Genomic DNA, 72089 nt, shown 5'->3' with positions numbered 1-72089 from the left:
ATCATAGTATGAGAGAGAGTACCTGTAGGTTGTAGAGTGCCACAACCGAATGGTGCCATCCTCTGAGCTAGTAATTATAGTAGGTAGTTCTGGATGGAAACAGACAATGGACACATTGTGTGCATATCCTTCAAGTGTTTGAACACAGCTCTTGGTTTGGTAATCCCAAACCTGATCCAAAAAATCAGGTAATAAGTTAGATCAATCCCAATATACCCTCACAATAGCACAATTCATCGTAGAAGACACGCCTTTGCAGTTTGATCATCAGATCCAGTAATTAAAAATGGTCGATCACCACCGGTGAATTAATCAACACAGTTCACGCCTTTTGAGTGGCCATCTAATGTGAAGTTAGGATCAGGAGAACCAATACTCCATATCTGAAGTTCACGTTCAATATTAGGATATCAAGCAGGGTACAGACCAAGATACAAAACATGACTCAGTTTAACCAGCATCTTTTTGAGGAATAATTACCAATGCATATATACAAAATATTTTCTTTTCCTAAACCAGTCCATATTCATCTCCTTGTGAAACCAATTGATCATGTTCTTTATAGCATTCAACGGCACAGGCTCCCTTCAGGATAAAAAAATGATATCATACGAACCCACTGTCTCCCCGATACTACAACCACTAGAAATTATTAATGAGGAAATTAGAAAAGGCAGGGATGGGGATCTGCTATACCTGGGGCGTGCAGAGGCAGCAGAGGCGGAGCTCCTTCTTGTGCGTGTGCCGGATCTCCTCGTCCAAGGCCGACGGCAGCGAGCTCGCCAATCAAACCCTGGGTCAGGGCCACGGGAGGTGGAGGCGAGGCATGCCAGCGGGATTTTTAAAAGGGAGCATAGAGCAGCATGATCATGAGGCATAGAAAAATGGGGTCACCTTAATATCAAGAATCAATGGCCCTCTCTCAGTTCAAATCAGAAGGAAAGAACCACTATTATTGTTAGAGTTATTCTTAATTAGGCAAAGCACTACAACACTGGATCCTAAGCTACAGTTGAGGCATACAAAACTATAAGTGTCTGTTCTTTTCATATATAAACAACCTTTAGTATCTCAACCAGAACCAAAGCAAAAAAAATCATGGTTAAGTAACCAGCAAAGGAAGAATGAACCTTTTGGAATTTTAAAGTAGCAAGACATGAAAAGTTCTTTTTTGCCTTCAATATTACACACATTAGAGGAGGTAGCTACAGTTTTATTGCATACTGGGCTCAGATTCGCCTTTCCTCGATCATATAACCTACCCCCATCATCTCTTATCACTAGATCAATCTGTTTATACAGTAGAGTTGCCCTGGTTATCACTCAACAAGAATGACAATCCAAGGACAACAAAAGTATCACAGGATCAAAAAGGATTCTAGAGACAAGGGAGGATCCAACTTGATACCCACAGGTGCCTTGATTGCTCAAAGGCACACTAATTCCAGCCAAGGTAATCATCATCGCCCTAGCACGAACACCACTTGAGCATAAATTAGCAACACCTTTAAATACAAATAAAAATGGTTCAGGGTTCATTGCATAGCCGCCACGGACGCCATTGCCGGCGCCGCTGATATGCCGCCCTCCTCCGTGGCCGCTGCCGCCGTCGCCGTGGTCGGTGGGAGCCACCTACATGGGAGGGAGGGAGGGAGGCGGCTGCAGGAGTGAGTGAGAGAGGAGGCGGCGGCTAGGTTTTAATCGCAGGAAGCCGCGGTCATTTTATACCCCCCCTAAGCGAAATGACCCAGATGCCCTGGTGGGGGCACGGTATTTACATTTTGTTGCAACTAGGATTTTATCCGACGGCCCAAGTCGACCGGGGTCAAAATCGGACGACTCACGGAGATCGGGCTCGAGATCGGACGGTCGGCATCGCGAGGGACTTTCGATCGAATGGCCCAGAGTCGCTGAGCTTTGAGGAGCCAGGTAGCTCGCTTCGTCTCATCTTTCTCGATTCAGGGTTCATTGCATAGTGGGATCAGATTCACCTTTCCTCGATCATATAACCTACCCCCGTCATCTCTTATCACCACATCAATTTGTTTATACAGTGGAGCTACCCTGGTTATCACTCAAGAAGAATGACCATCCAAGGACAACAACAAGTATCACAGGATCAAAAAGGATTCTAGAGACAAGAGGGAGGATCCAACCTGATACGCACAGGTGCCACGATTGCTCAAAGGCACACTTATTTCATCCACGATTAATCATCATCGCCCTAGCACGAACGCCACTGATCAATCTAGCAAATCCAGGAGCATAGCTATAGGGACCAGGGCATCCACATGTAAACCAGAGTATCACATGAGATCCTATGATAGCAACTAAACATGAACAACAGCCCGCAAACCCTAAAATGGCATGGATCCACAACTACAGAGCTCAAGTAGGAACCGATGCATGAGTAGGGCATAGAGCATCAACCAGACGAGCACCACATCAATATAGCCATGGCCATGTCCCATACAGTAGCCGAAGCAGAGGAGCAGGAAGAAGATGGACCTCACCGAGGGAGGTTGTAGCCGAGGCAGTACTCAGTGTGAGCCGGGGTTGCGCCTGAACGTCGTCCAACCGGCGAGGAACCGCGTCGGAGTTGCGCCTTGCACCGTCCCGCCGACGAGCACGAACGCATCAAACAACCTGTGTAAGAAAGGCATCGTTGTTTATCAGAAACAATTATTTAGGAATTACTATTTAGCAGAAATGCATTTTTTTAGTACAAAGATATACACAGGAAAAATACATGAGCAGATCCTTCTATCAAAGGTCACATAAAACAACAATATGAAATCAATATTTTAGTTAGAAAATGTTTTGGTAGAACATATTCAGAACATCCATGTGCAGTAAAAAAGGAACTTAACCTTCCTGCAACCATCTCTGAACTTGACACTACAGTCTGAACCAAGGAAAAGGAATAACAATGCAGCTTTCTAGTCCCGACTACTTTTCTTGTGAGCGAATGCATAATAATTTAGACTCAGGTGGCACTATACAGAACAAAAACAAAATGGCTCCAATGAAGCAAGTATTGACCAAATAAACATATAAAGAGTTAGATAAACAACTGAACGCCACCAAGGCGTATAAAATTAAGAGGACGCCAGATATGCAATAACCCATGCGCACTGGAGGTCAGGGAAAAATCTATTTATACAATCATGTAAGCATCATAGCACTCCTAACCAAACCCACTCATATTTCCCATTTCCTCTTCTAAATCATGTCAGGTCAAAACAGATATACAGCTAGAAGCAAAGACTGGATAAGAGGGAACAAACCTTGAGGATATAGAGATGAACTGGATATTCTCTGAAAGACTCCCATCAAAACATTTGTAAGAATATTAAAACTGAAATGCATCCCTTTCGCTATTCTCCCATATTCAACAAAATGAAAATCATCATCACCCTAGCACGAACCCCGCTGATCAATCTAGCAAATCCAGGAGCATAGCTATAGGGACCAGGGCATCCACCTGTAAACCAGAGCATCACATGAGATCCTATGATAGCAACTAAACATGAACAACAGCCTGCAAACCCTAAAATGGCATGGATCCACAACTACAGAGCTCAAGTAGGAACCGATGCATGAGTAGGGCATAGAGCATCAACCAGACGAGCACCACATCAATATAGCCATGGCCATGTCCCATACAGTAGCCGAAGCAGAGGAGCAGGAGGAAGATGGACCTCACTAACGGAGGTTGTAGCCGAGGCAGTACTCAGTGCGAGCCGGGGTTGCGCCTGAACGCCGTCTAACCGGCGAGGAACCGCGTCGGAGTTGCGCCTTGCACCGTCCCGCCGACGAGCACGAATGCATCAAACAACCTGTGTAAGAAAGGCATCGTTGTTTATCAGAAACAATTATTTAGGAATTACTATTTAGCAAAAATACATGAGCAGATCCTTCTACCAAAGGTCACAGAAAACAACAATATGAAATCAATATTTTAGTTAGAAAATGTTTTGGTAGAACATATTCAGAACATCCATGTGTAGTAAAAAAGGAACTTAACCTTGCTGCAACCATCTCTAAACTTGACACTACAGTTTGAACCAAGGAAAAGGAATAACAATGCAGCTTTCTAGTCCTAACTGCTTTTCTTGTGAGCAAATGCATAATAATTTAGAATCAGGTGGCACTATACAGAACAAAAACAAAATGGCTCCAATGAAGCAAGTATTTACCAAATAAACATATAAAGAGTTAGAGAAACAACTGAACGCCACCAAGGCATATAAAATTAAGAGGACGCCAGATATGCAATAACCCACACGCACTGGAGGTCAGGGAAAAATCTATTTATACAATCATGTAAGCATCATAGCACTCCTAACCAAACCCACTCATATTTCCATTTCCTCTTCTAAATCATGTCAGGTCAAAACAGATATACAGCTAGAAACAAAGACTGAATAAGAGGGAACAAACCTTGAGGGTATAGAGATGAATTGGATAATCTCTGAAAGACTCCCATCAAAACATTTGTAAGAATATTAAAACTGAAATGCATCCCTTTCGCTATTCTCCCATATTCAACAAAATGAAAATCTACAGCAGTAACTAAAACAATACGGTCCTTGAAATGCATCCCTTTCGCTGTTCTCCCATCGATTCATTGGTCCTTGGTAACAAGGCAGCAACAAAAGTCCATTTTTTTGAACCTAGTCAAACCACCGATCCAAAAGATCCCAATAGTTGGAACCTACCTAAACCCTTCTCTCTCCCATCGATTCCAAGCAAGGTAGCACAAAAGGCCCCAAAAAAGTGGCCATCTTTGGAACCTAGCCAGACCATTGAGCCAAAAAACTCCTAATACTTGGAATCTAGCCAAACCAGAGAGCACAAAAGGCCCCCGTCTTTGGAATATAGTCCGAATCCAACAGCATCTCCAGACAGATAAGACAAAAAATCTACAAGCCCATGCTACAAACAAACAAGAACAGAGAAAGGAGAGAGAGAGAGAGAAGGGGTCGACCTGCAGTTCCCCGGACGAAGACAAACCCTAGCCTCTCACCACTTCTGCTGCTTCTTGCCCGTCACCGCCTTGGGAGCCAACTTCATCTTCCCGAATGCGGTGCCCTTGCGCGGGCTCCTGGTGGTCGCGGCCTCCTGGTCGGCCTAGGGCGCGGCCTAGGCGGAGGCCGTGCGCTTGCACGAGGAGCCCCGCTATGGCTCCACGGCCGAGGGCGGCGCCATGGGTTGGGTTCTGGGGGAGGATTCATATCTGGGGGGGGGGGGGGGGGGACGGGACGGGAGGAGAGGAGGACGAGAGCGCGGCGGCGGCTGCTAGGGTTGGGAGGGGATCAGGGAAGAGAGGAGAGTGGGCGGGTGCGGGAGGAGGCGGCGACTTAGGTCTCCCACGGCAGCGGCCCCCTTTATACCCCCCCCCCCCCCACCACAAGTGAAATGACCAAAATGTCCTGGCGGGGACACGGTATTTACATTTTGTTGCAACTGGAATTTTTTCTGACGGCCCAGGTCGATCGGGGTCAAAATCGGATGGCTCACGGCGATCGGGCTCGATCGGTCAGTCGGTATCGCGAGGGACTTTCGATTGGACGGCCAAAAGTTGCTAATCTCTGTGAGCGTCCGGTGCTCCCTTCGTTTGTTCTCTTTTGATATGTGTATATATGTATGTATGTATGTATGTATGAGCGTTTGTATTTGTACAGTGTCGAGAAATACGGTTGGCATGACCGTGACGCAGTATAAGCGTGACTCCATAGAAATACCTGGAACACAAAATGAAATTCATCAACAAACGACCGAGTTCCAGGGCCAACCCAACCAACCAACCAAACCCAGCCTCGCGGCCCGCGGCACCACATGACATGACCATGAAGCACCTGCAAAACGCTCCTCCTCCGTATGTATACTTTCCCCATTTTCCTCCAACTCCGAACAACCAAAGGAGTCATCCCCTCCCTCCCCTCCCCACCGCAGCCGCAGCCCCAGAACAGATCGGCAGGCAGGCAGGCAGATCCATCCTTCCTCCCTCCCATCCACCCGCATGGCCAGCGCCTCCCCACGCATCCCGGGGGCGCCCGCCTAGCATGGGCCAGTCCCCCTCCGCCCCCCACCCCTCCAAATCCCCCATCCCCTCCCCGCCCTCCCCTTCCCCCTCCTCCATGGCGCCGCCGATGCCCGCGGGCGCGGGGAGCGGCAGCCTCGACCCCACCCCCTCCACCTTCGCGCCGCCCCCGCCGGCCCGCGACTACACGCAGGACCTCCCCGACGAGATCCTCACGCTCGTCTTCGCCTCGCTCACCCCGGCCGAGCGCAACGCCTGCTCCCTCACCTGCGCGCGCTGGAAGGAGGTCGACGCCGCCACGCGCCACCGCCTCTCCCTCGACGCGCGCGCCATGCTCGGCTACAACACCCCCGCCATCTTCTCCCGCTTCACCGCCGTCACCAAGCTCGCCCTCCGCTGCGCGCGCGGCTCGGGCGCCGACAGCCTCAACGACGGCGGGGCCGCCGCCGTCGCCGCCACGCTGCCCTCCGACCGCCTCGCCAGGCTCAAGCTCAGGGGCCTCAGGCAGCTGTCCGACGCCGGCCTCGCCTCCCTCGCCGCCGCGGCCCCCGTGCTCCGCAAGCTCTCCGTCGCATCCTGCACCTTCGGCCCCAAGGCCTTCGTCGCCGTGGTCCAGTCCTGCCCCCTCCTCGAGGACCTCTCCGTCAAGCGCCTCCGCGGCCTCCCGGACACTTCGGGCGCAATCACCGCCACCGCCATCACCGAGGACATCCTGTTCCCGCTCGCCATGTCGCTGCGCTCGGTCTGCCTCAAGGATCTATACAGCGCCCTCTGCTTTGTGCCGCTCGTCTCGTCCTCGCCGAATCTCCGCTCGCTCAAGATCCTGCGGTGCTCCGGTGGCTGGGACCTGCCACTAGAGGTCATTGCCGCCCGTGCTCCTGGCCTCGTTGAGATTCACCTTGAGAAGCTCCAGGTCGGTGACCGTGGTCTGAGTGCTGTCTCGGCCTGTGCGAATCTGGAGGTGCTCTTCCTTGTCAAGACCCCTGAATGCACCGATGGAGGCATAATCAGTGTTGCGCAGAACTGCCACAAGCTGCGCAAGCTGCATATCGATGGCTGGCGCACAAACCGGATCGGTGATTGCGGCCTCATGGCTGTTGCTCGAGGATGCCCGGACCTTCAGGAGCTTGTCTTGATAGGGGTCAACCCCACCGTGCAGAGTCTCCGGATGCTTGGTGAGCACTGCCGCGCATTGGAGCGTCTTGCGCTTTGTGGCTGTGAGACTGTAGGGGATACCGAGATTATCTGCCTGGCAGAGCGATGTGCTGCTCTCAAGAAGCTTTGCATCAAGGGATGCCCGGTCACAGATCGCGGGATGGGAGCACTGAATGGGGGTTGCCCCAGTTTGGTCAAGGTGAAGTTGAAGAGGTGCCGCGGAGTATCGTATGAATGCGTTGAGCATCTGAAGATGGCCAGGGGGGATTCCTTCTCGATCAGCCTGGATATTGTGTTGGAGCATGATGCGGTCGCTCCAAGTGAAAATGGTGTGCAAGAGACTGGACAACAAGCACAGGTTACAGAGCTAACTGGTCAAATGGCTGCCATGGACCTTCCCACTAATGCTGCTGGTGCACAATCTTTTGCTCAGGCGAACAGTAGGATGCGGAGCGTCATGTCGGCACTTAGAAGGAGATTTGGCAACCCTCCACCAGCGTGATGTGGGATATGGAAATCCATGAACTCCTTTGCTATTGATCGTTTCTAGTCTCATGTTCGTGTTCCTTAGCTTGTTACATTTCATATCCAGTCCATGCAAAACCTCCATTATGGATAATTCCGTGTTTTACTGTGGAGCTAATAGCATCATCAGTAGTCTCCCCCTTGTTCTGATTTTACCTTGCTATGGTACAGCACTGCTGGTGATCAACATGCTTCCATCCGTATCCAGGAAAATCTTTTTTTGTTTGTTTGCATCAAGCTGCAACTCCGTGTTTGCATTTCTAGATCAGTACTTAAACATTAACCTTCACTGTCGAACACATACATTTAGTCAATATATCGATGCCAAACACTGTCGATTGTCGGCATACAATGTTGGCACATGCTATGCAACTACGCACAATAGTTTGAGTTAGTCTTGTAGGCTTGTAGCAAGAAGATGCGGAATTGAGATTTGATATCTTTCTTTGTGCATAGACGATTCTTATTCAGTTTGTCCAACTTGTCATCCATAAAGTATGCAAATGAAATGGTGCACGGAAACAATCAAAGAAAATGCATACTTTAAACCAGGTGCCATTTCCTGTTGTTACTTATAAAGGTCTTGGATAGCGATATGCTAGTTGTTGCTTGGAAGTTTAATTAGCAGTGGTAGTGATATGCTGATTGTGAAGGATTCCATATCGTGTAAAGTGGTATACGTGTCTTATCGGTTTACGCTGGCATGTTAATTGAATCGTCATCTTAACCAATCCATGATAACTCACATCTAGAAACAGAGTAAAGTCGGTGATTACTTATTCTCTTGTGTTTCAGTTTATAATATCTAGTCCGTGCCTGTGCCTGTCGATACTTTTGAGTCGTAAATTTTATATTGCGAGACTTTGGTTAGTTGTTGTCATATGACTGGTAACAACCTTGTTGGTGCTGAGAATTAACTTGTAACAAATGTGTAGCACGCTACATTTGAAAGTGCGCTTGTAGGTTTGTTGTGTTTGGAGTACAAGTTAAGCAAATATAAGTTCATATAAGAGTAGCTCTCCTCCTTTTGTCACAAAGACATCATAGTCAGTTGTCAGTAAATGCCTTGTCACTGGGGTATATCTTCCTGGGTGAATAAAAGTTAGATATTTGTTGTACTTGTGTCTGGTCCTTAAGAAAAACTATTAGTAGGAGCTTTCAAGGGTTAGTGTGATGATGATGCGCATGTGTCAAGTCTTGCATACGCGTTACAGGTTAGTCTTGGACCTCGACAGATTCTTTGAGGATGTAGTCAATGTTGTTCTTTTATCTGCTTCATTGCCTTGACATGGAGGGCTATAAAAAATCAGTGTAGCTATCAATAAAAGTAATAGAGTGCTTATCAATACTCTTTCTGATATTTTCAGCGGATCAGCCTGACAGAAAACCATCAGATAGTGAAGTGGGGGAGAAAGATCTTTTACTAAGCACAAATGTAGGGGTAGTTGGTCAAACTAGGGCATCTGCTTAACTAACCAAACATAACAACTGACATAGTATATAAATAAAATACAGCCAAGGGGTGATGCAAAGCTTGTTTGAGAAAATGCTCCCCAGAGGAACCAAAGTCCACAGAACATTGCATATGCTGGTAGTGAAAATTTGAATTTGCGGGTCATGCTGCCCAGTCTGTCGACACGAAGCACCTCTATCTTGGACGTTCGAAATGGTGCCCTCTCCGGCTGGTCGATCGCTGCCGCAGCCACTGATGGAACAGTGCTCCTACTGTGCCGGGCGCGTGAGCGCCATTAATCCGAAACGTGAAGCCTGTCGGTCATTTTGTCCGCTACCACATCTTTCGCTGTGCGCTTTGCTTCGGATGCTCGTCGCCTGCACGGAAACTGGGGCACGATGCATGCCCTCTGACCCCGGTGATCCGCCCACACCCACACCACACCCGGGGAACTGCGCGCCCGTTTTTCAAATTTTGTCTTCCTGGGAGGCTGGGCACCACTCTCAATTTTATAGGTCTCTGGCGCCGCTCGTGAATTCCAGTACTACTATACCTCATTTCTGATCAGATTCCAAAACTGATAATCGAGCTGCTGCTGGCTGCAGTTTCCTCTTCCTGCCACCATCTTAGCCGTCGCTCTCATCTCGATCGATTGCATTATTTCCCCCCCGATCCGTTCCTACAGTCTATGGATATGCATTATGGAGGTTGAAGAGAACTCACCGGGACGTGTTCGCTGAACGGCCCACGCCGACCTGTAGCTAGGTCCTGCGCGAAACTTGTTTATTAAAATTCAGTGCGAGTGTATGTGGATGTCTTGTCGCCTGCTTTCGCTGGCCGTTCCTTCTCCTTCCTGCCTCACCACGCCCCTGATGATATTTCTTGGCCCGTTTGATATTTTGCACACCAAGTATATGTGTGGTTGGTGCTCGTGGCCGCCAAGAGGACCCTTGCTCTGCAAATAAGACGTTGCCATTTCTCCGGTTTTTTATAAGTTAAGCCAGCGTGACTTACACATGCGTGCTATGCTATGCTTCACGATAGCAGCTCCGTGACACCGTGACAAAATTGACAATGCCGTGTCAGGTAAAACGTTGTGTATCTGTTGCCTTGCCCTGCCATTTTCTTTGAGCACCCCGTGGCTCCAAAGCCAAAATTCCGCTGGTCATCTGGTGCCAGACTGATCTGATCCTTGCTCCGTCAACCGTCATGATGTCTGCAGGCGGTGGCATGGATGTGTGGCCGTACTGCATTGTCTTCTGGATGACAATCGACAAGAATGTATTATTGGCCTCTTGACCCCGTCATGAATGCAGCGTCTCAGAGCTGCACTTCATGTCGAGACCGATTCGGTGAAATCTTGGTGGGATGCGGTTCTCTCTGATAATACACTCCCGACGAAGGCCCTATCTTCTCTGTTACTTCTTGTGGGATGGCAGATATGGAATGAAAGGAATGCTCGTGTATTCAAGAGCAAAGCGGCGCCGGTGGCGATTGTCATGCGAGGCATCAAAGAGGAAGTTTCGATTTGGGCCAATGCAGGTGCTAAGCATTTGCGTAATGTAATGCCGCCAGAGTAATTGTTTTGTTTTTCCGTCGCTTGGCGATGTCTGTTCTCAAACCTCTCCTTATTAAATGAAAATGGCAAGTCCTTTGCCTTGTTTCAAAAATGTCGAGACCGATCGAGATTGGGTAGCGAAAACCAACCAAAGCTTGACGAAATTGGGTATCCAGGTCATGTGATGAAGGCGTTTTACTCCCAAGTCTCAACCGCCGGTGTTACCTCGTTGCGTCTCTCACGTGATATGCCTAGCTAGTTCTGGGTTGGTACGAGCTTGGTAGGTAGGACCGGAGGAGTAGGTCTGAACCCGTGAAGTGGTGACGTCCTGGAGTAAGTAAACCAGAAACAGAAGCTACGCGGGGAAATCTTCTGTGACGCCAAGGACGATGGACGACACCGGTACCCGGCACCGGATGCAGGCGGAGGCCTTCGTCGTCCCTTGGTTTCCTTGTGGGTTCTCTGAAAAAGAACCCCCACCATGGAGCATCATCTCGGTGTCTCGGAGACCGGGAAAAGTTGAAGCTACTGGGATCCATCTTTTTTACTTTTGAACAAATTCGTGGCTGCATGATTCCTCTTGCCGGTAGATACAATCATGGTCAACATGTGGAAAGTTATCATTTCGACCAAAATGAGTTATGAGTGTACTATTCCAGTTTCCAACACTGTATACAGAACCTTGACGTTCCACGAACAAGTATACAAAACCTTGTATGGCACTTTGTGCCTTGGTGGCAGCATATTTCAGTGCATGAAACATCAAACCTTCATGTATCTTGCAGATCGTCAGACAACTTGGTCGGAGCAGGCGGGCGAGGAAGGCAGTTGGTCTGTCCTGAGAGATCAAATGGCAGGACCTCGTATTCTGCGCCTTAAGCGTCGAAATGTTGCCATAATGCACACTGCGCTGTGGCCCATGTCGCGCTACGCGTGCTGACGATTTTTTCCAGTCGGGTTTTCGGTCAGTCTTTTTTTATTTTTCCCGGTTTCTACTATAATACTCCATCCGTCCCATAATACAAGAGCGTTTTTTACACTAGTTTTGAAAAATATTATGGGATGGAGGGAGTACTTCCCTATAGTTTTGAAAAAATATTCAGGAATTTGAAAAGGTTTCTGAATTTTTTTTTAAATCTTCAGGAACTTAATAAAGAAATTGTTCAAAAATATGAAAAAATGTTCATGAATTTTTGAAAAATATTTACAAATTTTTAAAAGGCTCACAAATTGGAAAAATGATCGTGATTTAAAACATTATGAATATTATTCTTTACGAATTAAAAAAATCTTCCTAATTTATAACATGTTCAAGAATTTGTAATACATGTTCCAAATTTAAAAAATGGAAAAGGAAATAGAAAAGGGAAGAAAAAACAAACATAATAAAAATGAAAGAGTACTTATAAAACTAACAAAGAAACACATAGAAAAGTAAAAAAAAAAAGAGAGAAAGACCTTCTCAAAATTGGAACAAATAGTGGTGTGGTGCCCCGTTACGTCAAGGGTGCATGTTTCAAAGATTGTTTTGTGAGACTTTTTTTTGTGGTAAAAACTTCCGATCTATTCATTAGACATCATGGTAATAGAATGAAGACAAGAAGTAACAATGTTTATATCGATGTCCATAGACCATCTAGTGACAACTACAATCACTGAAGCGCCAAAGGCACACCGTTGTCATCGCCCGTCCCTCATCGTAGTCGGGCAAATCTTGTTATAGTAGACAATCAAAAAATAATGAGATGATCATTTTAGGAATTGATGCATCCTAGCAAATAATCCTATACAGTTCGCAAATCTAATTCGAATCCAGAAGGCAAGATGTATTACAGGGATTCACTTCTGAATGAATCCCCGCAACAAGCGGTAAATAGGATTTTCTGATAATGGTTTTTTTGTGGGAATTTACAATCATGAGTGCTACTCCCTCCGTTCCTAAATATAAGTCTTTTTAGACATTTCAAATGGAATACAACATACGGATGTATGTAGACATATTTTAGAGTGTAGATTCACTCATTTTGCTTCGTATGTAGTCACTTGTTGAAATCTCTAGAAAGACTTATATTTAGGAAAAACGGAGGGAGTATACCATACCCTTTCTTTCGTTTTTTTTCTTCTTGAAAACCCTTTCCTTCATTGTTGTTGAAGAGGATCCTTTGTCAAATCACAGGCCTGGTGCGTTCACGGCCCAGCCCAGCCCAGCCCATAACGAAAATGGAAGCTGAAGCCATCCCTATATAGTACATAATCCACGGCCCAAGCTCTAGGATACCCTGTGATGAAATCAAAGTTGAGAGTGCTTCTCTTGTCAGAAGACAAAGAGAAAAAAAAGTCGAGAATGCAGGAAGAAACGAGCAATTTATGTCTATGTCTACATAGGAGCGAGCACTCCACAAAGAATTTAAGACTGAAACACGTTAAGGCAATTACTCTGAAGTCGACGATGCAGCTTGCAGCCAACCGCAATGGCGGCCGATCATTCCCTGCCATGGACAATGATCTGGAGAGAGACACAGGCTGGTCGTCATCGTGCCAAGTTATTGCCGCAGGCTCCGGCCACCACAGTCCATGATCAACTTCCTTGCAGTGACTATTCAGTCTTTAATCTCCACACGAGGTGGGCCTTGCCTCGCCGGTAATGGGGACGGAGTGATCTGCAGTTTTTTCAGCTTTGCGATGGGGTTCGTGCGTGCGCTCCACTACCCCGTCACTCCACAGTCCCGAAGGACGCCCAACGGCTAGGAATCACAAATCTGTCGTGTGCAACCACACTCCTCGCCGTCGCCGTCTTTATGCTGCCCCCATCCCCGAAATGTGACACAAAACTTCTTTCTTTTCACGTTGTGAGGTGGCAGGAGCTGATGCCCGTCTTGTGCCGGGTGGCTAGCCAACTTTTGGTCCTCAGCCAAGCATCTGTTAACCTGAGCTCTATGTCGCGCACTAACCTCCACTGGCAAATCGCCCATCACGCCGACCATTTCATTGGTGCACCGTTGACATGCAACAATAAGAAAAAACAAATGATCATCTGTAGGCTCACCGTCAAGAGCTTGTCAAACACGGCATGGAGTATTAGTTAAACGTATCCGTTATTTGGATGGAAACGTCGGAGCATCATGGGGTTGGAGCATGATTAGGATGACGTGATTGGTTGAATCTTGCAGAAACCAAAGCCATGCTAATCGCTTAGAGCAACTCTAGCAGACTCCGCATCCCGTCCCGACCCGTAAAATAACCGCCAAAATGCGGGTCGGGGCGGAAAAACCAGTTCGATCAGACCCCGCATCCCGCCACGGCCCGCAAAAAATTCTAGGGGGCGCGGCAAAATCCCGAGCCCAACCCGGAAAAACGCGGGTTTCCCCCTCGTGGCTGCGGTGCCCTGCATATAAGCGGAAGCGGTTGGTGGGGGGACATTTCATCCCGCGCTTCTCCCACCAACCACCTCTCCTCTCCCCCTCGTGCTGCCGCCGGCCGCCGCCCAAGATTCCGGTGACCGCAGCCGGCAGGAGCACGCCGGAAGGCCGCCACGCGCACGAGGCCTCCCCCCTGCGTCGGTGGGCCCCCGAATTTGCAGATCTGCGGCACTTCATCGCGGGGCGCTGGATTTGGCGTTTTCTGGCCGCCGGTTGCTGCCCCAAGCGATGGAGTGGTCGGGGAGCCTCTCCCGCAGCCTAGGCAAGGGCGCATCGCCGCATGCAGGTACGAGTTCGTCCGCCCGCCGTCGCCGAAGGTTTGCGGGCATGAACTCGTCCGGCCGTCCACCGGGCTCGGCGCTCGCGCAGCGTCTTTGTGGCTTGCTGATGCCGCTCATAGAGTGCGACGATTGCACGCGGAAAGTGCTGCGGCTCACTTCGAGCACGCCGAAGCACCCCGGATGGGTGTTCTTCAAATGCGAAAACGACGGGGTACGTGCACTTGCGGTAGCTCGTTTCATAGTTCATTCTTTAGTTCAATTGCGGTGGCTCACTTCGAGCTTGCTCATTCTTTTGTATAGGACGATGGATGCTCATTTTGGTTTTGGGAAGGGCAATACATTGATTTGTTGATAGAAAGAAATTTAATAGATGTTAGTGCACTCCTTAGTACAATCGAAGGCAATGATGCGGCTGCATGTGCAACTAGAGGGGAAGCAACATCTACTTCTTCCGAACCAAAGATGAAGAAAGAAGAATGCAAAATCAAGAATCCACAGATCAACAACGAATGCATGGAGAAGATATTAGTCCAACTAGTGGGAGCAATTACGGAAGTTGGAAATCTTCTAAAATGCATACTTGTAGTTCTTGTTTTCTTTGCTCTTGCTATTCTAGCAAAGATTTGGTGATGCCTTTTGTATCCAATGTTGTTATAATAAAGCAAAGCAATGCAATATGCTAGATCAAATTACGCTGTAAATTTAAGTTTTGCGGGCCGGGAGGACCTGCGCCAGATCAGACGCCGCAACCCCAACCCGTAAAAAAGCATATTCTGGGAATATCCTTTTTTACGGGTCCATTATGCGGGGTCTGCAACTGCGGCCGTCCGCGCCGGCCCGCAAAGGCGTTTTTCCGTGAACTGCAAAAACGTTTTGCGGGTCGGGAGGATGCGGGGTCTGCTAGAGGATTTTTTTTCAAAACTATCACGTTTTTTGAAGCAAATTCAAAAACTATAGGACAGAATGGAAAAAATTCAAAAGTATGACCCTGTCGGCCTTGCTTGGGCCGAAAAGGGGGTTTTCGGCTTAACTTTGGCCGAAAAGGGGTCTTCGGCCCGCGGTTAACCGAAGACGTGCTTTTCTGGGCCGAAGACATGGCGTCGGCGGTGGCCCAGCCGATAATAGTAGCCTCGGCCACCAGCTGACCGAATTGGGCCGTTTTCGGCCACGCATAGGCCGAACTAGTTTTCGGTCATCCATCGGCGAAAAAGGCTGGATAAGCCAGCGCCGCGCCCGTCTTCTTCCTGTCGCCTCTGTTCTTCTTTCTCTCTCTCAGTTCTTCTCTGTAGGTCGCCACCCCACTCCGATCTCCTCCATTTGCCACCCATTTTCACATCCAAGCCATAGAATTCATAGATCGTAGCAATCCTCGACGGCCTACGGTGTTATTTCTTGCTATGGGATAGTTTTTGATGCGTTTGGGGAGGAGTAGCCATGGTGGGGAGGAGGACGTGGGGTTGGGCAGTAGGTGGTGGTGAGGAGGAGCAGCAGCTGTGGAGGAGGAGGTGCGGCTTGGGGGTGACCGGAGTTGAACCTCCTGTCGTCGAGGGGGCGGCGGTGTCGTTGTCCGATGGTGCAAGAACTCCGCGTGGTGGCCGGTGCCGCTGAGTCGAAGAGAGGAGCAAGAAGCTAGGGACACACGCTTCAAAGGTATAACCATGTCGTCACAAATTTATTTTATCTAAATTGTATAGTTTAATTAGTGTATATAAGTCATATTGCGAATTTTAGTGCTAATATATTTGTGGAGGCATTTTAGCGCATAGTTCGTGTAGTGGGTAATATTAGTGTTCGTTGTGATTAATGAGAAGATGACAATGTCTGACAGGTGAAAATGTCAGAATCGGTAAATCTGACTGTTTAACTACGGCACTGGTAATGTTCGATATAATGAGTTGGGGGTTGATCTTAGAGTTTAAAAATGGCGTCATGACACTAGCAGACCCGGACAGACTGGACATTAGACAGTTGAAGTACTGGTTGACAACGAGTTTCAGGCTGGATCCTGAAGTATGTTCCGTCAGTATTCATGCTTTGTGGACCAAATCCTGTAAAAATGTCAAGTGGGAGTTGATGCCGGTAGATAGGAGTCAGCATTGGTTGTCCCTGTTAAGACGCTGCCGAGACCGAAGAATCCACCCATAGGCACTTGTGCAACCTGTGCCGAAGGAGGAGAATACCGTACAACTCCACAGGGAGTATGAACCCGGCCAAGGCAGTGAAGTGGCTAACGAGATTGTTTTATCCGGGTCACAACCACAAGATGTGGATGCTAGCCAACCCGAGAAAGAGTCGGACTACGTGCCACACAATGTTTGTGGTCCTAATACTGGGCAGAGTAGCCAGTCGATAATATTAGCTGGTTCTGGTTTTGCTGATGGGGATGAGGAAGGGGATGAAATGCAGAGGGTGATGGAGGAAGAGGACGAGGATGGATTGCTGGAGGAATTGGATTCTAAAAATTTTGAGGATGAAGTTGAGGTACCGATTCCTTCTGCATGGGAGCAGGACATATCCACCGGCCTTACGGTCAACGATGGCCATGAGACTCCATGGCAGTATAATCTGAACCAAGTACAAATAGGGGCTATGTTTGATACAAAGAAAAAAATTGAAGTATGCGGTGATAAAGTGGGCTATGTCTACACAAAGGGTTTTCCGGACACACATATCAAGTCCAACAAACTATACCGTGAAATGTGTTGAAACAGGTTGTCCTGGGAAGGTGCACGGGCACGTGCCGAAGTATGACATCCACTGGGTTGTCACCATTGTTGTCCCACATAATTGTGTGAGGAAGAACCTGCTGGTGAAGCATCCGAACCTGACTTAGTCTCATTGCGCAACTCATGTATACAGAGATAGTAGAGAAGAAAGATATGGAAGCAAAACACATCCAGACAGCAGTGAAGGTCAGATGGAATTATGTCATTCCTTATGGGAAGGCTTGGAGGGCTAAGCAGAAGGCTATGGAGGAAAGGTTTGGGACGTTCTTTGACTCATATGATAATGTTGTCCGTCTCCTTGGCATACTGAAGGAGAGGAATCCGGGCACTTATGTGAACGTACAACACATGAGGTTGCTGAGTATACCAGATTTCAAGGTGTTGAAACGAGTGTTCTTCTCTTTCGCTATGTGCATCGAAGCTTTCCGGCATTGTCCTCCTGTTATGTTTGTGGATGGTACATTCCTGACCGGTCAGTATAGAGGGCAAATCCTGACTGCTATTGGTGTGGACGGGAACAATCAAATCATCCCACTTGCCATGGCATTTGTGGAGGGTGAGAACTTTCCCAGCCGGGTATGGTTCCTCCGGCAAGTGAAAATTGCCATTGTGAAGGACCTACCAAACGTGTGTGATTCATGACAGACATGCTGGTATATTTAAGGCCGTGAAGACACTACGTAATCCAACAGTTGACGAACCAACACCTTGGAGGGACTTGCAGAGCTGGTGGTGCATGCGCCATCTTGGGGCTAATTTTTTCTCACAGTTCAAGAACAAGCGGTTGATGAACTTGTTCAAAAAATTATGCAAGCAGAGCCAGCAGCGCAAATACGGATTTATTTGGTCAAAACTAGATGAGTTTACTAAGAAGCAGGTCCGTGCGAGGAAGAAAATGGAAGAAGATCAGGTTAAATTAGCAGCACTCATCGCGGAGCTAGAGGAGCCAGTAGGTCTTTGTGACTTGCCAGCAATTGACCCTCCTAATACTAAGAGAAAGAAGGGAAGGGCAATAAAGAATTTTTCTGAGTGGATAGAGAAAGAGCCTCCAGTGAACTAGTCTTTGCTGCATGACACACATGGAGCTAGGTATGGCCACATGACAACCAATCTTGCAGAGGTGTATAACTTTGTGCTGAGAGGGAATAGAGCATTGCCACTCACCGCTATTGTGGAGGCTGTATTCCATGGCACTTTGAGATATTTCAGAGAAAGGCACGGGTTAGCAAAGAAGCATATTGAAGATAATCAGAACACACCTTATTGTAGCCGTGTCATGAAATACATGGCAAAGAAGATAGAGAAAGCAAAGAAGCACACTGTCAGACTCATAGGGAATCAAGAAAGGAGGTATGAGGTTCAGCTTCCTACCGATGGTTTTGGTTCTGGACATGAGGTGAAGACACACGAGGTAAAAATTGGAACGGAATTTTATCCAACGTGTGAGTGTACATGCAACAAACCGAAGTTGTTGCACCTACCTTGCTCTCATGTGTTGGCTGCCTGTGGCCAGATTGAGTTGGATGCTATCTCCTTCGTGTCCCCATACTATTTAAAAGAGGCAGTGCTCAACACATGGACATGCGAGATGACAGGGTTTAGAGTCGTCGGCAATTTCAACAAGGTAAACGACGGTGAGAGAGTATACATCCCGCATCCAGACCTTCGGCGAACAAGTAGGGGCAGACGAAAGGCCCGTCGCATCCGGAACGATATGGACCAGTCTGAAGTTGGTGGAGCAACCAGACAATGTTTGTTATGCGCGGCTTATGGGCATAGGATGAAATATTGTCCCGACCTGAACAAAGATGGTGCTTCCACATCGACGAGTGCTAGCACATCGACGACTGCGACAACAGGAGCAAGAGGCGAACGTGGTCGTGGCAGTCGAAGCCGAAGGAGCGGACGAGGAAGAAATAACTCACAAGCTATATAATGTGTCGTAGTGGGTTTTAATATGTAATATGTCAGGACTATGTTTTAATTTGCAATATGTCAGGACTATGTTTTAATTTGTAATATGTCAGGACTATGTTTTAATTCTTAATATGTCAGGACTATGTTTTAATATGTAATATGTCAGGACTATGTTTTAATATGTAATATGTCAGGACTATGTTTTAATTTGTAATATGTCATACTATGTTTTATTTGCACCTGACATTTGTTGTTTGAATTGCAGATATGTCTTCGTATCCGTTGCTTAATGGTAACATCGATAGAAAGCACCGGGGCACCCTTACGGAAGCGGGCAACAACTTAGATGTGTTGGTCACTCGTACCCCAAAGACTAACTGGATGATACACGATTCATGGGTTGATAGGTATGTGTGCATATAATGGAGTCCATATAATGACTTACTATGTTTGACATACTTTTCATAGCCGCTAACAATCTCTTTATTTTATAAGTTAAGTTGGGCTGGACTTCTACCCTTGGCACGGCTGGTTGAGGGTACATTGGATGAGTGGATTGATGGTCCGGACTTAGATGAGGCAGATGAACCATTGCAGTTACACAAGAGGCAAGTGAAACATTTCTCTTATGACAAGTCACTCCTTACCTGCTTAGTAGATAGATGGAGACCAGAGACACATACGTTTCACTTTCCCTGGGGAGAGATGGCGCCTACTTTACAGGATGTGTCTTACTTATTGGGATTACCTCTGGCCGGTGCTGCCATAGGTCCCTTAGAGGCAGAATCTGGTTGGCAAGCAGCGATGTAGACCCGTTTTTTGGCTGCGCTCCCGACTACTAGGGCTAGAGACAACGATCCTCACGGACCTCTTTTTAGATGGTTGAGCCAGTTTCAGGTAACCATCACGGCCACTTAAACAAATGTTGTTTTTTTAGTTGCCCGATGTTCATACAATCATTACATTTCTATGTAGATTGTCTCGTTAGGATATCCCGATGTTCAGTTGTCGGAGGCACAGATTGACCGGTCCCTAGAGGGAAAATGGCGGGAAAGAATGACTGCGATATGGCGGGAAAGGGTTGGCGGGAACATATGGCGGGAAGGGGTTGGCGGGAACATATGGCGGGAAGGGGTTGGCGGGAAACGGGTGGCGGGAAAATACAATTACGCCTAATGCACGAGCCATGCAACTTCGGCCTACACTTGACCAAAATGCCTATTTCGGCCAAAGGGTGGCCGAAAACACCCTTTTCAGCCAGCTCCGCGCATTTTCGGCCAAGGCAAGGCCAAAAACCCTATTTCGGCCAACAGGTGGCCGAAAACACCCTTTTCGACCAACACCTGGCCGACGGGGTGCTAGATTTGATTTTTCTCCAAAGCATGCCGTAGTTTCCGAATTTGCTACAAAATACGTCATAGTTTTGAAAAAAAATCCTGCTAGAGTTGTTCTTAGACTACCCACAGTGGGAGTAACATAGGTAGTAACATCACACGTATCTAGATAAAATAGATGATGTGGCAAACAATAAATGAAGAAATGGGGAAAAGTGGTAACATAGCTAGTTCACACATATCAAGGCAAAATGAGTCTATAGCCTAATAAATGAAGTGTTGCATGTTACTCCCCACTATAAAGATTGTAACATAGATTAGTAACATGTACATGTTACTAGTCTATGTTACCATCCATTGTGGCTAGTCTTACAGTAAAAGTGATGTTTGAATGCCTTGAAGTAAGCAACTTCCTACGTGGCCTACGATTTTACTTCTTTGCGAATGAGATGAATTCATACAGGCACGCGGACACAGCTGAGCACCGCAAGGTGGCAACAAAGTACTCCACTACGAAGGGAGTATTTGACAAAAAAATACCATATTAGGGGTTATCGTCCCACAAAACTATCACTTTAAAAAAATGACCGATAACTATCAAAAATTCTAATTTTGTGACTAAAAACTACCACTTTTGAAAAATGATCCGTTTAGACGATTTAAATACGTTTATGACATGCGGGGCCCACCCATCAGGGCTGACGTGGCGGCAAAGTCAATTATGTTTACTTTGATGGTTACGTTGACTGTTATTACAAATGGGGCCCACCTGTCAACATCACTCTTCTTCTTCCTCCTCCTCCTTTCTCTCTTTGCCAGTTCCTCAAACACCTTGTGTGCACCCGCGAGCTTCCTTCGCCGTCCTCCACTGCCGGCGCTCACCTCTCCCCATGCCTCGATCCTGTCTGGAAAGGGAGAGCCCGAGCTGCCCAACCACTCCGGCGACCACCTCTCCCCCTCGCGTCACTCCAACGAGGTCACCTCTGCCGGCGACAACCACCACCGGCATGCACGGACCAACCTAGCTAATACTCGCCTTGGTTCGAGCTCCCACATGAGCTCCTGGGGCGCTTCGTCGTCCGCCTCCTGCTCCTCCGTGCAGGTGCAGCCGGCTCGCACGGCCACGGTGCCGGACGCCGCCGAACTCGCGCGCCTCGTCGAGGAGCTGGAGGAGGCTTTGCCTTGGTCCGAGCTCCCACATGAGCTCCTGGGGCTCCTCGTCGCCCACCTCCCGTACTCCGTGCAGGTGTAGCCGGCGCGCGCGGCCACGGCGCCGGGCGCCGCCAAGCTTGCGCGCCTCGTCGAGGAGCTGCAGGAGCATGAGTCCTGCCTGCGCACCGAGTTGCTCGAGCACAAGATCCTCAAGGAGGCCGTCGTCGAGGAGCTACGTCCGGTGGTGGCACCGATGGCCTTGGAGGAAATTCCGTCAGCTTCGGCGGCCGCTTCCATAGTTCCAGCCGCCGTGGTTGCGCCGCCATTCTAGTCCCCAACCAACGCCAGGGAGGTGCTGCGCCGGGGCGTCGTCATGGAGGAGTTCGGAGCTCAAGCCCGGGTGCACAGCAAGTGTTCAACGAAATGCCAAAGAGAGAGAGGAGGAGAAGGAAGAGGAAGATTGATGCTGACAGGTGGGCCCCGCTTGTAATAACAGTCAACGTAACGGTCAAAATAAACGGAGTTGACTTTGCCGCCACATCAGCTCTGACGGGTGGGCCCCGCATGTCATAAACACGTTTAAATCGTCTAAACTGGCCTTTTTTAAAAGTGGTAGTTTTCAGTCACAACATTAGAAATTTTTGATAGTTATCAGTCACTTTTTTAAAAGTGGTAGTTCCGTGGGACGGTAACCTTTAATGTAGTAGTTTTTTGTCAAATACTCATACGAAGGAGTACTCGGCAGCAAACTCCTTTTTTATAGAAGAAATTCCAATAATTATAGTACAGCACGACAAGCAACACTGATAACTCCAGTCATCAATCATTATCCGCGATTAAATTTTCGAGCAAAAAAGATCATCATCCTGCACGTTGCTTGCACTCCTTGATCTGTCCATAACCGGACCAGTGAGACCCAGCAGCCGGGCAGCCAAGCCAAGCTTTCGCCAATGGTCGCCGTCTTCAACAAGGACGTCCTGAGCTGGTACCTCATCACGCTCAAGCTCAAGGAGACCGTCGACGCCAACCTCAAGAAGTCCCCGTCGCCGCACTGGCAGGCGCTCCCCCGCAGCCTGCTCGTCGCCAACGGCACGCCGGGGGCAGCGGAGACACTGACGCGCCAAGACCGGGACCAGCAGGCCGTGGTCCCGTCGGCGCAGTCACCGGCGCACAGTCCCAAGCCGCAGGACCCGGAATGGGTGGTGACCATCCGCGGGAAGCTGGCGCAGGCGCGCGCGGAGGAGGCGGCGTGCCCGTGGGCGCGGCTGTCCGTGTACCGGGTGCCCAAGTCCCTCCGCGAGGGCGACGAGCGCGCCTACACGCCGCAGGTGGTGTCCATCGGCCCGCTCCACGCCGGCAAGCGGCGGCTGCGTGAGATGGAGCGCCACAAGTGGCGCGCGCTGCACCACGTGCTCAAGCGCACGGGCCACGACGTCACCGCCTACCTGGACGCGCTGCGGCCCATGGAGGAGCGGGTGCGGTCGTGCTACGACGGCCGCGTCGCCTGGATGCCGGCCAACGACTTCGCGCAGTGCCTGGTGCTGGACGGGACCTTCGTGCTGGAGCTTTTCCGCGGCGCGCTGGACGGCGCCAAGGGGTTCGTGGACGACCTGGGCTACTCGCGGCACGACCCCGTCTTTGCCATGCGCGGCGCCATGCACGCCATCCGCAACGACATGATCCTGCTCGAGAACCAGATACCGCTGTTCGTGCTGGACCTGCTGCTCGGGATCCAGCTGGGCCACCCGGAGCAGACCGGGGCCGTGGCCAGCCTCGCCGTGCGGTTCTTCGACCCGCTGATGCCGACGGACACGCCGCTGCACCGGAAGGACCGGTTCAAGCTTGAATCCTCCGTGGACTCGGACGCGGCGGCCGCGGCGGCGTTCGACCCGCTGTCAAACCCGATGCTGCACTGCCTGGACGTGTTCCGGCGCAGCCTCCTCCGCGCCGGGATGCAGCCCACCCCGCCGCCGGCGGCGCGGCTGTGGCTGAAGAAGTGGTCGGGGCTGCGGCGCGTGGCCGACAAGCGGCGGCAGCAGTTCGTGCACTGCGTGTCGGAGCTCCGTGAGGCGGGCATCCGGTGCCGGCGGCGGCGCAACACGGACCGGTTCTGGGACATCCGGTTCGACAAGGGGGTGCTCCACATCCCGCGGATCCTCATCCACGACGGCACCAAGGCGCTGTTCCTGAACCTGATCGCGTTCGAGCAGTGCCACATGGACATCGCGACGCCGGGCGGGAACAACATCACCTCCTACGCCATCTTCATGGACAACCTGATAAACTCGGCGGAGGACGTCAAGTACCTGCACGACCGGGGCATCATCGAGCACTGGCTGGGCAGCGACGGCGAGGTGGCGGAGCTGTTCAACCGGCTGTGCCTGGAGGTGGTGTTCGACATCAACGACAGCTACCTCTCCGGGTTGTCGGACCAGGTGAACCGGTACTACGACCACAAGTGGAGCACCTGGGTGGCCAGCCTGCAGCACAACTACTTCACCAACCCGTGGGCCATCGTCTCCGTCGTCGCCGGCGTCTTCCTCCTGCTGCTCACCATGATGCAGACCTTCTACAGCGCATACAGCTACTATCGCCCGCCGGCCTAGCCTTTAGCTCGAGCTCCAGCCTCCAGCTCCAGCAGGTGGATTTTGGATTACAGTTTGACATTCTTTTTTTCTTGGCTTGCATTACAGTTTTGATTGATTGATTGGTTGGTTCTCTTGTCAAGGAAGAACTCTTCTCCCCACTTTGAGTTGCATCCTGTTAATATACATACTCGATTCTGGTGGGACAAGGATATTTTTGGCAAAAAATAAGCAAATGCATTGTATTAAGCGTCTGTTCTTGGGACATCTTGAGGGGTTTGGACGCTCTCATGGTCGTGGAGAATTGTTCAATTGAGCATTTGCATCTGCACATTTTATGACTGTACACATTTTAATTTTAGCGACCAGGGAGAATTGTTCAGTTGAGCATTTGCAAGGTCAAATGTCAGTCTTGTTTGAGGCTGATTCTAAGGTTTTCCACACGTGGAAGGAACGGAAGGCCGCAAGTTTTCTGTCCTTCCACGTCTCAGTTACATGTGGGAATACATAACTCTTTTCTTATCTGGACGTAGTAGATCAGCATTCAGCAACATGCGCGGATGCGCCAATCTCCGTATTTTCTTTTGAAGAGAAGATAACGACACTATGATCCGTATGATGCTTCTACTCTAGTCATCAGGATCCATCCTCGGCCCCTAGCGTGCAGCATTGGAGCCACAAGGCTTTCATTCACACAGCTATGGAATGGAAGCGCCCAGACGGGTCCCTTTTTCCTTTTGATACCAATTCAGTTCTTCCAGTGAGCAGCATCGATGCTCTCCCCTAAGAAACCACAATTGATTAAAAAAAAAACAGACCAGCATCGACGCATATGCTCTAGTGCCATGCCTAATTCAGAGCATAAAGGGCATCATACCATTATCAACTTGGCAGTGGACCCAACATGTGCAAATGTTGTGCACTCCAGGCAACCCTGGAGTAGCCTGACAATAATATACCGTTTTCTGCATTCACCTTATATCAGGCAAAAAGCTAAATGTCAGGGCAATCTTTCTTTTGTTTTTGAGATGATGTCAGGGCAATCTTGAAGGAACATGCATACCATCTTTTTATGCAATTATAAAAAACACAAAGGCTGATCCGTGCTTTGCAAAAAGATGAGCATTTCAAAGGCTAGGAGCAAAGTCGCGGCCCAACAAATAATTTTCTAGAGTACAAAAGTTCTACACGGCCACTGTGGTATGAATGTATGGTACAGCTCTAGTTACACGCTTCGTATCAGCTGGTATGTATGTATGATACAGCTCTAGTACGTAGCATCCACTTCAAGACACAAACGACGCGTCGATCGCGTGCAGTTCAGTAGCTGCTTCTCTCATGTTGATTCGCTCGTTAGGATCCTGGCTCGCGCAAGAAAGTGCCACTTTCAGCAAGGACAACAGGCACCGGTGGACTTCGTTCTCTTCTTCCAGATTATCCTGGGAGCAGTCTTGGCATTCTTCCCGGAGAGAAGCGTCAAGGATATGAAGTATCTGATCCGGAAAGTTCCTCCTGACAAAGTTCACGATGTCAAGCCCCTCGCAGAACATAGGGTCGGTCGGCCTTCTTCCTGTCAGCATCTCCAGCAGTACTATCCCAAAACTGTACACGTCTCCGGAGGTGGATAGGTAGCTGCCTCCTGCATACTCTGAATACCAAGTAAAACGTTCAATAACATAAGTTCATGTAAACAACCGCTTCGTTGCCCGCATTCAAATTTACAGCAAGAAACATATTGTTACCTGGAGCGATATATCCAATCGTGCCCTTCAGAGTCATTGTACCCATTGAACTCAAACCCCCAGCTGCTGCTGACTTGGATTTGATGTAGAACCTTGCGATGCCGAAGTCCCCCAAACGAGCTGTCATATCATAATCTAGGAGGATGTTGCTGGGCTTCAAGTCACAGTGAACAATAGGGCTCTCACAGTCATGGTGTATATATTGCAATGCATCGGCTATATCAAGAGCTATTTTCATTCTTTGAGAGAGGCCCAATTGTTTTGGGCCTTTTTCATCTCCTGTCGGGTGCAGCCAAGTGTCCAAGTTGCCATTGGGCATGAACTGGTAGACTAGAGCTTTGAAATCCCTGCCTCGATTATCAATTGTTGAGCATGCAGTTAGAATTGGAAGAAGATTCCGATGCCGAATATTTCTGAGCGCTTTACATTCTGAGATGAAACTTTTATCCGCACCTTGCATGTCAAGGTCAAAAACTTTCACTGCCACAACCATCTGTTTTGGGTTTAGTTTTGCTCTGTACACTGAACCGCAGCTTCCTCTCCCAATCAAGTTTGACTCTGTGAAGTTCCCAGTAGCCTGTGCTAGATCCTTATAAGATACTTTAGGGAATTGCTCATCGGAAGAAGGCAGCGATAACTGCATCCTCAGCATCCTCTTTCTGAGAAGGGTTAAGCAGACTACTAATATGAGTAACAAGATGCCTAATATAGGGACCAATACTCTGACCAAATAGTGTTGCCATCTAGATCTTCTCTGAGAAGCAGCGGGGCATGAAGGCATATGTAGGTCCAGTACACCTCCACAAAGCCGCCAATTGCCTTTAAGGGAAATGGCTGTTGTATTTTTGAATATTCCTTCTACTGGTACTTCTCCTTCAAGATGATTGTCGGATAGATCCAACTGGGTGAGAAGTTGCAGTTTGCTTAGAGCAATTGGGATAGAGCCTGAGAGATTGTTATGTGAAAGGCTGAGCTCGATCAAGCTGTTCAGACTGCCTAGAAATATGGGAATGCTTCCCGAGAGAAAGTTCCGGTCCATTTTGATGGCTTGCAATTGCTGGCATGTGCGCAAAGTAGGTGGAATTTCCCCAGTAAGCTTGTTGGATGAAAGATCTAGATAGTTGAGTTGTTGAAGATTACTGATGTGAGGAATTTGGCCTTCTAGGCTGTTGTGGGATAACGCACATTGGGCAATTGTGGCTACACTAAAAACCTCTTTGGGTATATTTTCTTGAAGATTGTTATAGCTGAGGTCTAAATACAAGAGTTGCTGAAGGTTTTCTAAACTTGATGGTATGGGACCGTGGAATTGATTATTTGCCAGAAACAGTTCTGACAGCTTGGAGTTATTGCCAATGGAAGTTGGAATCTGTCCAGTGAAATTGTTCTGTTGAAGATATAAACCTTGTAAATTAGCAAGATTTCCAATCCATCCATCAATCGGACCAGTCAACTTGTTCTCCTCCAGTCCTAGCTTAGTTAGTCTATGGAGATTTCCTATGCTTGATGGAACTAATCCATATAGCATATTCCTACCAAACACGAGGTTGTTAACATTAGACGAAAGGTTGCCAACAGAATTTGGCAAGTTTCCTTGTAGCCGATTTGCATAGAGTGAAAGCATCTCTAGAGAAGTGCAGTTGCTCAATGCATCCAAGAATTCCCAGCCCCAACTGTCATTTGCTTCAAGACTGTTTGTGTCAAGACCTAGCTTACGGAGCTTCGGGAGTTTACCAAGAGAAGGTGGGACCCGTCCTCTAAACCCATGATTATATGCTAAGTTTATCAGTTGTAGCTCGGATGCATTGCCTAATGAGTCTGGGATAAGACCTTCCAGCATGTTACCACCCAACGTAAGAAGTCGGAGGTTAGGGAGAGCATCACCCATGTTAGATGGTAGAGTACCAACTAGCATATTCAACTCCAGTGCCATTTGATTTAGCAGAGACATATTAAAAATGGCCTCTGGGACTCTACCTGATAGCTTGTTTTCACCAAGGAGTAAGTTTGACATTTTGGACAACTTCCCAAACTCATCAGGAATGCCTCCCTCTAACCGGTTATACATCAGAATAATATGTTCTAGAGAAGTGATATTGCCAAGGCCTGGTGGAATGACCCCGGTAAGATCATTATAAGAAAGCCACAAGCGTGTCAGATTGGAGAGTAGGGATATTTCTGCTGGAATTTCACCCACCAATAAGTTTCTTGAGAGGTCTAACACCCTCAAGTTGGAGCAGTTTGCGAGCGTCACTGGAATAATCCCTTGTAGCGAGTTGTGACTCAGGTCAAGAAACTCCAGTTCTTGCAGCCGGCCAAGATGTGGTATCTGACCAGAGAACTTGCTTCTGGAAAGGTTAAGATAAGTAAGATATGACATGTTTCCGAGGGAAGGAGAGATTTCCCCGACAAAACTCTGCTCCGACAGGTCCAGCTCTGCAACGCGCTCATGTTCTTCGAGGCTGCACTTCACACCCTGCCAGTTGCAGAAGTGAACACTGGTGTTCCATGAGCTCAAGAGCCCTTTTGGATCGTCGGTGATTGCGCGCTTGAAATCAAGAAGCGACAGCATATCTGTATCGTTCCCATGGAGGACAGCACAAATGACGCTTCCAGATCCATGAGACAATAGCAACAGTGCCCATACTATGAGCACGAAGAGCTTCATGACATAACTTTGTCGCTCGCTCCCTATTTCGTGATGCAATACTGGAGCTTAACTGCGCCTGAATCACATGTAAAAGATCTGAATGAAGCGAAAAGTGCGCAAAATATTCATAGAGAGAAGAAGCGGTGCACCTCTAGTCTTCAGAAGCATAACATATCACAGGAGACAGGACCATGTCTAATATTGGTTTAGGTGGAGATGAGTGTTGTAGTTGGCCCTTCTGAGAGGGATTAAGTAGCAATAGAGACGGCGTTAGCGTTACGCAGCATAAAAAATATCTAATTGCCGCGCACACGTTGACACTTGACAGCATTAATTGCTTTTAAAAATATGCTCTAGTGCTGAATCGCCGGCCGCCCTACTTTGTTTTTAGCAAATTCAGTCTTGTATGCACACTTAGCAGGTATCCCCGTTCTTTGTCGCTTTTACACTTTGTTTGGAACCATTCAAGCAATGGTACAGCCTGATGCGAAGCCGTATAGTTCTAAATAAGGATTGAAAGTTGAAACAAGTGCAGCGTCAGTACTCTTAAGCATCTGAGGAACCGTGTTTTTAGTATACGTTATCATATAATATTGACCTCTTGAAGAGTTCAGAGCTTTGTACAGTTTGTACATTGCGCATGGGTGGTAGCCATGACGGGTGGAATCAGAATTCCCCAACTTTCAGCTCGAATTTAACAAGATTTCAGTTTCAGCTCATATATAATGCAGACTTTTCAACTAGATTTGTAATAGGAAAAATCGCACCTCGGAGTTTAGGGCGCGGCGCCCTCGCCGGCGACTGAGAGGAAGAGTGCTGCGCCCTAACCGCCGACGGAGAAGACAACGGAGGCGGAGCAGGACGTGCCATAGGGAGGGAGGAGCGGGAGTGGCGGTGCCGCCTGGCCTGGGGGCAATAGCGGCGGCGGTGTTGCTAGGGTTCGGCTGCACGGCCTGAGGCAGGCCGCAGGAGTGGGTAGCTGCTGCTGGTTCTCTCACGCGACTAGCTGATTTTAAATTTGGTACTCTCTCGGTTACAAATAAAAGATGTCCTGGACGTTTTAGTGTGATTGTTCGCTTATTTTAATGTATATTTATTCCATATTAATAATATTTAAAACATCTTGTATTTGTAGGAGTATTTGTGAACGGTGGGAGTATCAAATTTTTTGGGGTAATTTCTTCCCATTTCACGCCTTGAATTATGTGTCGTTGTTGTTTTGGTCTACATGATATATATGGTAGTAAAAGACAAAAAACTCAATGAAAAGAAAAACCAGCTAGATGCTAATTGGACCAACTCTGACGCCAAGTGGTTAGAAGGTCAGCAACTAACAACTTATTATATTTTCTTACTTACCACTTGTATCTCAAAGGCAAAAGTTGGAAAGCCAATCCTTAAAACAATAAAAAAATGTCAAGCATAGCACAAAGAACCGCAAAATCATTTTAATATCTCCTGGAAGCTTCAAAACATATTTTTGTGATTTTCTGAATTTTATAAGACAACAAACAAAAAAGTAAAAAAGGAACAAGAAAATGTTTTTTATTTTTTAAGATGATAGCACACAATTAATAACCAAAATAAGAACATTTTAGTGTTTTTTGTTTTTAGTAGAAACAATAAAGCATGATAAAAAAAAGGAAAAACATTTATATATTTTTTAAGATTCTCAAGAAAATAAAAAGATAAAAATCAACCTAGGCTAACGAAATGAGTATTTGACAAAAAACTACCACATTACGGGTTGCCGTCCCACTGAACTACCGCATTCAAAAAAGTGACTGATAACTACCAAAAATTTCTAATTTTGTGACTAAAAACTACCACTTTCAGAAAATGGCTAGTTTAGACGATTTAAACACGTTTATGACATACGGGGCCCACATGTTAGGGCTGACGTGGCGGCAAAGTCAACTCCGTTTATTTTGACCGTTACTACGAGTGGGGCCCACACATCAGCATCAATCTTCTTCATCTTCCTCCTCCTCTCTCTCTTTGGCATTTCTTCAAACACCTCATATGCACCCGCCAGCCACCTCCGCATCACTTCACTGCCGGCGCTCGCCTCTCCCCCTGCCTCGAGCCCGTCTGGATCCGGAGAGCCCGAGCTGCCCAACCACTCCGAGGAAGAGGCCGTCGCCGGCACACGCGACTGCACGCACCTTCGCGGCGGCAAGCGCTGCGCGCACGGCAGCGCACACGCTCGCGACAACGTTGGCTGCACACACAGTCGCGGCGGCGGCGGCCAGCCGGCCAGCACGCGGTGGCGACGGCGGCTGCGCACGCACGCTCGCGGCGGCAGGCGCTGCGCGCACGGCTCCACACACGCTCGCGACAGCGGCGGCCAGCCGGACAGCACGCAGCGGCGGCTGCGCACGCACGCAAGGCCGCAGGCGGCACGCATGCAAGCCAGCAGTGCACGTGAGGGCTACGGCTGCATGCTAGGGTACGGCTAGCATGCAAGCTAGCGCAGCGCGGTGCACGCTCGTGGCCGCGCCCGAGCTGTTCAAGGAGGCCGTGGTCGCCGGCACGGCCGAGGCGGTTCCGCCCGCCGTGGTTGCGCCGCCGTCTCCAGTCCCCGACCAACGCCGGGAAGGTGCTGCACCTAGGCATCGCCATGGAGGAGTTCGGAGCTCAATCACAGGTGCACACAAGATGTTCGGGGAAATGCCGGAGAGAGAGGGGGGAGGAAGAAGAAGATAGATGCTGACATGTGGGCCCCAGATGTAATAACGGTCAACCTAACGGCCAAAATAAACGGAGTTGACTTCGTCGCCACATCAGCCCTGACGTGTGGGTCATGTATGTCATAAACGTGTTTAAATCATCTAAATTGGTCATTTTCTGAAAGTGGTAGTTTTTAGTCATAAAATTAGAAGATTTTGGTAGTTATCAGTCACTTTTTTGAATGTGGTAGTTCAGTGGGACGACAACCCCTAATGTGGTAGTTTTTTTATCAAATACTCCTAACGAAATAGATGGAATAAAACATAATATGGGTCATCATGCTCTATGCAATCTATATTTTATCACTTACTAGTAGAACGCCGTGCGTTGCCACGGGCTTTTTAAAGAAAAAAAATGCTACTCATGGTGCTAAAATAACCGAGAACAATGCATGTCTCAGCTACCACACATCTCAGATCCTCGGTTCTCAGGTAACAAGCTTCTTCAATCAATTACAACTATCTTTTTACAAATTAAGAAAGTTCGACTCAGATACTAAAACTACATAAAAACATATAATCATGTCTTCTTCTGAATAAAAATATTATAGTACACAACAGATTCAGTTATTGTGACCACTATAAATATCTATCTTCTAGTGCAAATATTTATTTCCCCGATTATTGTGACGGCCATCTATATTTATCTTCTAGAACAGATACTTATATCCGGAAGACATACATTTGCAAGTGTTTCTTGCTGCCAACCCTACGTTTAGCTAAAATAAGTAGACGTAGCATAAAATTTGAGATGAGCATAGCACAACAAGGCCAGCTTGCCTCCATGTCAGAGAAAAAACAACTTGATTGCTCCTACTTTCGTACGCAACATCTGTGCTAGTACATAACTAAGAGGACTACGAAAAATGACGGGTGATCACGCGACGGCCGCCGATGCACATTTTTTACATCGCTTCACTTCTTCGAAGAATGAATTGCTGCCGTGTTCACCATGCAAAGAACGTTTTTGATGCAAACAACATACGGCAGCAAATACAACATAGATGTGCGTTCTCGTTTCATACTAACCTGGGTGGATGCGATAAAAACGCCATGGACAAAGCGGTCGCTAGGATGGAGATATGAACACCAAATGAACCATAGATAATTCCCAATATTAATATGTGACAGCATCTCTACTAAATAGGGAATAATTATCTCTATCAATAAGCAGAAGCAAACAACTGAAAGAAGATAACTATCTCATTTCAATCCTTACATTCACACGCCAATTTGGCCTCACCTCCGCGCCCCAGCCTCACTTTTGAAAGCCTGCAAGAGCGCGAGAGATGGGAGTAAGCACAATATTTTGCAGTCAAATGAAAGAGAGTCAGGGAGCAATTAGCATTTTTGCCGTGCTCCCCTGCTCAAACCATATCGGTGCCGCCACATCTCGTTCAGAAAAAAAGCAGTAGCAACAGCACCCAATCCCCATCGAGATATCTCAAGCAAGGTGCCCCTTCTCTTCTCTACACATCACTGTTGGGGAACGTAGTAATTTCAAAAAAAATCCTACGCACACGCAAGATCATGGTGATGCATAGCAACGAGAGGGGAGAGTGTTGTCCACGTACCCTCGTAGACCGACAGCGGAAGCGTTATCACAACGCGGTTGATGTAGTCGTACGTCTTCACGATCCGGCCGATCAAGTACCGAACGTACGGCACCTCCGAGTTCTACACACGTTCAGCTCGATGACGTCCCTCGAACTCCGATCCAGCCGAGTGTTGAGGGAGAGTTTCGTCAGCACGACGGCGTGGTGACGATGATGATGTTCCACCGATGCAGGGCTTCGCCTAAGCTCCGCAACGGTATTATCGAGGTGTAATATGGTGGAGGGGGCACCGCACACGGCTAAGAGATCTCAAGGATCAATTGTTGTGTCTCTGGGGTGCCCCCCTGCCCCCGTATATAAAGGAGCAAGGGAGGAGGAGGCAGGCCCTAGGAGGGGGCGCACCAAGTGTGGAGTCCTACTAGGACTCCCTAGCCCTAATAGGATTCCACCTCCCATATGAAATAGGAAAAAAGGAAGGGAAAAAGAGAAGGAAGGAAGGGGGCGCCCCCCTTCCCTAGTCCAATTCGGACCAGACCAAGGGGAGGGGTGCGGCCACCCTTGAGGCCCTTTTCCTTCTTTCCCGTATGGCCCAATAAGGCCCAATACGTATTCCCGTAACTCTCCGGTACTCCAAAAAATACGCGAATCACTCGGAACCTTTCCGAAGCCCGAATATAGTCGTCCAATATATCGATCTTTACGTCTCGCCCATTTCGAGACTCCTCGTCATGTCTCCGATCTCATCCGGGACTCCGAACTCCTTCGGTACATCAAAACTCAATAAAACTGTCATCGTAACGTTAAGCGTGCGGACCCTACGGGTTCGAGAACTATGTAGACATGACCGAGACACGTCTCCGGTCAATAACCAATAGCGGGACCTGGATGCCCATATTGGCTCCCACATATTCTACGAAGATCTTTATCGGTCAGACCGCATAACAACATACGTTGTTCCCTTTGTCACCGGTATGTTACTTGCCCGAGATTTGATCGTCGGTATCTCGATACCTAGTTCAATTTCGTTACCGGCAAGTCTCTTTACTCGTTCCGTAATACATCATCCCGCAACTAACTCATTAGTCACAATGCTTGCAAGGCTTATAGTGATGTGCATTACCGAGTGGGCCCAGAGATACCTCTCCGACAATCGGAGTGACAAATCCTAATCTCGAAATATGCCAACCCAACAAGTACCTTTGGAGACACCTGTAGAGCACCTTTATAATCACCCATTTACGTTGTGACGTTTGGTAGCACACAAAGTGTTCCTCCGGTAAACGGGAGTTGCATAATCTCATAGTCATAGGAACAGGTATAAATCATGAAGAAAGCAATAGCAACATACTAAACGATCGGGTGCTAAGCTAACGGAATGGGTCAAGTCAATCACGTCATTCTCCTAATGAGGTGATCCCGTTAATCAAATGACAACTCATGTCTATGGCTAGGAAACATAACCATCTTTGATTAACGAGCTAGTCAAGTAGAGGCATACTAGTGACACTCTGTTTGTCTATGTATTCACACATGTATTATGTTTCCGGTTAATACAATTCTAGCATGAATAATAAACATTTATCATGATATAAGGAAATAAATAATAACTTTATTATTGCCTCTAGGGCATATTTCCTTCAGTCTCCCACTTGCACTAGAGTCAATAATCTAGTTCACATCGCCATGTGATTTAACATGAATAGTTCACATCACCATGTGATTAACACCCATAGTTCACATCGTCATGTGACCATCACCCAAAGGGTTTACTAGAGTCAGTAATCTAGTTCACATCGCTATGTGATTAACACCCAAAGAGTACTAAGGTGTGATCATGTTTTGCTTGTGAGATAATTTTAGTCAACGGGTCTGTCACATTCAGATCCGTAAGTATTTTACAAATTTCTATGTCTACAATGCTCTGCATGGAGCTACTCTAGCTAATTGCTCCCACTTTCAATATGTATCTAGACCGAGACTTAGAGTCATCTAGATTAGTGTCAAAACTTGCATCGACGTAACCTTTTACGACGAGCCTTTTGTCACTTCCATAATCGAGAAACATATCCTTATTCCAGTAAGGATAATTTTGACCGCTGTCCAGTGATCTACTCCTAGATCATTATTGTACTCCCTTTGCCAAAATCAGTGTAGGGTATACAATAGATCTGGTACACAGCATGGCATACTTTATAGAACCTATGGCCGAGGCATAGGGAATGACTTTCATTCTTTTTCTATCTTCTGTCGTGGTCGGGTTTTGAGTCTTACTCAATTTCACACCTTGTAACACAGGCAAGAAACTCTTTCTTTGACTGTTCCATTTTGAACCACTTCAAAATCTTGTTAAGGTATGTACTCATTGAAAAAACTTATCAAGCATCTTGATCTATCTCTATAGATCTTGATGCTCAATATGTAAGCAGCTTCACCGAGGTCTTTCTTTGAAAAACTCCTTTATGCTTTGCAGAATAATTCTACATTATTTCCGATCAACAATATGTCACTTACATATACTTATCAGAAATGTTGTAGTGCTCCCACTCACTTTCTTGTAAATACAGGCTTCACCGCAAGTCTGTATAAAACTATATCCTTTGATCAACTTATCAAAGCGTATATTCCTACTCCGAGATGCTTGCACCAGTCCATAGATGGATTGCTGGAGCTTGCATATTTTGTTAGCACCTTTAGGATTGACAAAACCTTCTGGTTGCATCATATACAACTCTTCTTTAATAAATCCATTAAGGAATGCAGCTTTGTTTATCCATTTGCCAGATTTCATAAAATGCGACAATTGCTAACATGGTTCGGACAGACTTAAGCATCGCTGCGAGTGAGAACATCTCATCGTAGTCAACACCTTGAACTTTGTCAAAAACCTTTTTCCGACAAGTCTAGCTTTGTAGATAGTACCACTACTATCAGCATCCGTCTTCCTATTGAAGATCCATTTATTTTCTATGGCTTGCTGATCATCGAGCAAGTCAACCAAAGTCCATACTTTGTTCTCATACATGGATCTCATCTCAGATTTCATGGCCTCAAGCCATTTTGCGGAATCTGGGCTCACCATCGCTTCTTCATAGTTCGTAGGTTCGTCATGGTCTAGTAACATAACCTCCAGAACAGGATTACCGCACCACTCTGGTGCGGATCTTACTCTGGTTTACCTACGAGGTTTGGTAGTAACTTGATCTGAAGTTACATGATTATCATCATTAACTTCCTCACTAATTGGTGTAGAAGTCACAGGAACAGATTTCTGTGATCCAATAAGGGAGCAGGTACAGTTACCTCATCAAGTTCTACTTTCCTCCCACTCACATCTTTCGAGAGAAACTCCTTCTCTAGAAAGGATCCATACTAAGCAACGAATGTCTTACCTTCGGATCTGTGATAGAAGGTGTACCCAACTGTCTCCTTTGGGTATCCTATGAAGACACATTTCTCCGATTTGGGTTTGAGCTTATCAGGATGAAACTTTTTCACATAAGCATCGCAACCCCAAACTTTAAGAAACGACAACTTTGGTTTCTTGCCAAACCACAATTCATAAGGCGTCGTCTCAACGGATTTTGATGGTGCCCTATTTAACGTGAATGCAGCCGTCTCTAAAGCATAACCCCAAAACGATAGCGGTAAATCAGTAAGAGACATCATAGATCGCACCATATCTAGTAAAGTGCGATTACGACGTTCGGACACACCATTACGTTGTGGTGTTCCGGGTGGCGTGAGTTGCGAAACTATTCCGCATTGTTTCAAATGTAGACCAAACTCGTAACTCAAATATTCTCCTCCACGATCTGATCGTAGAAACTTTATTTTCTTGTTACGATAATTTTCAACTTCACTCTGAAATTCTTTGAACTTTTCAAATGTTTCAGACTTGTGTTTCATCAAATAGATATACCCATATCTGCTCAAATCATCTGTGAAGGTCAGAAAATAATGATACCTGCTACGAGCCTCAATATTCATCGGGCCACATACATCTGTATGTATGATTTCCAATAAATCTGTTGCTCTCTCCATAGTTCCGGAGAACGGCGTTTTAGTCATCTTGCCCATGAGGCACGGTTCGCAAGCATCAAGTGATTCATAATCAAGTGATTCCAAAATCCCATCAGTATGGAGTTTCTTCATGCGCTTTACACCAATATGACCTAAACGGCAGTGCCACAAATAAGTTGCACTATCATTATTAACTTTGCATCTTTTGGCTTCAATATTATGAATATGTGTATCACTACGATCGAGATCCAACAAACCATTTTCGTTGGTGTGTATGACCATAGAAGGTTTTATTCATGTAAACAGAACAACAATTGTTCTCTAATTTAAATGAATAACCGTATTGCAATAAACATGATCAAATCATATTCATGCTCAACGCAAACACCAAATAACACTTATTTAGTTTCAACACTAATCCCGAAAGTACAGGGAGTGTGCGATGATGATCATATCAATCTTGGAACTACTTCCAACACACATCGTCACCTCGCCTTTTACTAGTCTCTGTTTATTCTGCAACTCCCGTTTTCGAGTTACTACTCTTTAGCAACTGAACCAGTATCAATTACCGAGGGGTTGCTATAAACACTAGTAAAGTACACATCAATAATCTGTATATCAAATATACCTTTGTTCACTTTTACTAGTCTCTGTATATTCTGCAACTCCCGTTTCGAGTTACTACTCTTAGCAACTGAACCAGTATCAATTACCGAGGGGTTGCTATAAACACTAGTAAAGTACACATCAATAATCTGTATATCAAATATACCTTTGTTCACTTTGCCATCCTTCTTATCCACCAAATAGTTGGGGTAGTTCCGCTTCTAGTGACTAGTCCCTTTGCAGTAGAAGCACTTAGTCTCAGGCTTAGGACCAGACTTAGGCTTCTTCACTTGAGCAGCAACTTGCTTGCCGTTCTTCTTGAAGTTCCCCTTCTTCCCTTTGCCCTTTTCTTGAAACTAGTGGTCTCGTCAACCATCAACACTTGATGTTTTTCTTGATTTCTGCCTTCGTCGATTTCAGCATCACGAAGAGCTCGGGAATTACTTTCGTCATCCCTTGCATACTATAGTTCATCACGAAGTTCTACTAACTTGGTGATGGTGACTAGAGAATTCTGTCAATCACTATTTTATCTGGAAGATTAACTCCCACTTGATTCAAGCGATTGTAGTACCCAGACATTCTGAGCACATGCTCACTAGTTGAGCGATTCTCCTCCATCTTTTAGCTACAGAACTTGTTGGAGACTTCATATCTCTCAACTCGGGTATTTGCTTGAAATATTAACTTCAACTCCTGGAACATCTCATATGGTCCATGACGTTCAAAACGTCTTTGAAGTCCCGATTCTAAGCCGTTAAGCATGGTGCACTAAACTATCAAGTAGTCATCATATTGAGCTAGCCAAACGTTCATAACGTCTGCATCTGCTCCTGCAATAGGTCTGTCACCTAGCGGTGCATCAAGGACATAATTCTTCTGTGCAGCAATGAGGATAATCCTCAGATCATGGATCCAATCCACATCATTGCTACTAATATCTTTCAACATAATTTTTCTCTAGGAACATATCAAAATAAACATAGGGAAGTAACAACGCGAGCTATTGATCTACAACATAATTTGCAAAATACTATCAGGACTAAGTTCATGATAAATTTAAGTTCAATTAATCAAATTACTTAAGAACTCCCACTTAGATAGACATCCTTCTAATCCTCTAAGTGATCACGTGATCCATATCAACTAAACCATGTCCGATCATCACGTGAGATGGAGTAGTTTCAACGTTGAGCATCAATATGTTGATCATATCTACTATATGATTCACGCTCGACCTTTCGGTCTCCGTGTTCCGAGGCCATATCTGTTATATGCTAGGCTCGTCAAGTTTAACCTGAGTATTCCGCGTGTGCAACTGTTTTGCACCCGTTGTATTTGAACGTAGAGCCTATCACACCCGATCATCACGTGGTGTCTCAGCACGAAGAACTTTCGCAACGGTGCATACTCAGGGAGAACACTTATACTTTGATAATTTAGTGAAGGATCATCTTACAATGCTACCGTCAAACAAAGCAAGATAAGATTCATAAAGGATTAACATCACATGCAATCAATATAAGTGATATGATATGGCCATCATCATCTTGTGCTTGTGTTCTCCATCTCCGAAGCACCGTGCTTGTGATCTCCATCTCCGAAGCACCGTCATGATCACCATCGTCACCGGCGCGACACCTTGATCTCCATCGTAGCATCGTTGTCGTCTCGCCAACTTATTGCTTTTACGATTATCGCTACCGCTTAGTGATAAAGTAAAACTATTACATGGCGATTGCATCTCATACAATAAAGCGACAACCATATGGCTCCTGCCACTTGCCGATAACTCGGTTACAAAACATGATCATCTCATACAACACATTATATCACATCATGTCTTGACCATATCACATCACAACATGCCCTGCGAAAACAAGTTAGACGTCCTCTACTTTGTTGTTGCATGTTTTACGTGGCTGCTACGGGCTTAGCAAGAACTGTTCTTACCTACGCATCAAAACCACAACGATAGTTTGTCAAGTTGGTGCTGTTTTAACCTTCGCAAGGACCGGGCGTAGCCACACTCGGTTCAACAAAAGAGAGAGAGACAGACACCCGCCAGTCACCTTTAAGCAACGAGTGCTCGCAACGGTGAAACCAGTCTCGCGTAAGCGTACGCGTAATGTCGGTCCGGGCCGCTTCATCTCACAATACCGCTGAACCAAAGTATGACATGTTGGTAAGCAGTATGACTTATATCGCCCACAACTCACTTGTGTTCTACTCGTGCATAGCATCAACGCATAAAACCAGGCTCGGATGCCACTGTTGGGGAACGTAGTAATTTCAAAAAAATTCCTACGCACACGCAAGATCATGGTGATGCATAGCAACGAGAGGGGAGAGTGTTGTCCACGTACCCTCGTAGACCGACAGCGGAAGCGTTATCACAACGCGGTTGATGTAGTCGTACGTCTTCACGATCCGACCGATCAAGTACCGAACGTACGGCACCTCCGAGTTCTACACACGTTCAGCTCGATGACGTCCCTCGAACTCCGATCCAGCCGAGTGTTGAGGGAGAGTTTCGTCAGCACGACGGCGTGGTGACGATGATGATGTTCCACCGACGCAGGGCTTCGCCTAAGCTCCGCAACGGTATTATCAAGGTGTAATATGGTGGAGGGGGGCACCGCACACGGCTAAGAGATCTCAAGGATCAATTGTTGTGTCTCTGGGCTGCCCCCTGCCCCCGTATATAAAGGAGCAAGGGAGGAGGAGGCCGGCCCTAGGAGGGGGCGCACCAAGTGTGGATTCCTACTAGGACTCCCTAGTCCTAGTAGGATTCCACCTCCCATATGGAATAGGAAAAGAGGAAGGGAAAAGAGAAGAAAGGAAGGGGGCGCCCCCCTTCCCTAGTCCAATTCGGACCAGACCAAGGGGAGGGGTGCGGCCACCCTTGAGGCCCTTTTCCTTCTTTCCCGTATGGCCCAATAAGGCCCAATACGTATTCCCGTAACTCTCCGGTACTACGAAAAATACGCGAATCACTCGGAACCTTTCCGAAGTCCGAATATAGTCGTCCAATATATCGATCTTTACGTCTCGCCCATTTCGAGACTCCTCGTCATGTCCCCGATCTCATCCGGGACTCCGAACTCCTTCGGTACATCAAAACTCAATAAAACTGTCATCGTAACGTTAAGCGTGCGGACCCTACGGGTTCGAGAACTATGTAGACATGATCGAGACACATCTCCGGTCAATAACCAATAGCGGGACCTGGATTCCCATATTGGCTCCCACATATTCTACGAAGATCTTTATCGGTCAGACCGCATAACAACATACGTTGTTCCCTTTGTCACCGGTATGTTACTTGCCCGAGATTTGATCGTCGGTATCTCGATACCTAGTTCAATCTCGTTACCGGCAAGTCTCTTTACTCGTTCCGTAATACATCATCCCGCAACTAACTCATTAGTCACAATGCTTGCAAGGCTTATAGTGATGTGCATTACCGAGTGGGCCCAGAGATACCTCTCCGACAATCGGAGTGACAAATCCTAATCTCGAAATACGCCAACCCAACAAGTACCTTTGGAGACACCTGTAGAGCACCTTTATAATCACCCATTTACGTTGTGACGTTTGGTAGCTGTGACGCCCGGATAATTAAGCTACAGTAATCCCACGCTAATGATGCCACATCACCACGGTTACTGTTGTTAACCTCGCGATGATTCGAAACCGTTTCAAATTTAAATTCAAATTAATGTCAATAATAAAAGTTTTCAAAAATTTAAACAAAAATGTTCGGTGGGTGCCAGATATTGCACTGATAATTATTGTGGAGAAAACATATTTTTAGAAAATGCCTAACTATTTTAAAATGATGTAAAACAGAAAAGAAAATAAATAAAAAGAAAAGAAAATGCAACAGAGAAAACAAACAGAAAAAAAACAAAAGGAGGAAGAAGCCCCCCCTGCTGGACCGCGGCCCAGCTGGCCATCGGGCCACCAGGCCGGCCCAGGCTGGCCCCCACTCCTCTCCTTATCCCCTCACCCCCCCGCAACCCTAGCCACCACCGACACCCCCCCACGATCCCCACTTCCCCCCCACTCCCCCGATCCCCTCCTGGATCGGGATCGTCCTCGACGCCCCGGCTCGTCCCTGCCGCCTCGCCGTTCGCCGGCGCCACCCGCCGGACCGCCTCATCCTCTTCTCCTCTCCATCGTCCCCTCGTCACCGGGCCCCACCCGCTCGTCGTCGCCGTGCACCACCACCGCCGCCGTCCTCTCCGTCACCGAACCGCCCCCGAGCTCGTCGCCTCGTCCCCGTCGTCCTCCCCGCGCCCACTGCCATTTCCCTGCAACCGTCGGTGAGACGCCGCGCCTCCCCTCTCCCCCTGTCGGACGCCATCCGCCGCGCCCGACCGCGCCGGTGCACGGGCCAAGCCCCGCTCGCTGCTCCTCCCGTTCACGCACCGTCGCGCCATGCCTGACCCCGCGACGCACCTCGCTGCCACACCCGCCGTGCTGCTTCTCCCCGACGCCTGCGCCCTCGCTCGCCTCTGTGCTGCCCGCCCCTCGTGGCCGCGCCACCGCGCCTGCCCCTCCGCGCCACTCCGACCGCACCAGCGCCACCCCTCGCCTCCACCCGCCGTGGCCCCTGGCCGCGCCGGCGAGCCCCGCCATCGGTGCCCCGGCGTCCTCGTCCCGCCCTGCGGGCGAGCGCTCGCTCGGGTGCGCCCGCACCCGTGGACCAAACCCGCTCGCCCCCCTGGGCCACTGCCAGGTGGGCCTCGCCCCCCCGGGCCACTGCCAGGTGGGCCTCGCCCCCCCTGGGCCACTGCCAGGTGGGCCTCGCCCCCCCTGAGCCACTGCCCCTGGGCCCGAACCCCGTGGCCCTATGACATATGGGGCCCAACCCACAGAACGAAAAGAAAAATAATAATAAATAATTAAAAAATAATAATAATAATAATTAAAAAAGATTTAAAAAATAAATAAAATAATAATAAAAATAATAAATTAATTAATAAATATATAAATAAAACAAATAATAAAAATAAATTTAATTAATTAATTAATTAAGTTAATTAATCCTGTTTTAAATTAATCTAATTAGATAATTAATTTAACTAAACAGTAGTTAATTAGGTAACAGCCCTTGACAGGTGGGACCCACCTGTCAGGTTGACCAGGTCAACGGTCAACGTTGACTGCTGACGTCAGCATGACATCATGCTGATGTCATAAATCCATTTTCGAATTAAATTAAATAATTAATTAAATTCTAGAAATTAATAAAATCTTTAGAAAATCATATCTTTTAATCCGTAACTCGGATTAAAATATTTTCAACATGAAAGTTGCTCAGAACGACGAGACAAATTCGGATACGCAGTCCGTTCGTCCACCACACCTCCCTAACCTATCGAACTCGCAACTTTCCCCCTCCGGTCCATCTGTCCGAAAACGCAAAACATCGGGAATACTTTCCCGGATGTTCCCCCCCTTCGCCGGTACCACCTACTGTCGCGTTAGGACACACCTAGCACTGCTCATTGTCATGTCACGCATCGTCATGTTTATGTTTGCATTGTATTTACTGTTTCTTCCCCCTCTTCTCTCCGGTAGACTACGAGACCGACACTGCTGCTGCCCAGTTCGACTACGGAGTTGACGACCCCTCCTACTTGCCAGAGCAACCAGGCAAGCCCCCCCTTGATCACCAGATATCGCCTATTCTTCTCTATACTGCTTGCATTAGAGTAGTGTAGCATGTTACTGCTTTCCGATATCCTATCCTGATGCATAGCCTATCCTTGCTACTACTGTTGTTAACTTTACCTGCAATCCTACATGCTTAGTATAGGATGCTAGTATTCCATCAGTGGCCCTACATCCTTGTCCGTCTGCCATGCTATACTATCGGGCCGTGATCACTCGGGAGGTGATCACGGGTTTATACTATGTACTTTATACATGACACATGTGGTGACTAAAGTCGGGTCGGCTCGTAGGAGTACCCGTAAGTGGATCTTTGTGGCGGAGCGACAGGGCAGGTTGAGACCGCCTAGGTGAGAGGTGGGCCTGGCCCTGGTCGGCGTTCGTGGATACTTAACACGCTTAACGAGATCTTGGTATTTGATCTGAGTCTGGCCACTTGGCCTATACGCACTAACCATCTACGCAGGAGTAGTTATGGGTATCCCGACGTCGTGGTATCAGTCGAAGCCTTCGTGACGTCAGCGACTGAGTGGTGCGCGCCGTGTTGGACCGCTTTGACGTAACCGCCGTGATCGTGTGGGTTGCTAGGTCTGCTCGCGGCCGCGTTCGCAACGTGCAGGTGTGCATAGGGCGATGGGCCCAGACCCCTGCGCGCATAGGGTTAGACCGGCGTGCTGACCTCTCTGTTGAGCCTAGGTGGGGCTGCGACGCGTTGATCTTACGAGGCCGGGCATGACCCAGAAAAGTGTGTCCGGCCAAATGGGATCGAGCGTGTTGGGTTATGTGGTGCACCCCTGCAGGGAAGTTTATCTATTCGAATAGCCGTGTCCCTCGGTAAAAGGACGACCCGGAGTTGTACCTTGACCTTATGACAACTAGAACTGGATACTGAATAAAATACACCCTTCCAAGTGCCAGATACAACCCGGTGATCGCTCTCTAACAGGGCGACGAGGAGGGGATCGCCGGGTAGGATTATGCTATGCGATGCTACTTGGAGGGCTTCAATCTACTCTCTTCTACATGCTGCAAGATGGAGATGGCCAGAAGCGTAGTCTTCGACAGGGCTAGCTATCCCCCTTTTATTCTGGCATTCTGCAGTTCAGTCCACTGATATGCCCCTTTACACATATACCCATGCATATGTAGTGTAGCTCCTTGCTTGCGAGTACTTTGGATGAGTACTCACGGTTGCCTTTCTCCCTCTTTTTCCCCCTTTTCCTTTCTATCTGGTTGTCGCAACCAGATGCTGGAGTCCAGGAGCTAGACGCCACCGTCGACGATGACTCCTACGACACTGGAGGTGCCTACTACTACGTGCAGGCCGCTGACGACGACCAGGAGTAGTTAGGAGGATCCCAGGCAGGAGGCCTGCGCCTCGTTCGATCTGTATCCCAGTTTGTGCTAGCCTTCTTAAGGCAAACTTGTTTAACTTATGTCCGTACTCAGATATTGTTGCTTCCGCTGACTCGTCTATGATCGAGCACTTGTATTCGAGCCCTCGAGGCCCCTGACTTGTATTATGATGATTGTATGACTTAATTATGTTTTAGAGTTGTGTTGTGATATCTTCCCGTGAGTCCCTGATCTTGATCGTACACATTTGCGTGCATGATTAGTGTACGGTCAAACCGGGGGCGTCACAGTAGCACACAAAGTGTTCCTCCGGTAAACGGGAGTTGCATAATCTCATAGTCATAGGAACAGGTATAAGTCATGAAGAAAGCAATAGCAACATACTAAACGATCGGGTGCTAAGCTAACGGAATGGGTCAAGTCAATCACGTCATTCTCATAATGAGGTGATCCCGTTAATCAAATGACAACTCATGTCTATGGCTAGGAAACATAACCATCTTTGATTAACGAGCTAGTCAAGTAGAGGCATACTAGTGACACTCTGTTTGTCTATGTATTCACACATGTATTATTTTTCCGGTTAATACAATTCTAGCATGAATAATAAACATTTATCATGATATAAGGAAATAAATAATAATTTTATTATTGCCTCTAGGGCATATTTCCTTCAATCACCACTCCTCACCATCCAGCACTGGCGGAGCCTCATAGAGGCCAAACAGATCGTGACCCCGCCTTCCAAAACTGCAAACAAAAAATTACTACTATGCATACTAAGTGTTTGATCCAACCCATTAGTGAATAATACTCCTCCCAACCCCATTATTATTAGATGAATACCCTTGAAGGATACACACATGCATATTCGTGTGTGAAGCTAGCTAGCTACTCCATGAAACTTGATTGAATGTTGTACGAGCAGCTTCCTGCTGCATGTGCACATAATGCTTGCTTACTGCTACATTAGATGGATTCACCCGGCTGGTGGCTGCCTGCTGCATATGTTGGCATTAGGTCAATTCGCCCCCTGCTTGCTGCTGCGCCTACACGGCCATCTCGTGCTATGCGCGCAATCGCCAAGACGATGAGCTGACGACCGTTGATGAGCCAAGCTGCCAAAGGATGGAAGGAGCAAGATATGTTCGATTACAGTGTAATTTTACTTCTAGGCTATTTTGAATTAGAAATTTGCTTTGAGTTGAAAATTTGCCCCCCCCCTTGATTGCTTGCCACGCTCCGCCACTGCCATCCAGCGCTGCTCCTCCTCTTCTACATCCATCTCCCACAAGTGGCTTGCGTCACCCCTCCCCCAGCTTCCTCCTATCAACGGATGGCCGTGCTCCACCCGCACCCTCGTCGCAACGCCCGTGGCTCCAGCACACTTATGAAGCCGCATAGAGAGCTCAGGCTCCCTTCCTCTTCCCTGACCGTGGCAAGGGTGAAGTTGCCGCCCCGTGCTCCCTAGAACTCCATCCGCCCGTGATCCATCCCCCTACCATCCAGAACAGGCAGAAAAAAAGAACGGTGCCATCCCGTACTCCCTTCACCTCCTCCACAACCAAGCAACTGCCACATGCTCGTCCACCAGGCCTCAACCGTGGCGCCTGGATCGAGCATGAATGCACGTGCCGCCTGCTGGATCTGGCACGGATGCGCGCAGTGGCTCCTGACTTCCCTGATTTATGGGAGACGCCGTGTTGGGCATGCGATGCCCTGTCGATCGATGGGGTGAGGGAGGCTAACGACACAAAACGACAATGCACTCCCCTTTAATAGTAGAGATATATGGAATTTTTTATTATAAATTCTTGATCAACCAATATTTAGCACCTGGGGAGCTGGGCCAATAAATAAAGCCTACATGCTATAAAACGAATAGGAAGGCTCATATGGACACAAAATCAAGCATCTATCCCCATTGGATGTACATATTTTAAGCACGAGCACTTTTGAGTTTCAGTTATACAGGTTGTTTTAGTAAATTTGAAGTGCAAATGTGTGATATATTAAGAGATTTACTCACACTGCATGTGCAGTACATGAGCGGCAGCCGGCAGGCATAGCAAACAACGAGATTCTAATCTTCGCAGAAAACACAAGATCACCTTCCAATCTGAGTATAAAAGGGTCTCATTCAGATCCAGAACTATCATAAAAGACATGTCTTTTAGGAGGCATGTCTAGGAGTTTTTCTGATGATGGTGAAACAAATCCCTACATTACACATAGTTTTTAGTATCGCAAGGAGCGTACAGTTGAAAATATACAAAATGGTACACCAATAACAAAAAGACTGCCCTTTTTTACTAACTTGAATTTGATCTTCAATTTGGCTCCTGACTTCAAGTAGAGGTCAATATAGCAGCAGCAGGAGCTGCATAATAGAACATACAATTTGTACTAAGCAGGCAAAAAGAAGGAATGACTGAACAGATAAGCAATCTAAGCAGACAATTAAGATGTTACTACAGAGCCTAGCTAGCTGCTCAGGTTTATCAATAAGCTCACGACATGGTCCTTCCCTGTCATATGCATTTGCATAGAGCAATCCAGAATATGCACACAGAAACATTACCATGCAATGATTTACATCCAGGTTGAATAGATTATAGTAAAAAATTTAGTATGAATGTCACCTGCCCTTCGTGCCGATCGCAGTAAATAAAAACATATAATTTGATACATTTTTTCTTCTGTTATGGTCTAATGACATGGTTGGTACAATTTAACATACCTTCCCTAGTCCAAAGGGGACACAAGCTTCTATTGATAGTCCAAAGAGGCTAAGTATGCATGCTTAAACAATACACCATGTCTATTTGGTCACATGCGAGCTCTTCTTGATCATGAAAGGTACCAGGTACCACAAAAATAGTTCAGCACCATCCAAATTAAATAAGGACCGAATAAATTGGCAATGAATCCTAATGCAATGATTGGAATGAGAATAAGACAAAAAAAGAGAAGCAACATAATAAACAGAGAAAGATTAAACGGACAGGTGATATAATGTCTGCCTCTTCTCGGAAAATCTAATGGCAACTCTATCAATTTCAAGTACTCTTATTATAGATAACATCAGCATAAAACATATGTATATCTATTGATTCAAGGCTACGGATTTCTTTCTTGAAAAGGAAGACAATTTATATATGAAAGGTAGCGGCTTTCATCGAAAAAGATTCTTGCTCCTGACACATAATTTCTTTACTGGTTTCTCAGCTACGGAGAAGAAAACGATTTCTTACTCACACACAGAACTAACGGGCATTTGCACATTTCAATTTACTTGATGCTTAAAAAAAGTGTCTCCTCTGCCCGAACAACTGAACAAATGTTGAAAACTCAGAGGCCATGGCATGCTAGAAAGGGAGGGAGGGAAAGGAGGAAATATTACATGAACAGCAGCTCGGGTCTCCCATGTCAGCTCACCCCCTCAAGCAGGCCCAGATCTCTTTCCTTGCGCCCGTTCAAACAATCGATCCGTCCGTTGCGTGCAGGGGATTCCACAAATGCGTCCTCTCATAGCCATGACGGTGAACCTGCAGAGCAAACACATGCAATGACTGAAATGAATGGGATGCTTTGCTCGGTTCTTCGAGGCCCATGCATACTCGAACAGATTAATACCTGTGTTCATCCTCCAAACAGGGCACGGCCGGCACGGTCTCCTCCAATCAGTGCAACGCGACCACGCCTGCTCTATTCGGCGGCGTCTGCGTCGTCCATGGGGATCTGCAGCAGCGGCGGCGGCCGTGGGGATCCGTGGCCAATTCTTTTAATGATCAAACATGACTCTTGCATAAGTGATATCAGTACCGATTAAGATGATTTTTTAAGGCACCAAAACAAGAACTGGGTGAAGACAACAATAATCTATATTAGTATCGTAGTAAGATGATCTAGCTAAATACCTGTGGGTTGCCACAGAATAACTCCTCTTGACATGCACGCCAATTGCCTCCCTTTAATAGCCCCAAATGCATAAGTTTACAACTACAAGTCGTGCATGGGAACAAGATCACAAACATATATTCATTTCATTGATCAAAATAGATTTATAATAACTAATTCCATTTGTCGAAATAGACCAGTAATCCTAGAAGAAGAAAAGTAATATACAACATATATTATAACTCCGCACTACGGCCAACCGGCTACATCACCCATGCGGCTTCACCTTTGACAACTAATAAAATTTCTAATATCATCCACCTTGAATAATATAATAACATTCACTTTCATTTTATTTTTATCTTGGAGCCTCATGGTCACATGTTCTAGGAAATTTTAATTTCAGACAGCAATGGTATCTACCAGCAACAAGATTTCTAGATGTCCAGAAATGCAGTATATTTCTGTGTATGGCATCATCACAATTATCGATGCCATTATAGGATCTATCAATTCAAAATAAGTGAAAATAATGGGTGTTATCCCAGTTTGCGAAATTGATGAAGTTTTACCTTGGCGCTGAAGCTGCTGGAGAACTACATCGCAAGCAACCCAGAGGACGAAGCTTCCTTGACTTCCTTTTGATACTCATTGTCTCAGTCCCATGCTTATCAATGGTGGCTGCAGAAACTGGAATCAAGGAGCAAGCTATGCTTTTGCGTCTTTTTCTTGGCCCTCCTAAAAAATCATTAAACAGTTAGGCAATTAATTCAGCGGGGTAAATGCGGAAAATTGTATGTGATTTTCCTATCCTTGGAGTGAATATCCTAAGTAAAGTCGAAGCAAAGGAGAGCCAATATGCTAACAGTTCATAGCACAAGTTTAACATACATGACAAAAAAAATGCCGTTGCTGCATTTTTGCAGAGCATGCCTACCATGAGATGAATATTATAAGACTGATTGGGCCGAGAAGGCTGAGAAAGATCATCGTGATGGTGCTGGTAAACACATCTTGGGTTGGTTGGCTGGATTATACATTCACTCTCGATGGAAATCCCCAACCAGAATGTACATTTTCTAAACCAGCAGAATATCAAAGAAGAAATTCTGGTTTTTGGTTGGTGGGACATCAATCCACATATTAAATTGATTCTAAACCCAGAACCAACACTACAAGCACAACATTAAGTTTATGTGTTCGAAAGGTACATCAAAAAGTATCTACAAACAGTTTAACTTCGAAACAAGAGATTGAGATGCATGTCCGTATGTAGGTTTATTTGTTTTCTTAGCAATGAAAGTAGGACAGACTCTTACTGTTCAATTAGGCTATAGAAGAAACAAGTCCATTTCTCTTGTCAAGCAAAATAACTCAGGAAACTAATTAATAGTGCAAACGGAGCTTACTTTTTTCTAAGGAAATTATTTGCTTCACATGACATTTGTTCCTGCAATATTATAATTATAATATCATGTATTGTTGGTAATAGGCAAATTTATATCTGAACAAATTCTATGAGAAAGCGACGGGGCTCCATGAAACTACGCGGCTCCCTGAAACTACACATTATACCCTTTGTGTTAGTCAAGATCAAAAAATAGCTAGGCATTGGCAATCATGATTGTACCTTATAATCAAGTTATTTGCTGCGTTGATGTCTGGGTTGAAGTATATCTGAGACTGCTCAGTCGTACGCAAGATAGCATCTGAAATTCAGTGCATACAATTAGAGGCATGTTACCTCCAGAAATCCCTATCAAAAGACACTGGTTTACTTCCCTGCATTACATATGCCAAAAGATACTAAGCATAATATTAACCCATTTAGTTGTCTAGATAACCAGATTAAATCATAAGCATTACATGGTTCTTATTTTAGTGAAAAGGAATACCATTGAATAATGATTACCAATGCATCTCAGCATGCATAATTCAGAAACCACACGTTTAATCATTTAGGGGGCAGATACATTTGTTTTCAAAGCCTGCGACTATGAAATGCTAGACAAGTTTATTGTCCTACTAAAAATATGAGGAAATTATCAATGTCAAAGTTGGTGTGTCTAGTGCCAAAATTAACTACTATATCAGGTTAGGTCTGCTAGAAGTAACAGTGGTAAGTAAGAAACGTGACAAAAATTAAGCATCGACTCATATGTATACATGCAAGTCTAGCCAAGAGCTTTGACACGCAAGAACAACAATAACAATGAACCTGCTCGAGTCTGGGCATATACTTGACTTCCCGTGCAAATCTATTCGCTATATTATTTACCCATAAATCACCCTTCATCATCTTCTTATTTCTCTAACAGCTATATCTGCATGACCAATCCAAGTTCACCACCTCTGTTAATGACATATCCAACTCACAATCCCCCCTTCCACCTCCACCAACACACTTAGAATTTCAAACACTTACCGGTGCACTTGTCTTCCACAGCTCATTAATATTTACACGGTGTAATGCAACTTCTCGAACTTCATCCCGGCTCATTAACTCCACCACTCTAGCGCACACACAAAATATTGATTATGCTCTATAGAACAAAGAACAAAAAGACTTCACATGCTAAATATTGATTCTGACAATGACATACTGTTTCCAGAAGCTGATCAATACTCGTAAGATCTGTAGTAGGTACAGATGTTGCATAAGTTGATGTACTTTCTGAAGCCGGGATGACCATGCTAGAAAAGCAAGTTGTTTGCAAATCTAATTGGATGAATAAACTGGAAGTACAAATGTACTTAAAATAAATAAGTTTTGATCAAGTTCATTAATAAATAACATGCACCAAACCACTTGTTAGAATAAGGATGCTAGAGAGATTACTTGAAATCCATACAAGCGAGCAATTAGAATTATGTGGTGCAGAAGAATGACTTTGGGCTGTTAAAAATAAAGAACAATGATTGTGTCTATCTATACACGATTTTCCTCTGCTCAAGCAAGCAAGCAAGAATCAAACAACACAATATACAACAATTTGATTGCACACACGTTCAAACTGGACGGATACGTGCACATTAGCAAACACCACCAAGTTGTGTCCAGACCATTTGCAATCAAAAGATGAGATGTGCAGGGAAGGGGGTGGAGCTCACCACACCAGGCCAGGGGGTAGGAGGAGGGAGTAGGCAGCCGCAGCAGCCATGAGGGAGGGCTCGTCCTCGTCCACCTGAAGCAGTAGGAGCAGCAGCTGGTCCAGATCCGAGCAACCTGCATAGAAAACAGAGGAAAGGAAAGGAAAGGAATCACAAGGAGGGGCATGAAGAAACCGACAAGACAAGGGAAGGAGGCGCGCGCACCATGGTCGGAGGTCGCCGGAGATGGCCTGCAGCCGGCGCGCGTCCTTTCCTTGGAGGTTGAGGCGTCGGACCTCCACGGGTAGCTAGGGTTTCGGGCGTCTCAGTCCATGTTGCAGCCGGGTCGGACCTCCATGGACGATCTCGAGGGACGGCGGCCCGCCGGTGCGGCTGCGGTTCTGGCCGCTGCCTCCCCTTGCCGCCGGATCCCTTCCATTCCCTTCCCTCCCTTGGGAGAGGGAGAGAAGGTGAGGGGAAGGAGGAGGCCGGGTAGGGCTCCTCCCGCCTGCTCGCGACGGGAGGTGGCGGGGGCGGCCGTGACGGGGGCGGCGGCGTTTGAGGGAGGGGATCGGCGGCGGCTGCGAGGGCGAAGGATCTGGTGTGGCGTCGCTCGAGGGCAAAGGCTTCGCTCGCTCGTTCGCAAATCGCAACGCACGGGTAACGTCTGGCTAATTTTCGTAGGTTAATTTTCGTAGATTTTTTTCAGAACGATTTTTTTTCAATCAACCGGAGGGTTTAGCACTGGACATCGTGGGAGCCTACCTTTTTTCTCGATGGGATGCGGGAGGTGGGATCGAGGACGGAAAAAAACCGTCTCTGGTGGGACGAAAATTGACCGGCGGAGACTACCAACTGCTTCATTAGGAGTAGAGAAACTCATATTGTGCACGTGGGGGCTACGATCAATATTGGCCATACATTTTGGCGTGTGTCTGTCTAGAGGATTTACGAACATACCGGCATATAGTATGATCTCAGTTTATGAAAATAACATGTCATGACTGTATGATTGTCTAGTTTCACATGTTTATGTTTATTATGCGCACATTTATAAGAGACGCTGCCAGCGAACCTATGAAACCCGGTCCAATTTCCTGCATAAGCAAACCTTGAAACTCTCGTTTACTGGCACTTCTACTTTCAACTATTACTTATTTATAAAATGCAAAAGTACTTCATATATCATTATCTACTCACAGCTTGTTGCAACTAGTAAATCTAGTGCGATTGACAACCTGTTGGCTGTTGCCAGCCACCCTCCTGCGCCAAGTGTCAATTCATCATTTGCTCGAGATCCCGACCTCTCTCCCCTGAGGCGGCGGCGCCGCGCCGCCCCTGGGGAGTCGCCATCCACATTGCCCTCAGCCCTCCCCCTCCATCGCCTCCCACTACCGCCGTCGTCGCTAAGGACGCCGCAGAGCGAAGCCCCTATGGTGAGGCGGCGGCGGCGGCGCAGTCCTCGGCCGGTGGTAACGCGTGGGGGCAGCGGCGTCCATCCCCCTCCTCCTACAACGGCAGTGTCCAGCGGGTTGGCGGTGGTCAAGAGATCTCCGGCGGCCGTTGGCGGATGAGATTTTGGCTGCGATGAGATCTGATTTGGGTCCGAGGGGTTTAGATCGAGATCCACTGCGGATGTGCCTCGTCTCGACAACAGCAAGAGGAGATCCCCCTGGGTAATCGCGGCACGAGGACGTCTGGATCTCTTGGCTCGGGCATGGTGGTGGTGGCTGCCTTCTCCACCGAAGGCGGTTGGCCAGACTGGTAGTGACGGATCTTGGATCCCACTATTAGCACCGGCGGCGAGTTGGGGAGACATAGTCGCCGGTGAAAACCGAGCCGACTCCGGTCATGGCGGGCGATGGCGGCGTCTACGTCGTTACCTTGATGAAGGTATCGTCAAGCAACTATCGTCAACCTGCTCGTGCCGCTCAGGGAGAAATCCTAAGATCACCGGATCGGACGATGGCGGTGCTGCGGTGTCGTGTTCCCTATTGGGGGCATCGTTTGTGGAGCGGCGCCGGATGGAAGAGGCGTGAGGTGGTGTGGCGTGCCTTCTCTCGCGTCGACGACGGGTCTCGGCGGCATGGAGCAGCGGGGTCTCGACGCTGGACGTGGCGTGATGGCCTCGCGCAGGGAGGTGGCGCTGTCTGGCGCCATGGTGGCATCGACAGCTGACCTGGCAAGGTCTTTGCGTCAGTACCTGCTCTGAAGATGGTTAGGTGGATTACGGCGGCGGTAGCCTCGGTGAGTGCGCCGGACCGGTGCGTGACCCATTCCCGGCATGTGGCTGGGATGGGGCATCCGGCATTAGATGTTAGGCTTTGGTGCGATGTCGCTTTGGTATTAGGCTCGGACATTCGGGACCCCTGCATCAAGGGGATAGGAGTAGCGACATGTGTCTCCTAGATGGTGGCTTCAGGCTTACCGATGTAATGCTTTGTAAGGTCACTGAGAATAATTAATAAAATGGCTGCATGCATCGCCCAGATGCAGAGGCCGGGGGTACTCCTCCTTTTCTAAAAAAACCCGGTAGGGCGGTATAGGGTGGGGGAGGTTGCATTCCACTACCCCCTTCACATGAGCGAGGACTTAATACTCTAGCGGTTGGACGCGCAGGCGGCGCTGGCATTGCAGCCGGCCACGAACGCTAGCACCGCCAGCTGCACGTCATTCACGCTAGCAACTGGTCCTCGTTGGCGCCGCTTCGATGACAATGCCGGTTCGTCCACGTCCATCGTCGAACTCACCTCCATCGGTGACGGCCAGGTCGCGGATTCCGACAAGGAGGAGTAGGGCATGTAAGACGTCGCCGCCTCGTGTCCCATATGGGTCAGCCTGCGTCCCATGTTCTACTCTTCCTCGCCGGCGACTGCACCTTCACTTCTCGGGGATCGCGACCACTGGACATGGACACAAGGGGAAGAACAAGAACTTGGAGGTTGGATGTTTTTTTGGGCTCATGGCCGCCGGCGAAGATTTAGACTAGATTAAGTTCCGGACACTTTTGTTTAATTAAATATGCCAAAAATATTATGTATTTGGTCTGGTTTAGATAAAACTCATCGGGTTTGCACGAAGTCGTCCGGTTTGTTTAAATCTAGTTTGAAATGTATACGTACATGGTTGGATGACCGTCTTCTGCACGAGTGTCCGTGAAATGGTTCGGACCAGTATGCAGACAAATAATGTGTCCGTTTTAGGGGCCCATGTCGAAGATGCCCTTGTGTAGCAAAATTTAACCGAGAAAGCCATCCACGGTAGGAGAATAGCATATGGAGAAACCAGTTGATGAGAAAAACCCGTGGAGTGAGATCGGCCCGACGGAATGCGATGATAAATACAGAAAAGTAAAAATGGCACAAATTTGGTTAAACGAGGTAATCCCAATCAAGAATGTCAAAACAGAGGATTTTACCTTTTTTGTTTGCAATTGAGATGTGTACATGATTTTTACTCGAAGCTTCAAAATCACGCTTTAAGGGCTGATCAACGACGCCCTTTTTCAGGTAGACCCCACGATCGCGGCGCGTACGCGATACATGGGCCTCGAACGATGATCACACGCATCGCTTGTCGATCGAAGCTAGTCGGGGACACGTATGCTCGATTCCCGTCCCGATCACAACCCAACCTTCCCCCGCTGCATCCTCCATGTCTGTTCTCACAGGCATACGCTTGCGAAAGCTAGCCCGCTGCTCGATCGTCGACGACCTCGACCAGGAAGCGAATTAAGCGCCGGCCGGGCGCGGCGGCATGCTAGGGCCGTCGGTGAAGCGGCTGGCGCGGCTGGCTGCCACGAGGCCGCTGGAGAAGGCCGGGATGGCGCTGGTCCTCGCCGCGACGCTGGCCTCCGCGGCCGCCGCGCTGCTGCTGCTCGCCTGCCCCGCGTCGCCCCGCTGCTCGACGGCCGTCGGGTCCGCCCTGTCGGCGCCCAGGAAGCTCTGGGGCTGCGGGGCCTCCGCGTCGGCGCCCGGTGCGGTGGCGCGGGAGTGCGACTTCTTCGACGGGGAGTGGGTGCGGGACGACAGCTACCCGCTCTACGCGTCCAAGGACTGCCCGTTCCTCGACGGCGGGTTCCGGTGCTCGGAGAACGGCCGCCCCGACGCCTCCTACACCAGATGGCGGTGGCAGCCGTCGTGCTGCGATCTCCCCAGGTCGGTCGGTTGACCCCTTTTCTCGCGCGTCGTCTTTTACAATTTTACTTTTTTTGGAGACATTTTACAGTTTTACTTACTCATTTAGTTACGCACCAGGCCAAATAAAATCAAATTGATTCGGTCGTAAGTTTGTGCCGAAGCAACTCTGTATTGAAACTGAAAGGTTTATAGTCGGTTGATGTTGATAAGTTAAATCTACTCGAGAGATTGTACCACTAATTTTTTTAGAAATGAATTCTAGCACTAGTTATTACTGAGAAGATAAGCTTTGAGCAACGGGACTTCCCTTTGTTTTAGAATAGCAAATGGGCTTCCTGTCACTGCCAATATAACCATGTCTATCTGAATATCTGATGTTTGTGGTTTTGTGCCTAGGGATTATCTGAATATCCACACTTTATTCAAGTATTCTCGCACAACTTACGTCATTTTCTATGTCATAATCTGTATTTCTGTGATTTCTTAGGTTTGATGCTAAGGGTATGCTAGAGAGGCTACGAAACAAAAGAGTAGTATTCGTTGGCGATTCGATTGGAAGGAACCAATGGGAGTCTCTGCTTTGTATGCTCTCTACTGCTGTTCCAGACAAAAGCTCCATCTATGAGATCAATGGCAGACCCATCACAAAGCATGATGGATTCTTCATATTCAAGTTTAAAGACTACAATTGCACCGTCGAGTATTACAGGTCCCCTTTTCTAGTCCCGCAAGGTCATGGACCGGCTGGAGCCCCCAAGTTTGTTAAGAGTACGGTCAGGGTGGATTCCATGGATTGGATGTCTGGCCGGCGTAAGTGGAGGGATGCTGATCTGTTAATCTTCAACTCTGGGCATTGGTGGACAAAAGACAAAACAATTGGATGGTGAGCAAGTTAGCATATATATCTGCATATTTATGTTGGATTATTAATAGCTTTTCCCTGTTTACTGAAACTTATATTCTTTGTTCATTCAAATTAGTTGTTAGCGACACTCTCATCTGGCCCTTTCTATGTACTAGTAGCTATTTTCTTGTTTAGTATGCCTAGAGAAATAACCATCTCCGTGTGATCAAGATTAATTTAATAGTGTCCTCATTAGTTTCACTGTATCTATCACGTTGACAATAACATACCACAGGTTCAATCTGTTATTAATTTCTTTTCTTTTTCTTGCGAGGAAGACTCATTATGGCTCACCTGTGTTTTTTGTGCCGACTGATAAACATTTCTTTGTAATTCTGCTTTTGTTAATCAGAATTGTTAGTTCATCATAATTGCACCCGTCATCTTTCTGAAACCAGGTTTACATTTATACACCAGGGGTGCGTATTTCCAAGAAGGGAATGAGGTGAAGATGGATATGAGCGTCAGCGATGCTTACAGAAGATCAATAAAAACACTGTTCGACTGGCTTCAGAAAAATGTTAATGCAAACAAGACCCAGGCCATCTTCCGTACCTATTCTCCTACGCACTTCAGGTCTGTACCCTAGCAAGACAGCTAGTTTTTTTTTCCTTTGACAACAAACATAGCTAGTTTTAATAAGTTGTTCGTTGTGGCACTTGATTAAATTGCAAAATGATCCTCACTCTCCATGATCGACCACTGTCAATTTTTCTGCAGCGGTGGTGACTGGAATTCTGGAGGGTTTTGTCAGCAAGAGACACTTCCAGACATGACACCGCTCAAATCGCTGGAGCTATGGGCCGACATGCTGAAACCCGTGAGGGATATTCTAGGGAGCCATCACAGGCCCAAGCTGCCTGGGTTGGATATACTGAACGTGACCCGGATGACGGCCCAACGAAAAGACGGCCACCTCTCAGTGTTCAGAAGTCCTTTGAGTTCAAGGCAAGCCCTTACCAACAAGACATCAGAAGTTAAAGAGGTAGAGGATTGCAGCCACTGGTGCCTGCCTGGAGTCCCTGATGTCTGGAACGAGCTTCTCTACGCCCTCTTCATGAAAAGGCAAATCATGTTGGACCAAAATGTCTCCATTTCTGGCTCGAGAACACTGATCACCGATGGACAAAGTACAGGGGATATATCTACCTGATGCTCTCTTGCTGATGTGGAAATTAAAGTCCAGCAGGTCTCATGACAAGGGGTTTCTGTGAATAGGATTCAGGGAGGGCTGCGGCCTCGATTATCAGTGTAAATAGCACAAAACTACCCATGCACCCTTAGTTTCCCGAAAATTGGGAATTTTGCTGACTCAAACGTCGGATCAAAATGATACACCCACAAAGAGTTTATACATGGGCACTTGTAAATAGAGAATGTGATAGACATCATAGCAGTTTATATTGTCAAAATATTTCTCATCATAAAATGGTACTTCATTTTGCCAATCCAAATTTTTTGTATCGCTTTGCAGCCAAAGTTTTAAAATTGTGACTACACGTTACTAGTAAGTCATCTAGTTATGAACGGTACAGTTTCAAAAAAAGTTATGAAGAGTATTTCTCAAAGGCGAGGCCGTACCTTTCATGATCTGAATTATGTGGGGCCCTCGAGTTGCTCAGCCTTAAAAAATTCGCTGCTGCCCCCCTACCCGAGATCCGCCGGATTCAACCCCGACACTAGCCATGTTAGTCCACACGTAAGTCATGATGGCATCACACCCAAGCCAAGATTTGATCTTATTCCACACTCTAGTGGTGTACCAATACTGATGAAGAAGATGGGTTACCGATTCTTGAACATGTTTGCAAAGGGGCTTATTAAACTGCAATTAGGCCAACCCCTACGGTGAAGTCTACCGGTCATCTGAACTCTCTATTGTGGATCACAAACCAAGCGAAGTTTGCACATCAGGGGAGCACAATCCTTTGAAACGATTTTGACCACAAGCATGGCGTTGAGCCCTCAACTCAAATTGCGCCTTGTATGCCAAGGACTTTGTGTATACTCCGTTGGTCGCGAACTTCCATGAGATGCTATCATTGGAACTGGGGCACAAGGGCAATGTCGGCCAACATTTCCCAAAGAGTAGTGAATTCCCTAATGTGGTCAATGGAGATGCCATGGTGGATGTCAATCATGGGGATCCAATAGTTCTTTTGTAACGCTTTTATTGACCGTGCAACCTTTCTTGCGGGAAAGCTCAAAAACCTTGGGTGTGATGTCCCTCGTCCTCCTCCCATGAAGCCATGGAGATTCCAATTTTTTGCATAATTACCATCCCCAACACACTTTAGAGGCGGCCGCACCACCGCAAGCAAGACCCGGTCATCGTCATCACACGGAGACCCCAACCCAATCCAGGGCTTGGAAGGATCAAACCCACTGAAACCAAAGCCAGCGGAGACGAAGGTCCTGAGCTGGTGATCTTAGCTAGATGGTAACAGGATAAAGAGGGACACGCGACGTCTTACCCAGGTTCGGGCCCAGTCGAAGAGGTAAAACCCTACGTCCTGCTTCTGTTGTATTGATGGATGGGGTAAAAAGTACATGATGGTCTACCTCGAGATCATATGTGAATGTCTCTTATCTACTCCCTCCGTTCGGAATTACTTGTCGTAGCAATGGATGTATCTAGACATTTTTTAGTTCTAGATACATCCATTTCTACGACAAGTAATTCGGAACGGAGGGAGTAAAACATATGTTATATTGACTAGCCTGGCCTCGACTTATATAATGTATCAGAGACCTAGGATTTAGAAGAGTCCTCGCCTTGTGCGTCAAGTCTTGTGGAATCTTCCTTATATACGCCATGGGTTGCCCGAAGAGCCCAGTAATTAACTGCCACGGAGGTCCTCGGCCCATCTCTCCTGGCCAGGAGGCGACATGGTGAGTACCCCCTAATGTAGGACACTGTCAGTAGCCCCTGAACCGGTCTTCAAGTTGGGGGCCCTTGTCGGTTCTTCCGACCTATTCTTCGTCTTCGGTCGCGGTCTTGAAATTTGGTTCAACAAATCTTGTCATCTCTGATCTCGAGGATCGCCGAGGTATATCCGTAGAGTTCACATGTCGGACCTCTGAGGAGCCCCCTTTAAGTTCTCAGCCTTTATCAAATGTCTTGTTATTTTCTTGCAGTCAATCTCCAGCGCCGGACTACCTCCGAAGTAGTGCACCACCTCGGTCTTGAGTTGAAGATGTCGCCCTTGGTGGAAAAAAGTTTTCCGCTGAGCCGACTACAATTTATTCTCTACCGAAATGTATAACTAGTAGCCGTTAAGGTGCGCGCCGGCCTAAAATCCGAGATGCACATGAAGGATAACATAAAACGTTTAATCCAAGTAGCCACTGAGACTTAGGTTGATTCACGAAATTGGCCTGAGGATCAAGTCTTTGCTCGGTAGCATACTTTAGGAAAAGAACGCGGTGTGCCGTAGGCCCCGAAACTCAGGTTGTGTGTGGCTGACCAACCTGAGGATCGTAATCTCCTCACAAACAATTTTGCACTTTGAATTTTCCTCATTGAATCATCAATGTAGTAGCCCCCGAGACTTGGGTTGGGCCCCATGGCCGACCTTAGGATCGTATTTCCTTGGAAACAAGTTCAACCGTCGTGTGCATTTTGTCGACACCGAGGTACAACTCGGCAAGGAAGATGAGGGTTGAAAAAGATTTTCCCGAGCATAACCATTACGCATGACACCTCGATCAAGAGGATGTCCGGCCTCCTGGAAGAAAACCATGCAATAGGTTAAATGTGTCATAAACTCGGGAAACCAAAATACATTCGTAAAAACTTTACGTCTGAATTAAATTAAGTTTCTTGGTGCCAATATAAATTTGGTCTTAAAATTAATTTATGCTTTTGTCGTGCTTTAACATGATACATCCGATGTGTTGGAAATATGCCCTAGAGGCAATAATAAATTGGTTATTATTATATTTCCTTGTTCATGATAATCGTTTATTATCCATGCTAAAATTGTATTGATAGAAAACTTAGATACATGTGTGGATACATAGACAACACCATGTCCCTAGTAAGCCTCTAGTTGACTAGCTCGTTGATCAATAGATGGTTATGGTTTCCTGGCCATGGACATTGGATGTCGTTGATAACGGGATCACATCATTAGGAGAATGATGTGATGGACAAGACCCAATCCTAAGCCTAGCACAAGATCGTGTAGTTCGTTTGCTAAGAGCTTTTCTAATGTCAAGTATCATTTCCTTAGACCATAAGATTGTGCAACTCCCGGATACCGTAGGAATGCTTTGGGTGTACCAAACGTCACAACGTAACTGGGTGGCTATAAAGGTGCACTACAGGTATCTCCGAAAGTGTCTGTTGGGTTGGCACGAATCGAGACTGGGATTTGTCACTCCGTGTAAACGGAGAGGTATCTCTGGGCCCACTCGGTAGGACATCATCATTATGTGCACAAAGTGACCAAGGAGTTGATCACTGGATGATGTGTTACGGAACGAGTAAAGAGACTTGCCGGTAACAAGATTGAACAAGGTATCAGGATACCGACGATCGAATTTCGGGCAAGTACCATACCGGTAGACAAAGGGAATTGTATACGGGATTGATTGAATCCCCGACATCGTGGTTCATCCATGAGATCATCGTGGAACATGTGGGAACCAACATGGGTATCCAGATCCCGCTGTTGGTTATTGGCCGGAGAACGTCTCGGTCATGTCTGCATGGTTCCCGAACCCGTAGGGTCTACACACTTAAGGTTCGATGACGCTAGGGTTATAGGGAATAGATATACGTGGTTACCGAATGTTGTTCGGAGTCCCGGATGAGATCCCGGACGTCACGAGGAGTTCCGGAATGATCCGGAGGTAAAGATTTATATATGGGAAGTCCCGTTTTGGCCACCGGAAGAGTTTCGGGCGTCACCGGTAATGTACCGGGACCACCGGAGGGTTCCGGGGGTCCACCGGGAGGGGCCACCAGCACCGAAGGGCCCTATGGGCTGTATGTGGATAGGGACCAGCCCCTTAGTGGGCTGGGCGCCTTCCCTCCCAGGGCCCATGCGCCTGGGGGTTTGGGGGAACCCTAAGGGGAGGCGCCCCCCTTACCTTGGGGGGGCAAGGCAACCCCCCTGGCCGCCGCCCCCTCCTCAGATTGGATCTGAGGGGGCCGCCCCCCCTCTACCTTGCCCCTATATATATGTGGGGGGTGGGAGGGCAGCCGCACCCAAGTTCTGGCGCAGCCCTCCCCCCTCTTCCATGTCCTCCTCCTCTCCCACGGTGCTTGGCGAAGCCCTGCAGGATTGCCACGCTCCTCCATCACCACCACGCCGTCGTGCTGCTGCTGGACGGAGTCTTCCCCAACCTCTCCCTCTCTCCTTGCTGGATCAAGGCATGGGAGACGTCACCGGGCTGCACGTGTGTTGAACGCGGAGGCGCCGTGGTTCGGCGCTTAGATCGAAATCAACCGCGATCTGAATCGCTATGAGTACGACTCCTTCATCCGCGTTCTTGCAACGCTTCCGCATCACGATCTACAAGGGTATGTAGATGCACTCCCCTTCCCCTCGTTGCTAGATTACTCCATAGATTGATCTTGGTGATGCGTAGAAATTTTTGAATTTCTGCTACGTTCCCCAACACGATGTCTAGGCTTCGAGTGGGCCAGCCTTCGGCTTCAATCTCCTTGCCCCGAAGGCGCATAAAGAGTGGTTCTTAGGCCAATTTAGCAAACTAAACTCGAGTGTCACATAGAGAAGCAAGGCATCCCAGTTAGTTGATCGTTCTTCGAGCTGAAAAAAGGAGTACTAAAAAAAGACTTTGCAATGACTAAGAAGAAAACACTTAAAAAACAACACATACTAATTTAAGCGCCCCAGCTAACTTGGGTAAAGAAAGTTGTTTTTAACAAACAACGCTTTTGTTTAACACATATAATGCTTGGACGAACCGAAAAAATATTTTTTTGAAAAACTTTAAGCATGAAAGTGACTTAGCTGGTTTATGTTCTAGGCGTCGATCACGCAGTCCGAGCTTGCGGCGGGACAAGGTCCCAGCCCCCAAGTTGGTCCCGAGGTGGCCGGGTGAAGAGCTCGGCTTGACACAGTGGCTTCATAGCACTGTCGATGAGGTGAAGCAAAGCCTTCAGCCCATTCGAGGTGATGCAGTAGGTCGGCAGGGCGATGCCGAAGTCCCCGGAGTAGGTTGATGAAGCGATGGTGAAGCCACCGGTCCGACGAGGTGACGGAGCAGGTCTGTGAGGTGACGTCGGAGCCCCCACGTCATCTGACATGTTGAAATAGGTCAGCGAGGTGGACGCGGCTCGATGAGGCGTCGGCGAGGCGATGCCGACGCAGGTTAGAATTTGTGACGCGGTCGATGCCGGCTTGGTGGTGCGGAGATGCCGGCGCTCCCTGCCTGCTCAATCGATGGGGCGCCGATGTGGTCTTGGCGATGTTGAACTCCTAGTCAGCAATCCGAGGTGGAGATGCGATGTGGTTGATGTCGGCTCGATGGAGCGACGACACAGTAGATGTTGGCGTAGGCCAGCATCCGTGGAGCAACAAGGTCGGACCGTTTGACATCGGTGCGGCGATGAAGATCACCTCGGGAAAGTCTTCAAATTTGAAAGCACGTGTTTGAGAACAAAGCACAATACCTTATAAAAAAAATCCTCAAAAAAGGATGTCCGGTAAACGTTCATAAAAAAGGATAAACACTGGCCGGATTCGTTTTCGCGTAGAAACCTATTATAGAATTGATGCACTCCTCGGATGGTCGGTGGAGTTTGAACCGTCCGATCGAGCTGAAATTTTGAAGGGTTGTCGACATAGGAATTCCGCAGAACGGTTGGATCTTCCAAAAGATATCTGAGTTGAGTGCTGGACTCTTCGCCCCAAACTCGTGCAAATTCCTGTCCAGATCCGACAGGGCTTCGGTATATCGGCGATTGTCGGAGATTCCTCCATCAAAACGCGATGAAATTTTATAGGGTCGTTGTAGGCTCAGTTCCACACAATTACACCAAAGCAATCGTCAAAGCGATACTCGAGAAGGCGGGGAGAGCCGAAACGAATCTGCTGTCAAGAAACTGCGTGAGGGCAATGTTGACGTTGAGCCCCGGGGCTCCATGGATGCATTTTTCCATGATCTCGGTTGATATTGAAGTTTATGTTGATGGAGATGCCCACCGATCTCTTACAAATACGACCTGAGCATAGTCCTCAGCCTGGCCGAGGTGGCCAGCCGAGTTGGTGACGAAGATCCGTTCCAGGGCGTAGATCGTACCGGAGCTGTATGGGCCACGATGAGTACTAGAGGGACCTGTATGGGCCACCAATGTCGGGGTTGAATCCGGGGGATCTCGGGTAAGGGGTCCCAAGCTGGTGATCTTGGCTAGATGATAAAAGGACAAAGAGGGAAACGATTTTTTCCCATGTTCGGGCCCGCTCGAAGAGGTAAATCCTAACGTCCTGCTTCTGTTGTATTGATTCTGGATGGGGTACAATGTACATGATGATTTATTCGATTGTACGTGAATGTCTCTTATCTAAAAATTATGTTCTATTGACTAGCCTCACCTCGGTTTATATAGTGTACCAGAGGCCTATGATTTAGAATAGTCCTCATCTTGTGTGACAAGTCTTGTGGAATCTTCCTTGTATACGTCATGGGCTGCCCGAAGAGGCCCAGTAATTAACCGCCGCGGGGGGTCCTTAGCCCAGCACTCCTGGATAGGAGACGACATTGTGGTACCCCGTAGTCCAGGACCCCATCGGCTAGGCTCGGTTAGGGAGTGGTGGACCGGTACCGTTCTCAGAAGATCTTAACATGGTAAGGTGCTCCCTTTTGTTAATGATTCAAAGGATTTTCGTAGGAACTTTGGAGGATTAAAACCCCTAGGTATTTTTTTCTATGTTGGTTGTTTGATTCACATGATTGATGTTGGGGAACGTAGTAATTTCAAAAAAATTCTACGCACACGCAAGATCATGGTGATGCATAGCAACGAGAGAGGAGAGTGTTGTCCACGTACCCTCGTAGACCGACAGCGGAAGCGTTATCACAACGCGGTTGATGTAGTCGTACGTCTTCACGATCCGACCGATCAAGTACCGAACGCACGGCACCTCCGAGTTCTACACACGTTCAGCTCGATGACGTCCCTCGAACTCCGATCCAGCCGAGTGTTGAGGGGGAGTTTCGTCAGCACGACGGCGTGGTGACGATGATGATGTTCCACCGATGCAGGGCTTCGCCTAAGCTCCGCAACGGTATTATCGAGGTGTAATATGGTGGAGGGGGGCACCGCACACGGCTAAGAGATCTCAAGGATCAATTGTTGTGTCTCTGGGGTGCCCCCCTGCCCCCGTATATAAAGGAGCAAGGGGGAGGCAGCCGGCCAAGGAGAGAGGCGCGCCATAGGGGGGAGTCCTACTCCCACCGGGAGTAGGACTCCTCCTTTCCTTGTGGGAGTAGGAGAAGGGAAGGGGAAGGAGAAAGAAGGAAGGGTGCGCCCCCTTCCCTAGTCCAATTCGGACCAGACCATGGGGAGGGGTGCGGCCACCTTTTGAGGCCTTTCTCTCCTTTCCCGTATGGCCCATTAAGGCCCAATACGAATTCCCGTAACTCTCTGGTACTCCGAAAAATACCCGAATCACTCGGAACCTTTTCGAAGTCCGAATATAGTCGTCCAATATATCGATCTTTACGTCTCGACCATTTCGAGACTCCTCGTCATATCCCCGATCTCATCCGGGACTCCGAACTCCTTAGGTACATCAAAACTCAATAAAACTGTCATCGTAACGTTAAACGTGCAGACCCTACGGGTTCGAGAACTATGTAGACATGACCGAGACACGTCTCCGGTCAATAACCAATAGCGGGACCTGGATGCCCATATTGGCTCCCACATATTCTACGAAGATCTTTATCGGTCAGACTGCATAACAACATACGTTGTTCCCTTTGTCACCGGTATGTTACTTGCCCGAGATTTGATCGTCGGTATCTCGATACCTAGTTCAATCTCGTTACCGGCAAGTCTCTTTACTCGTTCCGTAACACATCATCCCGCAACTAACTCATTAGTCACAATGCTTGCAAGGCTTATAGTGATGTGCATTATCGAGTGGGCCCAGAGATACCTCTCCGACAATTGGAGTGACAAATCCTAATCTCGAAATACGCCAACCCAACAAGTACCTTTGGAGACACCTGTAGAGCACCTTTATAATCACCCATTTACGTTGTGACGTTTGGTAGCACACAAAGTGTTCCTCCGGTAAACGGGAGTTGCATAATCTCATAGTCATAGGAACATGTATAAGTCATGAAGAAAGCAATAGCAACATACTAAACGATCGAGTGCTAAGCTAACGGAATGGGTCAAGTCAATCACGTCATTCTCCTAATGAGGTGATCTCGTTAATCAAATGACAACTTATGTCTATGGCTAGGAAACATAACCATCTTTGATTAACGAGCTAGTCAAGTAGAGGCATACTAGTGACACTCTGTTTGTCTATATATTCACACATGTATTATGTTTCCGGTTAATACAATTCTAGCATGAATAATAAACATTTATCATGATACAAGGAAATAAATAATACTTTATTATTGCCTCTAGGGCATATTTCCTTCAGTCTCCCACTTGCACTAGAGTCAATAATCTAGATTACACAGTAATGATTCTTACACCCATGGAGCCTTGGTGCTGATCATGTTTTGCTCGTGGAAGAGGCTTAGTCAACGGGTCTGCAACATTCAGATCCATATGTATCTTGCAAATTTCTATGTCTCCCACCTGGACTAAATCCCGGATGGAATTGAAGCGTCTTTTGATGTGCTTGGTTCTCTTGTGAAATCTGGATTCCTTTGCCAAGGCAATTGCACCAGTATTGTCACAAAAGATTTTCATAGGACCCGATGCACTAGGTATGACACCTAGATCGGATATGAACTCCTTCATCCAGACTCCTTCATTTGCTGCTTCCGAAGCAGCTATGTACTCCGCTTCACATGTAGATCCCGCCACGACGCTTTGTTTAGAACTGCACCAACTGACAGCTCCACCGTTCAATGTAAATACGTATCCGGTTTGCGATTTAGAATCGTCCGGATCAGTGTCAAAGCTTGCATCAACGTAACCATTTACGATGAGCTCTTTGTCACCTCCATATACGAGAAACATATCCTTAGTCCTTTTAAGGTATTTCAGGATGTTCTTGACCGCTGTCCAGTGATCCACTCCTGGATTACTTTGGTACCTTCCTGCTAGACTTATAGCAAGGCATACATCAGGTCTGGTACACAGCATTGCATACATGATAGAGCCTATGGCTGAAGCATGGGGACATCTTTCATCTTCTCTCTATCTTCTGCAGTGGTCGGGCATTGAGTCTTACTCAACTTCACACCTTGCAACACAGGCAAGAATCCTTTCTTTGCTTGATCCATTTTGAACTTCTTCAAAACTTTGTCAAGGTATGTGTTTTGTGAAAGTCCAATTAAGCGTCTTGATCTATCTCTATAGATCTTGATGCCCAATATATACGCAGCTTCACCGAGGTCTTTCATTGAAAAACTCTTATTCAAGTATCCCTTTATGCTATCCAGAAATTCTATATCATTTCCAATCAGTAATATGTCATCCACATATAATATCAGAAATGCTACAGAGCTCCCACTCACTTTCTTGTAAATACAGGCTTCTCCAAAAGTCTGTATAAAATCAAATGCTTTGATCACACTATCAAAGCGTTTATGCCAACTCCGAGAGGCTTGCACCAGTCCATAAATGGATCGCTGGAGCTTGCACACTTTGTTAGCTCCCTTTGGATCGACAAAACCTTCTGGTTGCATCATATACAACTCTTCTTCCAGAAATCCATTCAGGAATGCAGTTTTGACATCCATTTGCCAAATTTCATAATCATAAAATGCGGCAATTGCTAACATGATTCGGACAGACTTAAGCATCGCTACAGGTGAGAAGGTCTCATCGTAGTCAATCCCTTGAACTTGTCGAAAACCTTTCGCAACAAGTCGAGCTTTATAGACAGTAACATTACCATCAACGTCAGTCTTCTTCTTGAAGATCCATTTATTTTCAATGGCTTGCCGATCATTGGGCAAGTCAACCAAAGTCCATACTTTGTTCTCATACATGGATCCCATCTCAGATTTCATGGCCTCAAGCCATTTTGCGGAATCTGGGCTCACCATCGCTTCTTCATAGTTCGTAGGTTCGTCATGGTCTAGTAACATAACTTCCAGAACAGGATTACCGTACCACTCTGGTGCGGATCTTACTCTGGTTGATCTACGAGGTTCAGTAATAACTTGATCTGAAGTTTCATGATCATCATCATTAACTTCCTCACTAATTGGTGTAGGTGTCTCAGAAACTGGTTTCTGCGATGAACTACTTTCCAATAAGGGAGCAGGTATAGTTACCTCATCAAGTTCTACTTTCCTCCCACTCACTTCTTTCGAGAGAAACTCCTTCTCTAGAAAATTTCAGAATTTAGCAACAAAAGTTTTGCCTTCGGATCTGTGATAGAAGGTATACCCAACAGTCTCCTTTGGGTATCCTATGAAGACACATTTCTCCGATTTGGGTTCGAGCTTATCAGGTTGAAGTTTCTTCACATAAGCATCGCAGCCCCAAACTTTAAGAAACGACAACTTTGGTTTCTTGCCAAACCACAATTCATAAGGCGTCGTCTCAACGGATTTTGATGGTGCCCTATTTAACGTGAATGCAGCCGTCTCTAAAGCATAACCCCAAAACGATAGCGGTAAATCAGTAAGAGACATCATAGATCGCACCATATCTAGTAAAGTGCGATTACGACGTTCGGACACACCATTACGTTGTGGTGTTCCGGGTGGCGTGAGTTGCGAAACTATTCCGCATTGTTTCAAATGTAGACCAAACTCGTAACTCAAATATTCTCCTCCACGATCTGATCGTAGAAACTTTATTTTCTTGTTACGATAATTTTCAACTTCACTCTGAAATTCTTTGAACTTTTCAAATGTTTCAGACTTATGTTTCATTAAGTAGATATACCCATATCTGCTTAAATCATCTGTGAAGGTGAGAAAATAACGATATCCGCCACGAGCCTCAACATTCATCGGACCACATACATCTGTATATATGATTTCCAACAAATCTGTTGCTCTCTCCATAGTTCCGGAGAACGGTGTTTTAGTCATCTTGCCCATGAGGCACGGTTCGCAAGTACCAAGTGATTCATAATCAAGTGGTTCCAAAAGTCCATCAGTATGGAGTTTCTTCATGCGCTTTACACCGATATGACCTAAACGACAGTGCCACAAATAAGTTGCACTATCATTACTCATATAAATAGAACAACCATTATTCTCTGATTTAAATGAATAACCGTCTCGCATCAAACAAGATCCAGATATAATGTTCATGCTCAACGCTGGCACCAAATAACAATTATTTAGGTCTAAAACTAATCCCGAAGGTAGATGTAGAGGTAGTGTGCCGACCGCGATCACATCGACTTTGGAACCATTTCCCACGCGCATCGTCACCTCGTCCTTAGCCAATCTTCACTTAATCCGTAGCCCCTGTTTCGAGTTGCAAATATTAGCAACAGAACCGGTATCAAATACCCAGGTGCTACTGCGAGCATTAGTAAGGTACACATCAATAACATGTATATCACATATACCTTTGTTCACCTTGCCATCCTTCTTATCCGCCAAATACTTTGGGCAGTTCCGCTTCCAGTGACCAGTTTGCTTGCAGTAGAAGCACTCAGTTTCAGGCTTAGGTCCAGACTTGGGTTTCTTCTCCTGAGCAGCAGCTTGTTTGTTGTTCTTCTTGAAGTTCCCTTTCTTCTTCCCTTTACCCTTTTTCTTGAAACTGGTGGTCTTATTGACCATCAACACTTGATGCTCCTTTTTGATTTCTACCTCCGCAGCCTTTAGCATTGCGAAGAGCTCGGGAATTGTCTTACTCATCCCTTGCATATTATAGTTCATCACGAAGCTCTTGTAGCTTGGTGGCAGTGATTGAAGAATTCTGTCAATAACGCTATCATTCGGAAGATTAACTCCCAGTTGAATTAAGTGATTGTTATACCCAGACATTTTGAGTATATGCTCACTGACAGAACTATTCTCTTCCATCTTGCAGCTGAAGAACTTATTGGAGACTTCATATCTCTCAATTCGGGCATTTGCTTGAAATATTAACTTCAACTCCTGGAACATCTCATATGCTCCATGACGTTCAAAACGTCGTTGAAGACCCGGTTCTAAGCCGTAAAGCATCGCACACTGAACTATCGAGTAGTCATCAGCTTTGCTTTGCCAGACGTTCATAACATCTGGTGTTGCTCCTGCAGCAGGCCTGGCACCCAGTGGTGCTTCCAGGACGTAATTCTTCTGTGCAGCAATGAGGATAATCCTCAAGTTACGGACCCAGTCCGTGTAATTGCTACCATCAGCTTTCAACTTTGCTTTCTCAAGAAACGCATTAAAATTCAACGGAACAACAGCACGGGCCATCTATCTACAATTAACATAGACAAGCAAAATACTATCAGGTACTAAGTTCATGATAAATTCAAGTTCAATTAATCATATTACTTAAGAACTCCCACTTAGATAGACATCCCTCTAATCCTCTAATTGATCACGTGATCCATATCAACTAAACCATGTCCGATCATCACGTGAGATGGAGTAGTTTCAATGGTGAACATCACTATGTTGATCATATCTACTATATGATTCACGCTCGACCTTTCGGTCTCCGTGTTCCGAGGCCATATCTGTTATATGCTAGGCTCGTCAAGTTTAACCTGAGTATTCCGCGTGTGCAACTGTTTTGCACCCATTGTATTTGAACGTAGAGCCTATCACACCCGATCATCACGTGGTGTCTCAGCACGAAGAACTTTCGCAACGGTGCATACTCAGGGAGAACACTTATACTTTGATAATTTAGTGAAGGATCATCTTATAATGCTACCGTCAAACAAAGCAAGATAAGATTCATAAAGGATTAACATCACATGCAATCAATATAAGTGATATGATATGGCCATCATCATCTTGTGCTTGTGATCTCCATCTCCGAAGCACCGTGCTTGTGATATCCATCTCCGAAGCACCGTCATGATCACCATCGTCACCGGCGCGACACCTTGATCTCCATCGTAGCATCGTTGTCGTCTCGCCAACTTATTGCTTTTACGACTATCGCTACCGCTTAGTGATAAAGTAAAACTATTACATGGCGATTGCATCTCATACAATAAAGCGATAACCATATGGCTCCTGCCAGTTGCCGATAACTCGGTTACAAAACATGATCATCTCATACAACACATTATATCACATCATGTCTTGACCATATCACATCACAACATGCCCTGCAAAAACAAGTTAGACGTCCTCTACTTTGTTGTTGCATATTTTACGTGGCTGCTACGGGCTTAGTAAGAACCGTTCTTACCTACGCATCAAAACCACAACGATAGTTTGTCAAGTTGGTGCTGTTTTAACCTTCGCAAGGACCGGGCGTAGCCACACTCGGTTCAACTAAAGTGAGAGAGACAGACACCCGCTGGTCACCTTTAAGCAACGAGTGCTCGCAACGGTGAAACCAGTCTCGCGTAAGCGTACGCGTAATGTCGGTCCGGGCCGATTCATCTCACAATGCCGCTGAACCAAAGTATGACATGCTGGTAAGCAGTATGACTTATGTCGCCCACAACTCACTTGTGTTCTACTCGTGCATAACATCAACGCATAAAACCAGGCTCGGATGCCACTGTTGGGGAACGTAGTAATTTCAAAATTTTCCTACGCACACGCAAGATCATGGTGATGCATACAACGAGAGGGGAGAGTGTTGTCCACGTACCCTCGTAAACCGACAGCGGAAGCGTTATCACAACGCGGTTGATGTAGTCGTACGTCTTCACGATCCGACCGATCAAGTACCGAACGCACGGCACCTCCGAGTTCTACACACGTTCAGCTCGATGACGTCCCTCGAACTCCGATCCATCCGAGTGTTGAGGGAGAGTTTCGTCAGCACGACGGCGTGGTGACGATGATGATGTTCCACCGACGCAGGGCTTCGCCTAAGCTCCGCAACGGTATTATCGAGGTGTAATACGGTGGAGGGGGGCACCGCACACGGCTAAGAGATCTCAAGGATCAATTGTTGTGTCTCTGGGGTGCCCCCCTGCCCCTGTATATAAAGGAGCAAGGGGGAGGCAGCCGGCCAAGGGGAGAGGCGCGCCATAGGGGGGAGTCCTACTCCCACCGGGAGTAGGACTCCTCCTTTCCTTGTGGGAGTAGGAGAAGGGAAGGGGGAAGGAGAAAGAAGGAAGGGTGCGCCCCCCTTCCCTAGTCCAATTCGGACCAGACCATGGGGAGGGGTGCGGCCACCTTTTGAGGCCTTTCTCTCCTTTCCCGTATGGCCCATTAAGGCCCAATACGAATTCCCGTAACTCTCTGGTACTCCGAAAAATACCCGAATCACTCGGAACCTTTCCGAAGTCCGAA

At 47.2% G+C, this 72089-nt stretch overlaps 4 protein-coding genes across 6 annotated transcripts; 3 read left to right on the top strand and 1 right to left on the bottom strand.

The window, feature by feature from the left end:
- The first annotated feature begins 6091 nt into the window (after positions 1-6091).
- LOC109781718 (F-box protein At1g47056) lies at positions 6092-7913 on the top strand. The gene has a single exon (XM_020340316.4). It carries the CDS (start codon positions 6144-6146, stop codon positions 7701-7703), a length of 1560 nt encoding a protein of 519 aa, XP_020195905.2. The 5' UTR covers positions 6092-6143; the 3' UTR covers positions 7704-7913.
- A 14455-nt stretch (positions 7914-22368) lies between these two features.
- On the top strand, positions 22369-24479 carry LOC109781717 (UPF0481 protein At3g47200). Its single transcript, XM_020340315.4, has one exon. It carries the CDS (start codon positions 22517-22519, stop codon positions 24170-24172), a length of 1656 nt encoding a protein of 551 aa, XP_020195904.1. The 5' UTR covers positions 22369-22516; the 3' UTR covers positions 24173-24479.
- A 771-nt stretch (positions 24480-25250) lies between these two features.
- On the bottom strand, positions 25251-29582 carry LOC109781715 (LRR receptor-like serine/threonine-protein kinase EFR). Of its 3 annotated transcripts, XM_020340313.4 has the most exons (4): positions 29311-29582; positions 28693-28781; positions 25894-28619; positions 25251-25799 (listed from the first exon to the last, which is right to left on the bottom strand). In XM_020340313.4, exons 3-4 carry the CDS (start codon positions 28559-28561, stop codon positions 25438-25440), a joined length of 3030 nt encoding a protein of 1009 aa, XP_020195902.1. In that variant the 5' UTR covers positions 28562-28619; positions 28693-28781; positions 29311-29582; the 3' UTR covers positions 25251-25437. The 3 variants fall into 3 exon arrangements, with proteins under 3 accessions (XP_020195902.1, XP_020195903.1, XP_045089097.1); XM_020340314.4 differs by lacking the exon at positions 28693-28781 and having other exon boundaries at positions 29311-29563; XM_045233162.2 differs by having other exon boundaries at positions 25894-29563.
- A 25414-nt stretch (positions 29583-54996) lies between these two features.
- LOC109781714 (protein trichome birefringence-like 10) lies at positions 54997-57982 on the top strand. The gene is made up of 4 exons (XM_020340312.4): positions 54997-55642; positions 56112-56507; positions 56946-57104; positions 57249-57982. The coding sequence occupies exons 1-4, from the start codon at positions 55242-55244 to the stop codon at positions 57679-57681; spliced, it is 1389 nt and encodes a 462-aa protein (XP_020195901.1). The 5' UTR covers positions 54997-55241; the 3' UTR covers positions 57682-57982.
- Positions 57983-72089: the final 14107 nt, after the last annotated feature.

The sequence above is a fragment of the Aegilops tauschii genome, chromosome 2 (assembly GCF_002575655.3).
Source record: "Aegilops tauschii subsp. strangulata cultivar AL8/78 chromosome 2, Aet v6.0, whole genome shotgun sequence".
Lineage (NCBI taxonomy): Eukaryota > Viridiplantae > Streptophyta > Magnoliopsida > Poales > Poaceae > Aegilops > Aegilops tauschii.
This window is presented reverse-complemented; position numbering and strand designations above follow the sequence as displayed.

Excerpts from the sequence above, each read along its gene's own strand:
- LOC109781714 (XM_020340312.4), top strand. The coding sequence starts at position 55,242 with ATGCTAGGGCCGTCGGTGAAGCGGCTGGCGCGGCTGGCTGCCACGAGG. Across the intron at positions 55,643-56,111 it reads TCGTGCTGCGATCTCCCCAG|GTTTGATGCTAAGGGTATGC; the intron begins GTCGGTCGGTTG and ends GTGATTTCTTAG. Across the intron at positions 56,508-56,945 it reads AAAGACAAAACAATTGGATG|GGGTGCGTATTTCCAAGAAG; the intron begins GTGAGCAAGTTA and ends TTTATACACCAG.
- LOC109781718 (XM_020340316.4), top strand. The coding sequence starts at position 6,144 with ATGGCGCCGCCGATGCCCGCGGGCGCGGGGAGCGGCAGCCTCGACCCC.
- LOC109781715 (XM_020340313.4), bottom strand. The coding sequence starts at position 28,561 with ATGAAGCTCTTCGTGCTCATAGTATGGGCACTGTTGCTATTGTCTCAT. Across the intron at positions 25,800-25,893 it reads GATTGGATATATCGCTCCAG|AGTATGCAGGAGGCAGCTAC; the intron begins GTAACAATATGT and ends CTTGGTATTCAG.
- LOC109781717 (XM_020340315.4), top strand. The coding sequence starts at position 22,517 with ATGGTCGCCGTCTTCAACAAGGACGTCCTGAGCTGGTACCTCATCACG.